Below are 70,361 nucleotides of genomic sequence, written 5' to 3'. Positions count from 1 at the left end.
GGCGAACGTTTAGCGTCTCGCAATAGCGAATGAGTCTTTTCTAATCGGCCATTTTTGCCCGCCTGCTGCTCTTGCAGGTCGTATTATTGCACTGCCATCACTCTATGCATTTATATAAAACGGATCGTATAAAATCGTTTCGATGCAAATAAAAATATAATAAAGAATTACATTATAAGTTAATTCTACATTATGACGTTAACAATATACGTTTTTATTCATTTCTACTGTAAAAGAAAGTAAAAGCGAATTCGTATTTCTATTAAAAATCATACAAGTGTACTGGATTACCTATGCGATTTTAAGAAAGATGTTATCAACACGATAAAATTTTTCTTTCTCTCTCTCTCTCTCTCTCTCTTTCTCGTCCCTCTTTCTTTAATACCAAAATATAATTTCGTGACGCATCACGATTCCATGATAAAAGCCTGAACTATTTGCTTTACTATTTGGATAAATATTTGTTCAAATTTCCACCTTAAGATTTTCATGTTCTTTTCGATTGATCATATTTTCTTGTAAAATGGAAGGGCTCTTTAAGAGGAAGGAAGTAAATTGTAATTATAGTAATTTCAATTAAAAAAAAATATTCATCTTCCCCTCACTGGGCATGACAACAGAAAAGATTGCGGACAGGTGACGGGAGACACCGCGAGCCCAACTTGTACGAGTCTCTCACGTAACATCGAGGACGTACCTCCGCCGAATTAATCCGCCATTAATATCCGCGCACCGAGGCGGAAGAGCCGGTCGAGTGTGTAAAGCTTCTCTCTAAACACAAGCGGTTCTAACAAATGGCGAGATCGTCCGCGTCTCCCGACTCACGGCGTGGCGCTCCTAATGCCGCGGCCATGTATGCATACGACCGGACGGTGATTAATGCCGGCGTGGAGGGTCAAGATCCTCGTCGATTAATCAAATTAAGGGTGGAAGCGCGAGATAAAACTCGTGCCGCTGGAAAAGTCCGGCGGTTCGGCCGATGAGAAATCGTCACCGTGCGCGTTCGCTCGTCCGATATTGCCGGTGTGACCGTTGAAAGAGGGAAGTCTGGGGGAGGGAGCCTAAGAGAATCGCACGAGTGTTGAAAAATGACGGACATGACTTATCTGTATCGAGGATTGCGCCTGGCGGCCGTTTGGAAAGAGGCGTGACCACTGGCCCTGAAGCTTCGAGCTCTTGTACATTCTGGACCGAGAGAAAACTGGACGTTCTGGTCGCACGTCGCAGGCCAGAAGGGGCTTAAGATCTCTCGGGTGTAAACGGAAATGTGAAATATAGTCCCGATATGATCTACCCAAGTTAGCCTGTCTGTTCATCGTTTTCCAAGTTGGTTCATCGCTCGTTCATCGCTTCACCCGTGCGAATGAGGGACGGCTAAATGCGTCTGATGAGAATCAAACCTACGGCACCTACGCGCGTAACTGAATTTACGGGTCGCCGGACTCTCTCGGGTTCTCTCAGCACCGCAGACGGACGCTATAGAATATAGATGGACCTCTTTCAGCGTCCGGCAGCCGGAGCCCCGCGATTACCAACGCGGGGCAGATCGGCGAGTCCCTCGAAACGATCAGTTAAGTCCCGCGCACGAATTCATATCTCGCGCATCGTTTGTCTCGAACAGAAGCTCGCATAGGCATTCGTCGGGGACGTTTGAAGCGATGAGCTGCGGAGCGAGAGAAAGAGGGAGGGTTCGTCGAGTTCAGAGGGCGATCGTCGTGTGTGTACCAAGGTGGGACAAGCGGAAAAGGCGGGAGGAACGGGAATGAAAGAGAATGAGAGAGATAGAGAGAGAGCAGCCTCGTATTCGCAAACACGCAAATTTCAAAAGGCACTCGACTATGTGATGTCGCGGCGGGCATGAGCGACGGGGCTCTCCGACGACGTATGCAAATACAGATCGAGCATGATAAATTGCTCTTGTCAAGCCACCCGGTATTTCGCACGAGCCTATAGAAACCCGTTTATCGTCGAGGTACGGATTCCGCATATAATCTCGCCGTCCTCGCCGTCCTCGCCGACGGTTGAAGTAGCGCCGCGACGTGTCACGTCGCGCATCGCGACGGACGAAACTTTCGCGTGCGCTTAGTCGGCGCCATCGACGACGACGTCGACGACGACGACGACGGAGTGCGGCCTGGCTGTACCTCCGACGTCGTTATCGTTCGCCGCCGCCACTGCTGCGAATTTTAATGGAATAGTTGCGTTGTCGCCGCAAAACGATTCCACGGCTCGCGATTTGTCACGCCGGCAGAAACGCAAACGATCATTTCGTCCTTCTCTGCGAATACTCGACAAAACTTTTGATATGCCAGACGAGTGGAATTAGGCGACATCGTAATCTTAAAAATTCCGCTAGTTGTCTTTTATTTTATATCATTTCTTTTCGATGAACTTAATTTATATAAGATTATAAGATATAAGATTAATTGATTATCGGAGTTTTAATAAAATTTGAAAAATTGTCTGATTTATTTAATCCTGCTGGTCTGTTTGAGTCTATTCGCGATTCAAAATGTAATTCATTTTCTTACTAATATTTTATTTAAAAACTTTTTTCCCCCAAAATTTCATGATGTTATCTGTTAATGTAAGATGTTTTCCGTAAAATTTTTTTTATTTATTTTTTATAGCTTTTTAATTATATTGATCCAAATATGATGATATGATCATATAGCAAATTTGAACAGATCAAAATTAATTCGAATGGCAAGTACGCAAAATTAGACTTGTTACTTTTTCTAACGTCCACTGGTGACCATCAAATTTATTCCTAGTTTGTGCGCGAGGTGATATCTCAGCTAGCCATTACGAGGCAGAGTCGGCAGCTGAAGTCTAGGGGGTTGTGTGATATTACCTTTCCCTTATGATTGCACAGAGTTGTCAACAATGTCGCTGCACGAACTTGAAAAGACTCGTGACGTTCTTTTGGATGAGAGGATCAGTCTTTATTTCTACCGGTCGCGAAAGAAAGCTCGTCGGCACTCGATTTAGGTGTAGATTCCGCGTCTAAATCGTTTCATTACAAGATTTCGTAGGGGGTCCTGGCACATCTGCATTAAATGCAGCCCGAAACCGGTTCACCAGCTTCGTATCAACCTACTAAAGCATTCCTTTTTTCCACGTCGATTTATTGCTCGTCACGTCGTGAAAGATGTCGTCGACGAGCTCACTACGGTTTGAGAATTATTCTCGATGGAATGGCGGATATTGAGATAAATAACCGGTTCTTGCATTAATCCCAACGGATTAAATGTACATGAGTTTTTATTATGCGCATTCATTTTAATAATTATTAATATTCTAATCTTAATGAGATGCTTACGCTTGTTATGTAAGTATGAACATGTAATAATTAACGTCTAATCTAGATTTTTATACAATAATCCCAGTTTTTCGCATAGGAACATTTATTACCTTCCGAAAATATTCCCATGCGAAAAGCTATTTTTTTCTTTTGTCAGAGATTCCGTTTTATATTTTTTGATGTAAATGCATTAATGTGCTTTCAGTACATGGACTTATATAACCATTTCAGTTTGACGCATACACGCGTGATTATCGCGTATTAGGGTAGTAAATAAAACGCTCGCTAATGGAACCCCGCAATTCCACGCTCGCACACTTCGCTTTCTCTGCATTATGTTGCCGTCGATCAGCACGACATGTATCAGGAATTCCAATTATCCGTATATTTTGAGTCACATGAGCGTCGTCTCGTCTGTCCGTACCAAAAAATTATTAGATATTCCTTTTAACGTAAGGCATGCAATTAATTCACAATTATCCAGATATTTCCATTTCAGCTTTTTTATACAGTTATCTTTGTACGCGTATTGGGCAACAATATTAAAGCTTGGAAACGCGCAATCGTTCTCGATATCGTGTATTCGTAATAACGTAGAATTCGAATCGAATCTACTGGATGTACTCGTTGTATCTCGCATATTGCATTCCGTCAAAAGGTATTCTTCATTCAGTACCAATCATGTAGAAGCGGTGGATACGTATGGCGAATATTAGATCCGCGTTTCCTTTCGCGACGGCCGGGATCGCCGTGGTGTCACGTCCCGAAGGGCCATCGCGGTGGGAAGCTTGAAATGTGAGTCAGAACGAAAGCGAATGTAGTCGATCCGAGAAGTGATTCGTCGGTGGCACCCACAGGCGCCCACGCCACGCCTTCCAAACCGGATCCCATACTCCGTCGTATTTCCACCCAATCCACTCTCTGCCTCTTTTCCTTTGACCGTGCTCTGCTTTTCACGTCGCTCTGGAGAGAGTTCTCGCTCGATGCGTCCCGTTTTCGAAAAGCGCCGTTCCGCTTCAATCCGGCCGTTTTAAAGGGATGAAAAGGACCTTGGTCGGCTCACTCGTAACACACCCTCGTACATGTATACAGACTCATTCGCTAACGATCAGTCATTTAGTCGGAGAAATATCCTCAACTCTCTCTCTCTCAAGAGATTAGAATATGATGATATTGAACTCTCAAAACTCTATTTTTTTTTCCGCATATAACTATTTTGAAATAAATCGATTGAAAGAAATATTATGTGATAAAAACATTCCTGTGTTCATTGATAAAATTTATTAATATCTAAAATAATATATAGTATGCGAATTTCGTGTATGATATTTGTGGAGAACAGAACTTGAGTTTCTGTGGTATCTCTATTTCATCATGTGTATACGATGATGATATCAGTAGATGCACCTGTTTGTTTCTCAGAGGGTTTGAATTAAAATCGGTGAATGATAAGATTCACTTAGGCTGGGGCAGATTTAACGAGGACTTCACGTCGGTGATCGAAACGATTATAATCGTGATTAAATAATGAGATATTAATACGCAGAGATGAAGATACGGAATATTTATATAGATATATTTTCTTTTCATTTTTTCCCCTAATACAATTTGTTCTCGACACGTTGGCATCTTAGGCCGTTCATTATCCAATTTAACTTCCACATTTTTCGCGAAGATCTTGAAGCAGGACGAGTTCCGCCTTCGTTCCGCTGTTAATACGTGACCGTGTTGAGAACGAGCTAAAATAAATACTACCGTAACGATGTTGGACTCTGCGCGTCCCGTCTTGCATTCAGATTTTAAGGGAAGAATAATTACCTCTCGCCACCTAACCCATCGTGTCGGTGCACGGAAGCGTCATGCCGCTTTCTTCGGTCCGGCAGAAGCGTATGTACCATTGAATAATGCAGCCAGCAACGAGCGCGATTCCGCGCACGCACGTGACGCACCAACTGCGGTGAAGCGCGCGCGCGCGCTTTTCTCTCTTTTTTTTTTTACGTCGCATCGCGCACAGGGAGAGCAGTGCATTCACCGGGAGGGCGCAATATCTGGAGGACCGCGTTTCGCCATCCCTCCCTTCGTTCACCCCTTTTCCACTCTTCCGCCCTCCGCCTCCGCTCCCTTCCCGCCTGGGTCGTTGACCTGACCTGGTGAAACACATACGGGGGTCCTTACGCGGACTCTGAACCGTACGCAGCGTTCAGATGAGAGGATTCTACAGAGACTCCTTTGCGACGGAAAGGGGTAAGCGAACGGCTGGATAAAAATATGAAAGCGCGGAGGGAGAAAGGGAGAAAGAGAGAAGCGCGCACTTACATGTGAAAAGAGTCATATGCGCATTAGATTGTCTTTCTCTCTCTTTCTCTATTCGAACAGTCTTTCGCTTCTCTTCTTTCGTTACGTGCACTCGCGAAACGTCGTTTATTCGCACCGCGGGCGAGCCTCTCTTTCTCCATTGAATACGTCCTTTCCTGCTCCTCCTCTCTTCCTTCTCTTCTTCTGTCTTCTCCACTCTGGAAGCATCGTTCATTCGCACCCCGTGTTCTCGGGAATATAGGACGTGCGTAAGCCTGGCACCGAGTCATGTGGTGATGTATGTCCCGTACCCGGTGATTTATATGTATAATCGTGCGATAACGTTGGCGCGCTGATTAAATTTTTCTCGTCCTGAACGAAGCGCAGACTTTTTCGCTCATCTACGATTCTCCAACTACTTCTTATGAGTTTTCATCAGTACGCGCGCGATTACAAATAGACACAGAGGCCGGAAATTCAATACACATGCGCTCGCAAAACCGGTATGCGATTTATATGTTCTATTATTTGTAACCGTACGCCCGTCGGGCTTTGAACCTTCCTGACATTTCAGGAGGACACGAAGAGGAGTGTGCGAATGAATAATTTAATGGCGATCAAATAGCGGCGGGTTTGCCTCCGAGAAAGCTCATTCAGTCGCCTGAAATACTTCACTGGGCTTTACCCTTTAATATTATATCATTTTTTATTGTCTCACATATGCAGACAGTGGGTAAACAAACGTCTAACAAATATTTTATATTTCCATCTTTTATGTTTTCGTTTTTCGATTTTATGACGTTTTTCCTTTATCAAAAGTAAACATATCTGCTTTTACAATTAATCGAGAAGAGATGGAGTTTTTGCATTTTTTATATGAAAATATTTCATTTAAAACATGCAATAGAGAAGCGCGCGCGTGTGTTTGTATTCTTTTATTTCACTACAGCTGCAATTGACAAATGTCACGAGAAAATCGGTCAATGTATGACAGATACCAAAGCATAGATGTAAATATTGTCGTTGAACACTGCAACAAATCGTCATGCGGTGCGACGTATCAACATTCGCGCGTATAGCCGAGCGCATTGACCCTGTCAATCCGGCTGCCGCGATGAATGCGAGTAAGTGCAGTCTTACGCAATACGTATGAGAAAGGGTGGCGTTGCCGATGGTTGGAGAGGTCGGGATGTAATACCGAATCGGGGGTAGGGAAGGAGCGAAAGATCGTAGCGTCGAGCGCTCACGGTGGGAAACGCATAATATAGAGAGGGAGGACGGGCGTTGTGCATTATGGATACGCTATTCACCCCGCTTATTACTTCCTACATACCAGCCCTCTTACCCAGGTACGCATGAACGCGCGTACGAGCCATCGTCACATGCGTTTCGTTCTCAAGGAACACGCTTCAATGGCCGTTCGCGTTCGCGTGCAGCGACTTCGCGGTCAGTCTGTGAAAGAACAGGGATAAGTACAGGGAAAATAATAAGAAATAAGAAAAGAGTGTCGAACTTCCAGTAGGAATTTCCTGAATTTGTCTCATTTCGTTCCTCTTCGAAAGTAAATCGGTAATGGTCGCGGGGTTTGTGCGCAACAGCGCTTGCATTTTTCACAAGCGTGTATACGGGTAGCTTAGTCATGGGATACGATAGCCTGATAAATAATAAACCGGCCTTTCCGCACGTCGCAGGTCAGCAACCTAAAGGCGGCGGTAACGTCGTCCAGGATAGATAATAATCAGAAGGATACGATATCGAGTTGATATGACTGCAGCCATACAACACTTTTGATTAAACGAAAATATTTTTGAGTTTAGGATACTTATCCGTCATAAAATTTCATTTGTAGTATGTGTGTTTGAACTTATTTGTGTCATTTTTGTGAAATTACCTTAAAAAGAAATGAATCTTATACACTTCCTGAAAATAATCTATGTATAATTATTTACTTTATTTTGTGTAAAAGATTGCGTAAAATATGTATGTTTTATTACAAAGTTAAATTTGATGATTGTATTATTGATACATAATCGAAATATTCACACTGACTAGTTGAAAGTTTACTTGAACAATAAAGCTACGAATACTATCCTCAACCAACAAACACCTCGAACTATAGTTTTACATCGGTGGATAGCTCATCGATTTCGAATTTAACATCGCAGCGGGAGATGGAGCAAGCGAGAGAACAAGAGTGGGTCTATGGCGTAGGATTAACAACCGGATAATGAAGTCAGTGTTTCATGCCCTGTGAAATTGCGCTCACTCGGACCGCCATTCGATTCTCGCTTTGATTGCGCCATGGGCGAAAGCACAATGGCTATAAACCGTCCAGCGTTGAGCACCATTGCTAGTAACCCTGCCTCCCCCCTTTATTCGACGGAATTTTCGGACTCGAGGTTTTCCAGATTTTTCAACGCGCTCGTCAATGCTTTGAAATCGCGCGTTAGCCATTTCGCCAGTGCTTCGACGTTCACGACTCCGTTTTGTGAAATGAAAAGCTGAAACAAACGTAGAATTGACCGTTTCGACAGGAATTCTATTAATCCCTTACCTAGCTCGCGAGAATACAGAGATTTAATATACTTTTGTTATTAGATTGAAACAGACTCTCTGTAAACAAATAAGTATTGTAAGGTAAATAAACATTTTTATTTATTTTTAGAGTGCATTTCGAAGGAAATGTCATAGGAAATATAGTTATTCTTTTTATTTTGGAATATATTTGAAAATATTGTTATAGGATTTATGTCGAAAGCGTGATTTAAAAAGAATTTACGAAATTGAGGTATGTTGTTGCATTGTTCTATTAAAAAGTCTGTGTTCCACTATTAAAAAGTCGCTATGTACAAAATATACAATCCGAACGCTACGGAACTCTTGATGAAATTTTTCTTTAACTCTTCAGTTTAGTGGACGCTGCATTTTTCGCGTCGAATTTTTTCAGGTTTCCTGACGGCCGTCCACGCCCCGCTTTCGAAATGGCACCCACTATTTCACCCTCACGAACTTTCACGGTGTATTACGGGGTACAAAACGGGGTAGGCCTCGCTCTCTTTTTTTCTCTGTGTTTTTTAAAATTCTCGCTAACGCCATTAACGTGGACGTATACTGGCTGTTTTTGCAAGCCGACGCTCGGAAAAGATTTGCCCGCCGCTCCCTGCATACGATCGCATGACGCGCCTGCTCGCTGTCGCATTTAAACACGTAAACGAATTAACTCGAATTTCAATAATCCGTTTAGCCCGCACCAGGGATTCTCGTCCCCTGGGCTGTTTCGGAAAACTGCTCAGCGTATGGAGCAATTTTGTGCACCGTAAACAAAATTATACGAGACGTAACGGTGCACTTCGCGGGCATTTAATGTACACCCTTTTTTCTTCTTTCAAAAACTTATACGACATTGTTAGAAAAAATTATGTTTTGATATTTCAATGAAATATAAAATCATTATTATAATCTAACAATACAAAAATATATAATTTTGCGATTCGTATGAACTTTGTATATCTATAGAATATTTATAGATAATTTCAATTATAATGAAATAGTGTAGAGATTCAAGTGACCGGTGTGCAAGGCGCTGAAAATGTGGTTTCACCACGTCCATCCGTTCGACGAATCGAGCGGCTGCAATCACGTGGCTTTTACGCCACGGCGTCCCTCGCTGAAAAGCAAATGAGTGGTTGTTGGCCGCAGAGACGACGATGATGATGACGATGATCATCATTACCGCGGTGTCCCGATACGATGACCCCGCTGCTGCAGTACCGATGATTCACGGACGCTTATTAGCTCCCGGCTCTCTCTTACCCACTCTCTTTTTTCTCCCTTATTTTCTCATTCTCTCACCCTTTACGTTCTCTTTCTCCTTCTCTCTCTTTCTCTCCTGCCTTCTCGTCATCGTCAATGTGAGATAACGAACGGTAGCTGGTCGTACAACAACCGAATTGCGACTATCACTTTCACGATCTATTATTTACGAAATTTAACTCTATCGGACGTTCGTTAGAAGCGGCTTTGAAACCGATGAAATAAACAGGATTAATGTTTTCATCTTTTCTGCATGGTGTAACCGAATGAAAGTATAAATCAAGCCCCGTGCAATCATCATCGTCCACGCCCTCGGGACACAGTTGAGTAGGCCATCGGATCCACGTGCAGAACGATGATGATGATGACTATCATTGTAGCTCGCGCTGATGGTCTCGTTAGGCTCACTATGGCTTCCGCTGTGGATGACGCATGCAATACAATGCGATGCAACGATGTTTCAAGGTGGATAACGATATCAATGGAAATGATGATGTCGACTTTCAGGAAAAAATTTTTTCCGACGATCAGCATTTTGAAAAATATGTAGCAACAAAGATTTTATTTTACCGATCGTACACACACACACATCCTCGAACCACACGAATCGATGATCCGGCATGGCGGTTGATCGCGTCCTTTTCATCTCCTGCCGTTCTCGTCCCCGTCGCGGCGGAATCAATATGGGATGATGAACTGCGTGGATTGAAAGCGATCGCTGGTGTTAACAGCGTTATAACATCCAAGCCTAGGCCAGGATCTCTCTGTATTGCCAGCCGGTGCGGTCATGATGTCCGCGGTATTTTGCACGCTGTGACCCCACGTTTGCGAAACCCACCATTTACCTCTATCTATCACAATCATTTGGTGGTCGGAGTCGCGGCGAAAGCCTCGGTCACCGTGGCTACTCGACAGTTTCGATATTCACTCGAACGTTTGATCCTCGATGTTGTAAAATAATCTACGATCTACGCGTCGATCAGATACAACGCTAAACTGAAGAATTTTTTCTATTCTATTCTTTCTCCGTTTCGTATCTTCCCTGTTATCTCAAGCTTTTGGAGATCAAATATACCGTGCACAGTTCTCCATGCATACACTCTCCTGGATACCGTTTGATCTACAAGTTTGTTTATCCTGTTACGCGAATAAAGTTGCGTCTGCGATTGGATCCACCGCGCCAGCGTCTCGTTCAGTGCGTTTTTGTTAAACGAGAGCAAGTATTTTCTTTAAAAAAAAAAAATGAATAGAAACAAAAAGTGAAGTGCGCCATTGTTACGCGACTGACGAATGATAAAAGGCTTAACGTTTATTGAGATGAGTATAACGGGATTATGTCCATTAATTGGGCGCGTTTTCCAAGTAACGATATATTTACCCTTCTCTCTCTCTCCCCCTTCTCCATGAAGATTGCTGCAGCGCGGACTGCATGGAACTGACATTAAGCACCGCTTTTTATGGAGCGCTACAGTTAGTCGCGCGTTTTATGCTCGCATACTCATCGTGTCGGATCATGATGATCATTTTTCAGGAAAGTTATAAAGAGCACTTTAATTGACTTAATGTTTTATCTTTCTTTCAAAAAAGTTTATTTCATGACGCAAATATTTAAATTCAAATATTTCTCTACTAATAATATGCAATTTCTGTTCCTTTTGATTCTTTTGTTTTCATGTCAAATCCTGGAAATTGATGTACGCCACCCCATATTCACGGAACGATATCATCCAGCTTTATTATTAATCCGCCGAGTATTTCTCTGAAAATAATTTCTGTTGAAATATACGACAATTATATATCTCTCTTGAATGTCGTGGAAAAATTTTCTGAATTTTCCATCTGCGTACTGTGGGAAAATGATAGCAAAAGGGATTCAAAGAAATCAGCATTTGGAATATCACGATTTCTTCGTTTTCTTTTGGTAATTACGAATCGATGGTACAAGCGCTTTTTACTTCCGGTTTTGCGTTTCCTGTGTCCAAAAATGCGAGATTCTTTCCCGCTTTCTAAACCAGAGATACCGAAAAATATACCTTGCTCGCGAATAAAAATACATGCAAGTCGTAGACATGGCGGAAACGATACGCTTTATTCCTTTGCCCGAAAAAGCGTGTAATCTAGCTGCTCGTCTGACCCGTTGGAGATAAGGAATTAAAAATGTGGATTTTGCTTGGTTTATTATGAATTAAACGTAATGCCGTCGGCCGTGAAAAAGTGTCTGCCGCTCGTAAATGCAAATAACTTGTGTGCGTAAACACGTACGTATGCGCATGCATAGGTTGGTTGGATTAAGTAATATGCGGTGGTGGAGGATTTTACCCTCCTCGGTGTTCTTTTACGATTTCGAGGGCTTTCCTGTTGTGTGAACGTTTATGTGTGTGTTACTCATGAAATGTTACTCGTTATATTACGTTATATCGCGCTGTGCTATGTTTCGGTTCCGTCATATTATTTCACGATCGATAATTGACGTCGCAGTAAGTAACGCAAAATATTTTATAATGAAAAGATGAAATTATGAAACCGTAAAATAATTTTTAACAGAACTTTATGTTAATTATACAATGAAATTGTACCAAATTGAAATATTTAATATAAATGAATGATCATAATAACTTTTTGTCTCATTTATGCAAAAATTTATGGAAAAAAAATTGGTTGAATATGGCATAGCATTTTTAATTGGTTGCAGCAGCCAATTTTTTGTTGCGTTAGCCTATCGAAATTCTGTACTGATATTGCGGATATTGCTAACGCAACCATAATTTGACCGCTGCAACGAAAAATTGGCTGCTGCAGCCAATTAAAAATGCTCTGTGATATTTTACCATTTAATTTGTTATTGCAGCCAATCTTTTCTTTCAGTGTGAAACTTCTCATTCATGAATTATATTATTTACCAAAGGCGCATAAGAGGAATGAATGGAATTACCCCTCTGTTGTCTTCCTGGAATACGCACCTCCATACGCGTGTAAGTACGAGTAATAATGTAGCGATATACCCGGTGTTTAGTACTCGTATTATCGTAGCCCGTTTGTTTGAACATGGCTTGCAGCCGCGGCTATTTGCGCTGTACGCATCCGTGTAGATTGCACTCTGGACGGATCGTGATATCGGGACTGATGTATCGTTAAGATATCGGACACAATATACCAACGTCATACGGCTGTGCCGTCTATATCCGGTAACGACTTCGAACGAGCGATTTTCGGCGAGAACTCGCGCGGACTTTATGGACAAACGAATCGAGGAGGGTGCAGAATTAGCCGAGATAAGCTTTCAGGTGAATCCCGAATGTGCGATCATGCCGATCGAAAACCCGACAAATCCAAATATGAACGATATATAATAACGTGAATATCGAATCTTGAAACAATGCGTCTTTTTAGAAAATAATGTGCGCTTTTAAATTATTCGCTTAACGAGTAGATTGAATTGTTGCAATACAATTGGATATGCATATGTATACATACGAGAACAGTGTTCAGTTTGACTTGCATGCGCATAAAACGCTACCGCTGTCAGTGCACGAGAGAGAGAGAGAGAGAGGGGCGATAAAAAAACAATATTTGAAAACGTCATATATACGAACGCAGCGATTCGATTCGCTACCGCGAATTTCCGTCGGCGCAAATAACGAGAACTCCACGAAGAATGGTGCATTGACGTCATGCCACCGTCACGAACGGATAAAAATCTCATCCCCGACGTCGATCTCTTCCGAATCAGTCAGAAACGTTATTATGAAAAATATGGCCGACACGACGCGACGGTGAGATTTCGGTTGCATCACGAATATGATTTTGCATTGCTTTACTACCGGGTTCGGCAGCGCGCGTTCCGTATAAATTGCCTGGGCGATCCTCGAAAACTGGGAAATTTTTACGTAGCTGTCGCGATCGTTGATTGCTGCCGGCGAGAGCACCCGGACTGACGGGCGACGGGGGACGGGGGTGTTGGGAAGCGGGGGTGCTTTTAAAAGTGGCCGCTCGAAAAAAAAAGGCCATTCGCGCTCCAGCGGACGTGTATACACTCGCATGCGCAGCCGAGATACGAGGCCTCTTTACGAGCAATATCTAATGGATTGCATCGGGCGAGCGCAAACGTTAAATTTGACGTTCACGATTATTGCAGCCCTCCGGGGAGACTTGCGCGGGGCCTCGCGGAGTACGGGAGGGTGGCGGAATAGGACGATGTTTGACGTTAATTTTATAATCCTGGCGAAAAAGTTACGATCCGGTAGTAGCCCAAGCGATTCTTTTTCTCTCTCCCGTTTCGCGTCGGTCACCGTCCTGGTTATTCGTTGTACTTCTGTTTTTCATTTCGAATTTTTCTTTGTCGTAATAATTCCTTCTTCTGTTTACGGGCGAGTTTAATCTCTCGCTGTGTACCTGTGATATTTTATGCATTTTGTGCGCATTTACTCTTTTTCGCATTCTCTCTCTCTCTTCAATTTAACAAAGTTCATTTCAATTATGCGAAACAGGAAAATAATTCTAGAAACGCCGCTCCGTTACTGCATAATTAATTAACGAAATTCTTTTGGGGATGAATTAAAAAATGCGTAATTGCTAGAACACGGAGCGTATAATTCGCCTATTTAAATTTCATTCCATTAATAGTACACAGAGCGGCTAAATTTTTTTGCTTTTTCTTATCTTAATTTTCGTTGCTTCCGCCTCTTTGTTTCGCACTTTAGAAATCGGCTCTTTTTTCCTGCTTTACAAATTGCTTCAACGTCGCGTACCAGAAAAGGGTTGCACGATACTCGCTAAGCGGCTTGCTGTTACCACTTCAACAACCAATGGTTGTTAAGTTTAGTCAACTTGTACTTTAACGATGCCTTTTTTATGTTAAAAAAAAAAGTTGTACTGGCTATGGAGAAACGCATTCGAAGGCGAAGAGTGCCGTGCAAAGTTTAAAGTGTTCCGGACCAAACTTTATTTTTCATGGCAAGAGCAGTTTCTCTTGCGCGACTATTTCCGAATTACGTGTTTCCTCGAATTTCGCTCTAATTTAATGTCTGCATGTATATTAATTATGCAAGGAAATTGAATTAATTATTCAACTGCGTTTCTATATTTTCGAAAAGACGCGATATTTTTAAATCTTTTGCGATGTTGAGTATGAAGTGATAGTTTTCATAATGAATCCGTCATGGAAAAATCGATCACTTCTGATACCGATCTTCTCTCTCTTTTTATATCGGAAAAGGGCGTACTTGCGCCGCGTCGTAATGAGGAGACTTTTCATGTCAAGAAGCCCTGCGCTTTATCTATAACGCACGATATGGCTTCGTGGAGCTGTTCGTCATGGCTTGTCATTGTGACGTCGCGCGTATCCTCGTTACGCATCTGCGCGAAAGCGTTCGCGTTCTGTGAATCAATCCGACGTATAATCAGTACGACAAAGCGAACGCTACGTGGAGATAAGCCGGAAATGATGGTTCCGAAGAGAAAGAATTTTCTCCCTATTCCTCGTCCTTCGTTCGCCGAGATGAAATGCACAATGCATCACACGATGCAAATCCTAGTTGAAATCCGGCGACGATGTTGCGACATGTTGGCTGTTATATAATAAGAGCACATCTAAGTAATAATTTGGGATAATCATCATAAATACCCTCACATCATTGCGCACAGGCCATACTATACAAAATGGAGCATAAAAAATTCATCTTTCATTCCATCAATGCATAATTTTTCACATTTTTACTATGTATCATAAGGTTTCTAAAAATATTACAGTGGAAACGAAATGATATCTGTATGAAACTATATTTTTTGAAGGATGAGAATTTAACAAGTCATAACAAAATTCGTAAACAAATATTTTTATTATTTTTACTATTTTTAATTCGAAATGGGTATCCATGAATTGACAGAAGGATTAAGAATATATTTGAAATTTTTTGTGGATCTATTATTGTATATACGTATTATGTAGGTGAATGCACTTTTACATATTTGTATTCGATATCGAATATTGAAAAAAATATGCACGGAACATTTCGTCAGATGCACGCGCGAATGGAGCACGATGATGATCCTCGCATGTTCGCATTATACTCGGCCTTTCCTCGATCGAAGGATGACGTTCTGGTTGTAATTACGCAGGATGAAAGTGCGTGTTGCGCGCGCGCGAGTTGTGCAATTCCTTTCTCGTTTCAACGATGCATTATGCGTGCGTTCTACCGCGGTCTGTTATGTTTTCTCTGCCTCTCATCCGCTTTGTGGTTCATCGTCGTGGATATATAAAGATATTTTCTTTGATATTCCGATACGCAGGATGGAACGTTCATCCGAGAGTTTATTGAAAAAATATTGTTCGCCTCAATGTTTTACTTCTCCGAAATTAATAAAGAATATTATTTATTTCACAATTTACAAAATTGCCTCCATTTTTGATGTGTGTAATACTATATTTTACGTGGAAAATAAAGAACCTAGTCTGCGGACAATATCACGAGTTTTAAGGAAGTGCAAGAGCGACGATAAACTTTTATCACCTCATGCCCGAAACTCCGATTAGTCTAGTAAACGATAACGATTCTTCTTACGTAATATTTTTAGAAAACTGTGGTAAACCCCAATGAGCACTTTGTCCCAAACGGCACCAGTGCTACAGTAGATTTGCAACGACATCCGGCAAAAAGCCGCCCATCCACGACTCGACTTTGATGGCGACAGCATCACGAAGAAGAAGCGCAAATTCGCCGTTCTCATTCTGACCCAGTTCAATTTCGTGTTTGCCGACGCGGTACTTCCGTAATACTCCATACCCGACGAATATAATTTACCTTTAGTGGAAAAGTTTAAACGGGCTTTCTTCGAAGCGCCCAGCTCTCCTAGCTCGGTTGCTCGCATTTAAACGGAGGTCGTTGGCCTGAACATTTCCGTGAGTTTGATAGCGCTGCCAGTTGCTGTTTATCCTCATCTTGATATCTCTACACGTCAAGAGATTTTTGTAATTTAATCGCATGGCTGTATTTTTATGCTTTTATAATAGACACGTAATATTTTTTAACTTTATATCGTGCAATAATATTATTAAACAGATGACGAATTGCGTTTTAATTCAGAGAAGCGGTTGACGTAATTTTATTCGAAAGATTAGATCTGCGAAAGCGTTATATATAAAGAGATACATTTCACATTGTAAATCATAACTCAGACATGAAGGTATTTGATGAAAAAGATCGAACTTTATTATCTTCCCTGAATTTCATTATGCACCATCTGAAGTTCTCTACTTGCAAACCTCTTCTCTCGAAATCGAAAAGGATCGATCAGGTATGAATAATGTCGATTCATCAGAACGTTATCGCGATAGAAAATTTAACCGTTCGTATCAGAATTCAACGACTTGATCCCTCGTCTTTAAACTCAGGACATTGCCCCGAACACGTTAAGGGGTTTGGTACCACTGGCATAGATGCATAAATGCACGACACGCACGCACGCATGTACGCATCGCGCTCGCACACATATTCATGTATTCGGAGATGCGTAGCGTGCGTGTGCACGCGCAAGACGCGCGTACCTACAGTACATGCAAATAAATATGCCATGCGAGGGAACGGGGTGCAAGGAGAGGACGGAGGGTGAGGAGAGGAAGGGAGCACGGATCTACCAGCGGGGTGCAACAATAGGCCCTCAGTATAGTTGCCATGGAAACACCATCAATCCCTTAGCAACAGCTTGAGATCTTAAAGCCGAGGCTTCGCCGCGCTTTGTGCGATCATTTAATGACGGTGGTGTCCGGGAGAAATCCGCGGGATCATGATGGATTTTCCCTCTGCGAAAATGGCGACCGATATGGGATAGCGTAATCAAACAGAACGAACCACCTTCGGAGAGAATGAAGACTGACAACGTGTGGAAAATTTTTTTCGAGAGATATTATGAATAAAATCAAAGATCATTAATAGAGTCCATATCTTAATGATCGTCACAAGTAAGAATTTTTTAAGACTGTTCTATATTCATTAATATATTTAACCAAGAAAAATTGAGAAAAACTCAAGTTTCGAGATTCATTTTTACTGAATACGTACATTTATTTAAGTATAGTTGCACTCGGAGTTTATAATTGATAAACGAGCAGGTAATAAGTTAATAAGGGAAATTTGTTTTATGAAAGTGCAATATTAAGTTCAATATTAAATAGAAGAGAACTTTAGAACATTGAGATTGCCAAGTCTTATAATAGATAGCCTTATGGCTAATATTCATTTACTTTATTGCATCGTAAATTGTCAACTGCAGCGAGACAGGAAATAAATATATGCAATCGGCGATTTTTGTTCTAGATTGATTGCTTCAAATGGAGGCGGGAAGTTGCTAATTGAGTCGGAACTGCCTTTAAGTCTAGTTTTTTTATTACCGCTGGAGGATAGAGGTGAGAAATGAGAAAGTGATGATGTGAATCTTCAAGGTGATCTTCAAGAACGCTTCAGGATAAAATTCTTTTTCGATTTCTTCGTAATTTATTACACAAACTGCAGAATGACAGGCAATTAATTTTGTCGAGCAATCTAGAATGAAATTTGATTCTTACTATTAGATGTATGTGACATACAGTGCCAAATGTTTCCGGCCAATGAATAATTTTTTAATGTAGTCTATAATAGTATTGAAAATATCGTGTTCATTATAATAAGAATTTTATTTAATTCTAATATAAATTGAAAAATAGATTACAAAAAAAATTTGTTAATGAAATTATATGTTGACCGAAAATTTTTAGCAGGCACTGTTTATGTTACTTTTAGACATTTTATCCATGTAGATAACTTGAATTTATTTTATTTCACAATTACGTAAATACTGTCCATCGTATAAGTTGGAAATCGTTCTTAATTGCTTTTCCTTCGTCCTCCCAATTACAGTTCGCGATTTCCCGACGATATCAGCCTCGTCTGTAAGACTGCCGTCCACTCAGCAGCCACTCAACGTCTTTCATTAATTTCTACCTGCTTTAACTCCACCGGCTCATTTCCTGCGCGAGCTAAATAATAAAACGAAAGCTGTGGGCGTATGGCCAAAGTCGTGACTAAGTCCAATGCCGCGGTAGCACAAGCCGAGCCAACTGCGAGGGTGAGAAGGAGGCGACAGTGGAAAGAGGACCGTTCTTTTATCATTCTCGTCTTTCGCCGTCTTCTTTCGTCAAATTTACCATTTTCCTTTTTTACCTCGTAGCCATCCTGTGTCGCTCATCCCCGATTCTTCGTTCTATCTCTATTCTATTCCGGCTCTGCCTCGGTGATTCACTCGTTGGCGCAATTACATATTTAACACTCGAAATTTCAGCTCGAGCTCGCGTTTCCTCTTTGGAATTCCCATGCGAGAAGAGGACTCGCTCTCTTTCGTTGCCAACGCACCGGACGCGGCTCGCTTTATCAGATCCAACCACTCTTACGAAGCCGACGAAATTCTTGGTTAATTAGATCGCATTCAGCGAAACGTGTGTGTTTCCGACAGCCCGTAATATCCAACCCGTTTCAGTTACCTTCCGAGTGATTTCTATATTTCACGTAGTGGAATTCCTTTCGCAGAAAAAAATACCTTGTGTCTATGTTATGGATGAGTTTCTATTTCTCATAAAATAATTTTTATAAAACGCAATCACATATTTTATCATACGTGTTACACGTGTGAGGATCATTTTCTTAAAAAATTCGTCTAATTTTTATTATATACTTGTTAATTTACATACAGATAATTATTAAATGTTATAATTACAATACTCTTTAAATATAATTAATAAATTTATATTATTTATATATATTATTTTCTGAAATATAATAAATTTAATTGCGCAAGAATTATATACAATAAAAACACATATATATATACGGACATGCTTATGAACATTTTGCGAACGTTTGTAGGCGAGAAATTGCTTTGTTAGCCGATAAATTGATTGATTTTCGCTGATTGATTTGCACATGATCGAGCATTCGCTGCGACAAGAATGTTTCAAAATACGAAGGGCGCAAGCATTCATTCCAAATCCCGTGAATACATCTGCATGCAGATTGATTGATTTCTATGCGTTACAGGCATCACCCGCAATCCTGTAAATTGATTCTTAATTAACTGTCAAGCACTGGACACTTGAATTGGCGTGTCCCGTAAATTGTATTGACGTAATACGCAAATATATTCCACATGTGAAATCAGGAATAGTTGTACCATTTTAAATGTATACGTATATAAAATAGAAAAAACTGTAATTTGTATATTTATGTATTTGTAATTATAATTTATATGTGTTCTTATTTTATTATTATCATTTTATCGCTTTTATAAATTGCTTGAAAATTAATTCGATATAGTTTAATTAGACTTTTAATTAAATGTTTGCTAAATAATTAATTGGCGACAATTTAATCTGGATTAAAGGACATTCTAAATTTAAATTAGTGTTAAAAATAAATCGTATATTAGGTTTTAATTCATCTAAATTACATTTTACATAATACTCTCGACTATGTTAATGAGAATTTGATGCCATCCTTTCAATTAAATGAAACAGTATTAAAATGCTTCCATGTTATACATACATATTTACAAACGTGATGCTTTTTTACTAATTGCGAGTTGAACAAGACATTAAAAAAGAGAATAGAAATCTCACAGAACGCGAAGTAAACATGGTAAGTGGATGAAGCTACGTAATTAACAACTTCATTTCCTAGAAGATAAAACGGAAAGCGTGTTGAAGCTATCTAACACATGGTCCGACAGAACGCAAAGAAAAGCAAAAAAAAAAGAGGAAAACGAAAGCGAGGGGAAAGAGAGGAAAACGATGTCGCGGATATCTTTATTCTCGTCGAGTCTGATATTTATAGCGGTGATGCTTCTCGACGAAGTGCTGCCTGGCACCGGCGCAACAGGTAAATCGAGTGATCAAGCGTCGTTGAAAGAAATCGGCACCGGGCGTGGTGACGTCACACGGATACGTTACTGTATCGACCGGCTTGGTGGCCGACTACCTTTCATACGAGGGCTGCTTTTGCTCGTCATTACTCTAGACGTGCAATCCGGTGAATGCATTGCAAGCGAAGAAAATCAACGCGAGCTGTATGCACGCAGATGCAATTTTATTACGCGAGAGATCTAAGATTAGGTCTTAAGTTAATGCGGTCTTGCTGGTACATGCGATATTGGCGCACTGATATAATTAATTTTTATAGAACCTGATCACATACGAAATTAGAAATTGTATCAAACTTGACCAGTGCTTGATCGATACTTTAATTGTACTGACTGACAGAATCGAATATCCCGCAAACGGGAGGCTTCGCGTCATCCCCAGACCAGCCGCCTTCATTCCACATCGTCAACGTACGTAGCGTACCTATCTCGCTGTTTTGTTCCGCGAGGGTCGTCGTCGAGGGCGCGACTTGAAAATTGGCAGTACGCATCGCGTACTGTGTCCTAGGCATTGATTAATGGCGCGCCTGTTGCAGCCCCGGTTACAATGCAATTTGCTTTGCGCGGGCAGTGCAGCGGCGGGGTCCGCGCGATAGCGCGTCTGCGGCGCGGGACACGCGTGTGCGTGTGTGCTCGCAGTGAAGTGACAAAGCCGTGACAAGAGTGACACGGTGACATGGAACGCGCGACAACTAATTAATCATCCTGGCGCGGTCGAACGCGGCGCGGCGCATTGCATCGCCGCTGCACTCTGCGCGGAAGGGTAGTAATGTACGTGTACACATGCACGCGTGTGCGTACGCAGCACAATGAATGCATCGGCATGCACCTACCTACCGTCCTTTTGATACCGTCGGGTGTCCTGTGACACGAGCGCTGCCGCAATTGCGTGTACAGTCGAGCTTTGCATCTTTGTCCAGTTTGCGAACGCCCCATTCTGCTTGAACTCCTTTCTCTCCTACCCGCGGCTAGTTACCTCCCTGTGTCTTCGTTTCTGTCTGTCCTCTGTGTATGTAGTCGCACAACTCAGGACCCGTTCCCTCCCAAATAGCGATCGCCATTCGATTTGCCTATCGGCACTGTTGCAGATACACGTTGAATCGCGCGTCACGCTTACCGTTGGCGTGCGGTTTCATCAGGGTGGACGTTCCATTCGGTTTCGGTAGAAAGTGCGCGATCGCGCGTGTTGGTTTAGCATTAATTACGGCCGCGGCAAGTGGCCGAGATTAATGGCTGCGGTATGCCGTGTAATATGTAATATCGAGAACACATTTGGCCGGCATAATGTATTATAAGCGCGTATACCCGGCAAGTAGATTACCATAGTTTCGACGATACACTCCGCGTTACTGGACGCTAATGGATATTTTTCATTCACTTATCGCGATAAATGGGTTTGTTATGTTTTACGGGTCGTGCTTTTAAACAAGAGTATTAAGGGTCGTGCAGGTGCATCGTTTAAGCGTATTATTATAGCGATGTACTATAGAACATTATAAACATTTTATAAACGTGCGGTAATAATTTCATTTGTCCTCGTATAACGTAGCACATTTATTACAATACAGTAATGAGTTAATATTACAACGCGGGTAGTCACATAAAGAATAACTTATATACTGTTACGAGAGATCAATAGAGCATTTGTAATCCAATCCCTTAAGTTAAATAACATTTTGTTATTTTTAACTTTCATATGTATTAAAATGTAATTCAATCCATACTAAGATATGCACTTAGTAAATAATAAACTAAATTTGAGTAAAATTTAATATGTTTTCTCGAATTGAATTAATTGTTTAACTCTATTGTTTTAGTTAAATTAATTAGGTATTGAATAGGAGCAGTGGCGATCTATAAAAATGATTAACGATAACGCAAATTAAATATAATTTGATATTATGAATTTACAGGTTAATAATTTTTCTCACTGTCTCGCGTAAGATTAGTACTTTGGGTGCACCGTGAAACATAAAGCAACAAATAAATATCGAAGCAGTCTGGAAATCAGGAAATAAGAATCTCCGGAATAAGAACCGAATTCAAGATCTTCGACAATTTCGTTAAACTATTGAAGTCAACTGCACCCTCGAGTGCAACCCTCGCGAGCTACTCATTTCTCTCCTCTTCGATTCGTTGTCGCACATACGTTCACCCATACTCACGCATCTCGCAGACGCGTTCCTACACATATACGTAGCCGCAATACACTTCACGCTGTTATTTTCTCTTTCATCGATTCTCTCTTTCCTTTCTCTCTCCGTTCGTCTTTTTTTGCATTTTCCCGGACCATTAGCGCCGGAGGAAGACATCAGCTTCCACTCAGTGATTACCGGAGAACCGAATTTGCATAACACACGAGTCGCGCGCACGTACCGCCATTTACATTTTATTTTAATCGCGGTAATCGATCGACTCTCCTTCACATCCCCTCAGCCCGCCGGAATGAACCGGGAGCCGATCAGCCATCCAGTCGAGCAATCGGCGACCGAGACGGAGGGGTGTGGTTCGGGCACTTTAAATAAAAATAAAGTGTTGTGTCGTGGGTGCGTACGGGCGGACGCATTAGCAATTGGGGCGGAGGCTGCGATATTAGCTTTAACGAGTTGGGAACTTCTCTACTGCCGGAATTCGTCTGTGTGGCCACGATTTTCAGAGTATTTCAACGCCCGCAATGGCAGGTGGATCATGCGAGAGAGCGATTGGACTAGAATTACCGCAAGACACATTATACGTTGCAATTCTTTTTCGCAGAATGTTATCTTTGGCATAATGGATTCCTTGGCATAAATATTTACGTAATTAAGATGATAAACATTCGTCTTATAAGATCAATTTCAAATGGATTGTTCTATCTATGGATGCGAAATGCATCTCTAAGTTTATTACAAAATTGTTCGATCATAGATTTCGTTCCCTGAAAAAAGGAACAAGATGGGAATAGCTTTACCGCACGGTATGCCATATTTGTGCATTACGGGAATTGGTTGGACGTTGCCGACGGCAGCGTCGGTTCGCACATTGCCTATACGGAAACCCTGAAGTAGCGTCGCTAGGGAGGCGCGTCACGACCTTTGAGCGACCCCGAAGTACCGCCGTCGTCGCCGCAGAATTCATGTATTTTCTGGATAATAATTTCGTCGGATGTGCGCTTCCCTCTTCTATTACCGACCACAAATTACAGTGGGTGCATGGACGGCAGTAGTTTTGATATACGGGTCCATACTCCTCCGCGATCAAGCGCGATTTATATGGTGCAACAATAACGTTTGCCCTCCGTACTAGAGTCCACCCGTGTATTTCACCGGCGACAGTTTTACTGTGGCGACGGACGTAACGGGAGCGAAACGTTGACGCGCGCACAAAATAAGCGTGTATTTAATCACCACGGTGGATTATTTGCACTTGCGGTCATCTTATATCGCGCGCATTAATATTAATTCGAAATGTTAATATCTTGGTTCATGCGTGACTTTTTCCTAATTTTCATTAATTGATAATTTATTTTTAAATGTATACATTTAAAAAATATATATATTTTTTAGATACGGTTACATTTTACGGAAAGAACGATTTTGCCAAAATATCTAAAAATTTAACTGGAGACATCGAAAAATAATTTTGTTAGATCTTCAAAAAATGATTACGTAAAATGCTTAAAAGTTGATGACAATGTTACACATAATTTTAATATTTTAACAATCAGTTTGAATGTCCTACATAATTATTTTCATGATCCAAACAAAATTATTTTCAGATCTGCATTTAATTAAATTTTTAGACACTCCGGCAAAACGATTTTTTCCGTGTGTATATCTATATAATATTTAAAGATTAAATTTTAAATAGATTATCTTGGATTATATATCTCACACATAAAATCTCTCATTCATCTTTTTGTCCTTTTAAATATTAGTGAAAAATATTTATTCAGTATCAACGTACATGTAAGAATAGAATTAATGATGCAGAAGCTCATTTCCGTTAACGTAGCCGCTGGGGTAGAATAAAGCATTTATTCAGCAAGTAACAATAGCGCGAATGCCAAGAGACAGACAGTGAATACGCTGTTTCAAAAGGTATCCCTTTCGAGACGGGCCGTGTGCATTGTTCTAACGCATTTCGATATTAATCGTAATTGAAGCATTTAATGCCCGGTAACGTCGATATTCCAATAATTCAACCTCCCCTTCTGTCACGGGGTGTAATGGTGTGAGGTGCAAGGGTTCCCGTTCGATTCCCGTGGGATCTGGTCCTTCTCGGTTCTGCGGCAATGCATCACTCTGTCCGCAGCCCCGTAACTCACCGCGCGACTCACGCTCGTCTACACACGCACAAACATACACGCGCGCACACACACACGTATACACACGCGCGCGCTCACCCGCACGCACACACGTCGGACACGTATGGTCAATAAATGCACACAAATGCACACACACGCACACACACACACATACACGCAGTCGACAAATAGGTGTGTGTACACACGCGGCATAGCGATGGAAAGACGGGGTCGAACAGATATATGGCCCGAAGTGAACGACGTATCTAATCTAACCCTTCTGGACAAGATACTCCGTGATGGCCGAGGGGGTTGACCGACCATGCGTTAACCATAGCCCTTGGGCAACGAAGTGTAATCTAAAATTACAAGAATCCACCGTGGGCCATTCCGTCGGACTGCCATTTGTCACGCACCGCGACAATTGTTATCGACAGCATCGCCCGCGAAAAATATATATACGCGTACACATAGATATGTGTCGCGAGAAGTATCGCGTTCCATTGACGCTATCAGCATCCGACGTAATCCCAGGGATACTCGACGCGTTGGTTACTGGACAGTTCAATCTGTCAGCTCCGAACAAAGTTATATCGTTGCGGTAACTCTCGCTGAAACAACTCATGATACCCTTCCAACTTCCAATCTTAATGCTCCCTTCTTTTTAAAATAATAGAATCGTTTACAGCCAGCAAAATAAAACGATGGTAAAAATTTGTGAAGTAAGTATTTAGTCGCAAAATCGATATACGAGACAAGCGGAGTTTCATCACAAACTTTGAAAAAATTAAAAATGATGCATCATCCGGATCGAGATCCTCATGATGCCTTGCTACACAGTAAAATTTAGGTGCTTTATCCTTATATTTCTTTTTGGTGCAGGTAGAATGCCTCATACAGGGTGTTCCAAAAGGAAAAGTCAAAATTATGGAAAATGATGGTATCAGTTATTTTAAATAAAAATGTTCATATGAACGTATGTATTCCGAATAGTTTCCGAGATACTTTGAATAGTGGAATTTTTGAAAATTTATTATAAACTTTAAAAAATGTGTCACTTGAATACTGAGTTATTGAAAAAAATATGTAGTATCTTTTTTTTTGTAACTACATATTCATTTTCGGAAATTGTAACAGAATAGGACACACGTTTATATGAACTTAAATTTTTCTTAGAATGCCCAATACTCATCTCTCAGAATATTAACCTTTTCTTTCAAGAACACGCTGTATATATCCGAAATATTTAAATCGAATAAACCAAGCAACCGAAGATGTAGATGTAGGATTCTTTCTTCTGTCAAGAAGCAGCAGGGCGTAAAAAGAAAAATTGAAACGACGACTCTTAAAAGTTTTGGCTTCTCGTATTTTTCTTCCGTCCGTCATCCCCTCGGTTGTTCTCTGTAGGAGCAAAAACCATTAGGCTTGACACAATTGCACCGCGGGTGTCTAGGCAAGAATGACTAACGTGAAGAGAAAAGGCGGACGTAGAGATCAAGAGACCCAGCAGTCTCTCAACTGAGAGGTGCTTTTTCTTATTCATTACCGGGGTTGGGGACTCGGTGAAAAGTGAAATGATAACCGCCAACTAGAATAATGATCCAAAATGGGCGTGACCGTCGTAGATGCCATCGGCAAGATAGTGCCCGCATCGTGGCATCTGCTACGTCCACTTTTGTCACGGCGTAGCTGTAGGAGCGAGCGACGAGATGCAGATTTGCCTGATAAAAATGATTGAAACGCCGTGCGTGTTAGCGCGTGAACGCGTGTGAACGCACCGTGCAACGATTCGCAGCTAGTCAGCTAGAGGGAAAAGAGGGAAAGGGAAGACGCTCGGATGCAAGACTGATGCGAAAAAGCTCTCTCGTCGCGATTTCTCCCACCCGTGGCGTCGGCGTCGTCGCGTTCTCGACGACATGAATGGCCCTCGGCACTGACCTATCCAAGAGAGGTCGCTGCCGGTGGCTGCGCTCTTCCGGAAGACTTGCTATCTCCGGAAAATGATCGCACCCGTATCGTGAAATTATGTCACGGCGTAATAGCGTACGCTAATGAGCGTACGCGTGGCCCTGGAAAACGAGTGCGGCATATGCCGAACGAAGGGGACACCATGCGAGACGTGCTCCGAATGACAGAAGCATAAATCTATATTTTGTGCAACATATGAAAAAGGATGTTAATAAAGTAGATTCATATTTTTTGTAAAATGCAAATTATGACCATGCAAATGAACTTGAAAAATCAGGGAGAGGATGTAGGTAACAATAGACGACCTTGAATACTAAAACTTCTCTCCCATCATTACAATCCTATTTAATTAAGCAGAACGATATATAGAGTGGCAAAAAGTAGAATTATTTAAATAAAATGCAAGTCGGTCATGGTCATTAAATAAACTTGAAAAATCAAGGAAGAATGTGAGCATAGACAAAAATAGTGCCCGGTGGACGTCAATAAAAAGTAACATAACGTTAATGTTATAATTTCGCATTCAACAATGTAATTGTTATGTAATATTATGTATTACATTTATATTGTTGAGTGCGAAATTATAACATTGATGTTATTTCTGTCGACTGAGTTGCGGCCTCAAATGACTGCTAATATCTTTTGTATTTAACGAGTTATTGAGTAACACCTTTCCGGGCAGCATTAAAATACTATTAAATTAAGGAAAGTAATATACGTGAAGTAGCAAGGAATAATACTCTTAGTAAAATGCAAATCTTTAAATAAAAATCACGTAGAGTATAACTGAAGATGATAAAAACGAGCTTAAATGTATGAATACCTTTCTTTTCTATTTAATAAACTATCAATAATGTCTCTCGTATTCAAACACTATTATTAAATTAAGGGAAGTAATATAGGGTGCCATATTATAAAAAAGAATAATTTTCCAAAATCCGTTACGTCCGTTACACGTTATTGTCGTATATTGGCCGTAACGTAACACACCTTGATGACTTCCACCTTCAATTTAGAACGACTTCAATATAGTCTCCCCTACGACGATTAACCGTATCGACTATGGGAGCAAGACCAGTTCGAGGATAACAGGCGATTCAATTTTCGCTGTTCGCCGCGTACAAGTCTCGCGTCGGGGTAACTTCCTGTAATTAATTATATCGATGGCGTACGGGGGGGGTTCCACCACGGTCGGAACGGTCCGGCAATATGTCCGTGACATGATTTTCATAGCGTATCGCAGTCGTACTCGAGTCGCAGGCAAGTCGAGGACTCGAGTCGGCGCGGCGCAGGAAGTGGTGCCGCATTAGTCACAGGCCATTTTGCCACCAGGCGTGACGGGCGCGCTCTTTTATTTTCCAGCGTTAATTCGTGCCGCCCTTACGGCGTGTCATCATCCGTGTGCGTCCTGCTTTTTCCCGCGCGTTTTAAAATCCTGCTCGGGTCCCCGCGTGGCTCGCGCGGGTTGAGCAGCAGTCACGTGGCGATATAGGGGTGCATCATAATGCACTCGTCGACGTCTTTGTCGTCATTAGAATCGTCGCCGTCGCGCCTCGATCTCGTCCTCCTCCTCCTTGTCGTCGGCCCAGATGCATACATAATTAATGCCATCTATTAACAGGGCTCGCTAATGGATCTAACGGCGCATAAGCGGTTGATTTTTACATGCGAGTGAATGCGAGGACAGTCGAAATGACGATGGTGATAAATATTGATGAACATTCGCTGAGTTATACAGATATTATCGAAAGGTAAAGAGACGACGCGATGCGTAGGGAGATTCTGACTTAATTAATTCGTTATAACGTTAAATAAGATGACTATGCACTAAGTGACAAATTATTTCTGTCGAGAGGTACCGCGTGCCGAAGCACTGCGATGTTTACGAGATAATATTAAGTAGCCGAGCAGATCATGTATGTGGGACAAGCTTAGATTGCTACAATGATTTGTTTCAATTAAGCGCGCAATAAAACTGGTAGGGATAATTGCACCTATGGAGTAGATAAGGCCGACTGCATGGCTGCGTAACGCCTCGTCGTTCTGCACGTCACAGGATTCGTTGCGCGTAAGCCACTAAATAAATAAAGCTCACATAAATAGATCTTCTTATCATCACCATAATTGTCATCTATTAAACTGATTGAAATATAACGCGGTATATAGCGTTATAAATTTTACGAATGATAGAAAGAATTGGGGAATATATACTCTGTAATAAACAGATCGCGTTCACTCGGGAACCATTGATTGTGCGCGATGAGCAATTAAACGAATTAAAAGAATGTGTGATTATTTTTATTTACATAGCTCTGATCCACTCCATATGCGTCAAACAGGCAACAACAAATTCCGCTAACGAGGCGAGCCGCGTTCAAATATTTACGAAAGCGGCGGCACAAAGGCAGAGCGTCGCGGTACGAGAAGCCGGAAAAAAGGGGTGCGCCATGACCGTGGGGCGCGGTATCGCCGCGATGATCAAAATGATCGAAAGGTGGCGACTGGCGAGCGAGCTAGCAAAGTCGGTCGTGTCGAGGGGGGGTAAAGCGAGTAAAGCGAGTAAAGCGAGTAAAGCGAGTATCGCGAGAGCAGGGGCGAAACCGTAAGCAAAGTGAATCTCATTAGTCGTGCCCCGTTGCATGCCGGCAACAGAGGCGCGCGAGAGGGACGAGGAGGAGAGGAAGGGAGTTACTTTGATGTCAAACGAGGTGCCCCGGGGCCGCTACCTCATAGCACGCGCCGTTATTGTTATTACGAGCCGGGGTCGCTTCTAATTATCAAGAAGGAACCGGAAGTCGCAGTCTGCGACATCACCGAGACTTTGCAAGCACCGCGGAGGAAGGAGACAATGTGGGTGTCAACCGATAGGGATGACTCTGCCGTGCGTCGTGAGATGACAGACGTACCCCATGATCGTGCCACCTGCGTTTCTCCGATAAATACGTTTGCTAGGCATATGATGGATTTTCGGCTCGGGCTAATAGGACGGATATCGGGATGAATGTGAATTATGCGTTCTCCTTGCGCGCGTGAGTGCGCGGATAGATTTTCACGGATTTCGAGCTGCCGATCAGTATCAAAAAATAAAAGCGTAATATTTTATAAGCTAATTAATTATATTGAGTACATTCTAGAGAGCTGTATTCAAGGAATTCAAGCGCATAATAGGGACCATCCATAGACATAGTAGGGACTGTGCATTTCTTGATCTTAGCAAAGCATTTGTGCTTGGTAGAAAGAATGAGCATCTTTCTCCAACTCGATATTTTAAAGAGAGAGAGAGAGAGAGAGAGAGAGAGAGAGAGAGAGAGGCAATTAACACACTTTTCATCCTGTAAATTTACCATTAAATGATTACACAATAATAAAATAATCAATAACATTTTTTCAAATAAATTTTTTTTAATTAGGGCAAAGGAAGTTTGGCATATAAACGGATTTATTACCGATATTTAAAACATTCTCTTTGCACTTAATAAAGTACTTTCATGTTGTAAACGGATTTCACGAAAAAAATTTTATGCAAACATCTTATTTTATTTCAGCATTCGCGAGGTTCACGAATTCCGCAGCACATCAACATCGCGTCTTTCTTTAATCCTCGATCCAATTGCAAGTTAATCGCACGTAGAGCACGACACGGGGTATAAATTCCCGGAGCGTATGTCACATTGATTGCACATCCGTTTCCGTCGGTACCACGGCTGCGCGCCATTATAAAATCGGCCCCACGAAAGAAACGTAATATTTATTGCCGGCTTCCGTTCAATTAGGGGTTGACACGGGGTGAGAAGGGGTCGACCTCCACCAGTTCTCGCTTGTCGATGCTTTCGAAATCTATGTTTCCACCCTCCACCCTTCTCCCTTTCCCTGCCCGTCTCTCTCACTTTGGAGGGGTGCTCGAATTTATACATTGTTTGCCACGCTCTTCCGATTCGGGACGACACTCGCGAAACACTCGAGAGGCTTTTTTTTTCTTTCCTTCGCGGTGCGGAGAGAGGGTAAGGGTAGACGGGGTACAATGTAGCAAGGGGTTTGTAAATAACCACTTTTACGGCGGCGGACATGTAACATGACAAGGATTGAAATTTATTTGTGAACGAGCGGTATTTTAGGAAGGCGCAACACTGACGTGATGCTCAGCAGCTGTAAACGAGAACGTACATATTTAACTTGGCTGAAAATACAGTGATTATAAAATATATTTTGTTTTTTTATCTTTCCGTTTTTAAAATTATTCACGAAATCAAATTTTTAATTTTAGGTAGTTGACCTGTACGTTCAATAAAGCCAATCATTTCGCGAAGGTCCCATGGTGTAATGGTTAGCACTCTGGACTTTGAATCCAGCGATCCGAGTTCAAATCTCGGTGGGACCTAAGATGGAATTTTTTTTTTTTAATTACTACCTTCTATATAGTTGATTATTTCGTACAATACTACAATGTATACATTTCCTTTTTTTTCTATTTACATTTTGTTGTTTTGCGTGTATTTAAAATATATAATTCATTGTATGTATAAACTGAAACATTTTACGACTGATGTATTAAAATTGGCTGCATCTGTACGTTATCAAAATATTAAAGAGATTTTGTTATATATGTAACCGATACGATCGATAGTTCCGTGCTCACGTGCCGATTGTGAGAGAGTCCTGTTCGATCGTTCGCCGAAGTCGCTTAATCAGTGATTACGCAACCGCGCGGTTGGATCCTATATATAACGCAGTGTCGTTCGTTTATCGTCTACACATAATCGTCGGGCGATACATTATAGCTCGCGTCTGCATTATCGTGTTGTTGCGCCTCGCTCGATTTCGCGCTTTCCATCAGACCTCTTATCTCTCCCGAATCACCGTCGAACGCACCCGAGTGACTTTTATTACCTATCGTTTCGAGTTTGAGAGGTCGTCCGTTTTTTCACGTCGGTATCGAAGTTACGGCGCGACGTAATAATAGCGCGGCGATCGGAAAAAAAGAACGAGGAAGAGCGCTTGCAGTGTTGTTCAGAGAAATATGATCCCGCGCGCGGCTGATGCCATCCGCTCGGTTATGGACACGACGTAGGGTGGATTTCGATAAATCCGGATTTACGTCGCGGTCGTATCGAGAGCAGAACGAAGCCTCTAAAAATGTATCGCATGCCACCGCATGTAAAGTCGCTATGCAAATTTGCCATTTGAATTTAGCGACGTAAATTTGTCGATCGGATCTGTCGCGAAGAATTCGCTGAGTCATCCAGAAGAAAAAAAATTTTCTACGAGACAATTTTATGCAGACGAACCGTTCACGTCGGACACTGCGGAGATACGTCCGTGCCGGGTTATCGTAATCTACGTCGGGCAAGTGTCCGCGGCGCGTTTATCTACTGACCATTTCACAGCGTACATAAAAAGCGGCTTTACGATCCTTTGCCGAGACAGCGTATTGTCAGGTGGGCGGACATACATGCGTATGCGTCCGTATTCGCTCCGCAGGTGGCTGCCTGTACATATGCAGGGTACCCTAGGAAATCTCTCTCTCTCTTCATTTCATTTTTTTTGCATAATTTACTTTACTCATAATATACAATATAATTGTATATTGTTACAATACTTTCTAGTTTAGATGATTGGTCGGGCTGATCAAATAATTATCGTTGCGTCTTTAAGTATCATCAATTGTATTGTTTATTACACTTTAAATTTCTTGCAGTGAAATCTCACTTCAAGAGAGTGAAAATGCAATCACCCTTGAAAAAAAGTGAAAATATTTCACTTCTTGAAAAAAAAAAAGTGACGATCTTCACTCTTTTTAGAGTGAAATCTTATTTTTTTGGAATGAGATTTCACTTTTTTGAAATGAAAATTTACTCTAAAAAGAGTGAAGATCGTCACTCTTTTTCCAAGAAGTGAAATATTTTCACTTTTTTTCAAGGGTGGTTGCATTTTCACTTTCTTGGAGTGAGATTTCACTGTAGGAAATTTAGAGTGTAGTGAGTCGTTCAGAGCGTGTGTTAGATGACACCATGACTTTTCCGCTTCGCAACCTGTCGCGCATGTCTTTCTAGCAATTTCTTACCCAAAATATTATTTTGCGTATATTTATTGTCTGTCGTTTTATGTTTAAAATTTAAATATTTCTGTTACATCATTAAACAAACGTTTAAATAAATCATCAATTATAAATTAATTAGCATACAGATTAAAAGTATATTACAGTTTGGTTACACTCTGTTTTAAATATGCGACTAATATACAGAAAATTTGAGTTATAAGAAATTTACGAGTTTAAATGGTTTCTATTTCACGACCGACGGTTCATGTATAGCTATTTCCGAATATATGTGTATGTGCGTCAAGTGTGAATATGTATGTGTACGTATGTGTCTATTGTCCCACACCGCAAATTCCACGAAGGTAAATACTTGTGACGATGAACTCGCCACACTAGATTTCATATTTGATGTATAATTATTTTGCTTTATGTAGTTTATCGATTAATTCACTTTTCATGTTGTAATTTTTCTTTTATCCTAGCGCTTTAGAGAATTTATCCTGGAACGTTAAATAAATAACGAATTCATTCTCTCTCTCTCTCTCTCTCTCTCTCTCTCTCTCTCTCTCTCTCTCTCTGTATAATAATATATCTAGATATCGAAATATAGAATATGTGACTGAAAGCCTCTCAGCTACTTATTCCGCACAGATCGGTCCGACACACACACACACACACACAGAGAGAGAGAGAGAGAGAGAGAGAGAGAGAGAGAGAGATATTCTTTTTGATCATTTTCATCATAAAAAAATATCGTTTCATCGAAATGGATGTGTTATAATACATACTGTATACATATTACATATGTACACCAAATATAAATAAACTGCCTCTGCGGTTATTAGTGCATAAATAATACATTTACAAAGCGATAAGATATAATTTGCATCTTATCGTCTTATAATTATATTATTTACACGCACTAACCCCGCACTAACACCGCGGAGGCTTATAGGTAATTAATTATATTTGATTTACTCTTGGAACCACAAAGCTATTTTTATTTTAATTAAGCGTATATACGTTACGAAAAATATACAGAACGTTTGGCATTATATCGGGCATTAGCGGCAAGGGGCTACAGCGATGTGAAGCGTGCGCGAATCTCGACAGCGAGGATAAGCGATTCGACGCGAAGGGATATGTCGGACTATACATTTTAAATGCGGATACGATACACTTTTTTCTTTCTCATTAGGCGCTTTTTTCGCCTGTTTCGTAAACATATGGAGATAGGTCTAATGGTGTATGTTTATGCCGTCTCACGTGCTCGCTCGGTTGTACAAACGTTTCTGTTTATACCAAATACTACTTGCTTCACGCGCTGATTAATTGAGTTAGGGCGTGATTGTTAGTTAATCATAACTAACCATCGAGTTGATTTATCATCATAGAAGTATTTTACATATTTTTAATATACGTAACATATAGGATTGTATATTACATATTTTTTAATAGATTTAAATTTATCTACTGGTATTCATAATTAAAATATGGATGGCACCTTTAGAGATCTCATGTTGTTTTTCTCACTATGTCTATTGTTTTCTTTGGATCGTGATAGCTTATGGGAGACATAGGTGTTAAATAGATTGATCATATTCCCATGGGCTAATCTATTATATGATAATCATGGCAGCTGTCCTAATCAGGAGTAAATGACACGAATAAGTAATCGACGTTCATTAATCTCGGTGGATCCTCGTTTCGTGAACCAGATTCCCGCGGCGCGGTCGTATAGCGGATTCAACGTAGGCGACGGCAGACGACGGTGACATTTTCCTACGATCGTTACCGGAAGTTCATCAAGATGTGACAACGCTACCGTGAAACTCCCGCGCGCTCGTAAAATACTTTCCCAATTTAAATTTGAGCGCGACGATCCCCGGGAACTTTCCGGTTAACGAGCGGAATCCCGTAACTCAGATAGGCGATAAAATACTCCCCGTAATGATGGGACGTGTAATCGAGAATCACACGAGCTTTCATCCTGATATCCCGAAAATGCACTTTCAAAGAGATTTCGTCCAAGTTGAATCGATCGTTCCTCGGCGAAATGTCAATTGGTCGTTTTTCTCGAAACTTTAAAGGCTATTTGTTGCTTTTGAATTTTTGATATTTTTGCAATTAATTTACTATGAGAATATTGAAGAGTGCGTTTAAATTCTTTTAATCGTCACCGTTAATCTCGGCGTCGCGAGTGAAACTTTGAATTATTCGCGTACGATATAAAGCATGCTCATTTCGAATCTAAATTAATAATCCCGAGATTGGAGTGGCTACTTATCGCGGCAATAGGTGGTTTAAAAGTTGTATATCTCGATACTGCCAGCTAGCGTAACGTGGTAGGTGGTACGCGGGAATAAAAGTTACGTGGCAGTAAATTAAGGAGATTTATGCATCCTTCCGCGACGTCGGATTTATCGCGCTTTATACTCTCCCAGTGGAGCTTAACTGATCGACAATGTCGAGCTTACTTGGCGAATATGTCGTACTCAGTATATACTTTCGAAAGATTTCGTATAATCGTCCTCGGAACTTGGTGGTTCTAAAGTCTGCTTTATCTGCGAGATAATGTACGCGATTGTCGTATATAGTTTTCCTTCGTTCCGAGGAAGAATAGAAAGACAGAAAATGACGTTAAATAGCTATCAGATCCCATAGAATTCGTGAAGGAGAGATTGAACTAACAGTAATGGGATTTGGTAATGAAATGGCACTATATTATACGATTATTATAGAACGTTGATTAGGATCTCTCAACTATTATGACGTCACGACGTGTCAGTAAAAGTAAAAATCAAACGCATATTAATTGTTAAATTCATGATGTAAAGTACCCAATTTGAGTTATTTTTAATCATTTCTATAGGTTGCCACTGCTCCTATTCAATACACATCGTTAATTTAACCAAAAAACAATGAAGTTAAATAATTTAACTCAAGAAAATGTATTAAATTTCACTAAAATTTATTATTTACTAAATGCATATGTTAATATGGACGTTGTTTACTTTGAATCTAATCATAGAAATGGATTGATTTATATTTTGATACAGATGAAGTTAAAAATAACAAAATGTTTAACTTAAGGAATTAGATTATTATTGCTCTTCTGATATCTAACAGTGTACTCTTCGTGAAATTTATTTTGTACTTATAATTGTTTTTACAGCTAAAGAACTGTAAAGTTATTCAACTTTCTGCGTTTGAATCCATGAGATAATGTCGTATAGTTTCCATCGTTCTGAGGAAAGACGAGATAGGAGGACAAAGCGTGACATTAAAGAGCTATTGGATATCGTACATATTCGATATCCATGAATGAGAAGATCGAACCAACGATATCGAGATTAATTAAAGTCCAGTAATGAGACTAGGTTATATCGAACATTATATGATTATTACGAGAGGATGTTTTCAACATTATAATCGAACTTAATTGTGGCACCATCCGATTGATGTGTCATGAACCGCAAAAGCAGCAATTGAGTTTGGAACGTGTTCAAATTTGATTACATTAAGAGCTTCCGCTGCTCGCAGCGGAATTTATTCTCTGTATCTCCCGCATCTTTTGTTATTCATAGTTTCAAATTTCGTTGTAACACACTGCGATATGCTAATGCAAACGATCTCAAACATTCCATTATTTGAATTGTAATGTACGTCTATGTACTTCGGAGAGCTCTTATAACTGTTTTCGCAACTAAATGGCTGTAAAGCTATATCCGACTCCCTACGTTCTTATCCGCAAGATAATACGTCGCTGGTCGTCCCAGCGATGGATTACCGGTCTTTCTCTCTACAAATTCAAACGGGAAAGACGGCGCACGCGATGGCAGAAACACATTAAGTAGCGAGCCGATTGGATAACAAACATTTTATCGCGTTTAATTTTGAGAGTGAGCGCCTCCTCGACGTTAAACTTTAACAGCTTCTTTGGCAATAAATAATATTATGCACGCGAGCGGGGAAGAGCCCGCGGGCGAGTTGAGCCGCGGGCAATTAAATAAAATGTGATACCGTTCGAGTTATGACGGGAATCTTTATAGCTTATGGCCGCGGCGTAACTCCTTAAATCCGTGGGGTATAAAGTAACTTCGCCGTTTATACGTCCGTTTATACACAAAACGCGTATTCAACTTCTTGCACGTTGTCTCGAGGCGATTCCATTATAAACGCACTGAAATACGAACTCCAGAGCGCCTTTTATAAAATCTCGAGAGGGCTCAAAATCCTGAAGGGAGTGAGAAAATCTGTAACGCAAGTAAACTAGAATACTAGTAGACAGTAGCAAATGAAAATCAATAAAGTTTCCATTTGCAAAACGTTGCAATGGCAATAGATTTTATCTCGTATAATCTCGTGGAGAAACTTTAAATCCAACAGGGTAGCCAGCTTCTTGGGCCAATTTCCCCGTAAAACCTCGATATCTGAGATTTACGCGCGACGCGTCAATTACAAGGTGTTTTATTACAGTCACCAGAACGCGGCGCGATGCGGTATAACCCAACCAGTACAACCGCCTTCGCGATTTCACGACACACCCTCGAAATATTTTATGTCGTAAAAACGTTATTAAGCCTCGAGCGAGAGGGATAGGGAGATCGATGTTTAAATAAGACGAAAAATTCTTTTTATATACGTCCAAAACGCGCGTGGCGTAAAAGCGACCCGCTTTGTAAAAAGAATCTCTCGAAGAGACGGTATCGGAAATAGCGTACTTCTTCGTATCGAATGATCACCGAAAGATGCGTGTACACTGGTACTTCACTCGTGTACAATGTCGCGACTTAACTGCCCCTAAAAATTGTTTGTCTAGGCGACGCTTTAAAGACGCAGCTTATACGATCCATCCTGGCGGTGCTTTTAACCGGTCCATCTCCCGCTCGTTGCTATCATTGTTTAAAGATGGACTTTAAAGCACGGGATATTGCACAGCGATAAAGTTGTCCACGACGAAACGGAGATACGTGCGTGTATAAAAGGTAGAACGTTTCCCTCCGTTCCTTAAATAGTCTAACTTTCCTTTAAATAATTCAAGGGCTATTTCAGAATTTACGAGATCTAAATTTTGTCAGTATTTGCACAAGTATTTGCTAGAATATTGCATTCGCTCGGATTCGAATACCCGAGGTTATTCGATATTTCAGAATTTTGCATTTGCAATAAGAACACTCGAGAGACTTCTCGCCGATGAAAAATCATCCTCTCGATCTGCAATATCGTGCTCTATGAATTCTTAACCAATATTACTTAATAACGAGGTCAAACCTTAAATGACGTTCGTGAAATTGGGTAAACGCGGAGAAATCTGCTATTCTTGCAAGAGCTGCGCACAATGGCTTACATAATTCTTGGCGCCTTCTACAAGAGGGAATCAACTTGAGATTTTCCCGACATCGTGAAAACTATCTCGCGAACCGGGAACACGTTTCTCTCCACGAATCCCTCATTAAACATTCGTCTCTCATTAAACCAGAGTGCGATCTAGAACCTTAATTCGGCGATGAGGAGTAATTAAGCGACGCGGTGGGAGGACGCGGGTGGTGAGGCACTTTGTTTCGCCGTAAACCGAGTTTAATGACTTCATGTAAAAATACCCCATCGGTTTTACGATGGCCCACCCCTTCCCACGGGGTCTTCGTTTTCCTCCTGGGGACGTCTCCTTCGTCTACGACCATAATTTTATAGTTTTATGTAAACTGTATCGAGCCATGAAGCACAGGCGTCTACGACGCTTTGATGGTGATTGGCGTGCACGATGAGATATATAGGATCCTCCGGAGGCTAGTGTTTCCCAAACGAAGAGGAAGGAATACATAAGCACGTACTTTGTTGAAAGTATTGTTTAGAAAAAGTACAGATACCAAAATTTAATTGCCTTACTTTTGTCACAACATCATCAAACTTTTTGTTTTATTATTTACATGAGTTTAAAAATTTTGTTTGAAATGTTTTCAACGTTTACATTTCTTTTTGCCATAAGGATTTTTGACACCCAGATAAATATATATACTTTCTTTCTCTTAATTAAGAACACACAAAAATGTTAATTTAATTTTTTTCATTTTAATTTAAAAGAATAATAGCTCTTGAAAATGTTTACAAGTGAAGCAAGTTTATGTAACGCTATTTTATATATAGCCGAATAATATAAAAGTTTTAAGCTACTTTCCATACAAATATTTTGACATGTAATTCTTTGCCCTGCTATCTAAAGCTATTGTTATTATTATTATTATTATTAAGACCAAAACTGCATTATAAATAAGTGATAACTGTATCGTAATGATGCAATACCAGATCAAGTATCGAAATTTGCAGGATGAGATGGTATGAGTATTATCTGCGAATGTTTTGAGTTATCATATTTCTCTCTCTTTTTCTTTATTTTTTCTTTCTTCTTTTTCTCTTTATATCCTTGTTCGGTAGCAAGCGATCAATAAGAGATACCAAATTCTTACTAATTTTATTGCTCGTACAGAATTTTTATTTCTATTGCATTATTTCATTGATTATTTTTTTGAAGTATTATTTCATTGAAGTAAGAATAAATAGAATTCTTAGCTACTAATGTCATTAATATTAGAAAAAAAATAATTAGATAAACTTTACATCTATTATCATAATGTTTTATTATTTATCTATATATTTTAATATGTTTTATATATTATAAAAGTAGAAATATATATATATTAATTTTTTATTTAAATACGTTATTTAATTATAATTATTTTGTATTTAAATAAATAATAACGTGTATTTGTGATCTCTTGCAATTCCTGTAACATATACAGTAAATGCAATATTGATTGAAGTAGCAATTTGAGCACGTTCGTCACCAAGCCTTCGATAGCTCAGTTGGTAGAGCGGTGGACTGTAGTCGTTGTGTGGGAATCCATAGGTCGCTGGTTCGAATCCGGCTCGAAGGATTTTTTTGTTTTACATTTTTTTTATGTTTTCTTTTTATGCGTTAATCCGATTTGTGTATTGCTCTAAACTTAAATGTTAATATAAATATAATAAATAAATAAAGAAAATATTAATACAGTTATAGTATTAAGCTACTATAGTATATGAATGTATAATATATATATAAGATTGCATTGACATATCTTTGAATGAAATTAAGCTATTATTTAATTAAATATGAATATAATTAATATTTTGCTCATCTAATTTTAAAACTTTTAACAAGCAAAATTAAAATAGATTCTTCTCATAGTTTTCTCTTAATAAATATTGACTTGTTTAAAAGACTTACATTGAAATATTTGAGAAAATTTTTTCAAGTGCATTTTCAACCAACATAAAAATAAATACTTATTGCAAAAATATAGGTTCCACCGAGATTTGAACTCGGATCGCTGGATTCAGAGTCCAGAGTGCTAACCATTACACCATGGAACCTTTTATTATACGAGCTTTTATTAATGTTCCCATATTGAATTCCTGTTATTTGAAATTTTAATAAAATTTCCGTCAATTTAGTATGCAAAATTTTAAGGTTCCACCGAGATTTGAACTCGGATCGCTGGATTCAAAGTCCAGAGTGCTGACCATTACACCATGGAACCTTCACTTTTGTTGTTAATTTTGTTTTTGTATAATTGATACATAATTAATATTTTTAATAATAAAAACTTTGAAACAAAATGAAGGTTCCGCCGAGATTTGAACTCGGATCGCTGGATTCAAAGTCCAGAGTGCTGACCATTACACTACGGAACCTCTGTTTACTGCTCATTTGTATGTTGTAAAATCGTAAACTTATTGATTTTTATGCAATAATAATTTCGTGCAAAAATGAAGGTTCCGCCGAGATTTGAACTCGGATCGCTGGATTCAAAGTCCAGAGTGCTGACCATTACACCACGGAACCTCTGTTTATTACTCATTTGTATGTTGTAAAATCGTAAACTTATTGGCATTTATGTAATAATAATTGCATGCAAAAATGAAGGTTCCACCGAGATTTGAACTCGGATCGCTGGATTCAGAGTCCAGAGTGCTGACCATTACACCACGGAACCTCTGCTTACTGCTCATTTGTATGTTATAAAATTGTAAACTTTTGGCATTTATGCAATAATAATTTCATGCAAAAATGAAGGTTCCGCCGAGATTTGAACTCGGATCGCTGGATTCAAAGTCCAGAATGCTGACCATTACACCACGGAACCTCTGTTTACCGCTCATTTGTATGTTGTAAAATTGTAAACTTTTCGCATTTATGCAATAATAATTTCATGCAAAAATGAAGGTTCCGCCGAGATTTGAACTCGGATCGCTGGATTCAAAGTCCAGAGTGCTGACCATTACACCACGGAACCTCTGCTTACTGCTCATTTATATGTTGTGAAATTGTAAATTTATTGGCATTTATGCAATAATATTTTCATGCAAAAATGAAGGTTCCGCCGAGATTTGAACTCGGATCGCTGGATTCAAAGTCCAGAGTGCTGACCATTACACTACGGAACCTCTGCTTACTGCTCATTTATATGTTGTAAAATTGTAAATTTATTGGCATTTATGCAATAATAATTTCATGCAAAAATGAAGGTTCCGCCGAGATTTGAACTCGGATCGCTGGATTCAAAGTCCAGAGTGCTGACCATTACATCACGGAACCTTTCTTTATTGCTCATTTGCATATTGTAAAGTTGCTATTTTTGTAATAATAGTTATTTGCAAAAAAATGAAGGTTCTGTCGAGATTTAAATTCGGATCGCTGGATTCAAAGTCCAGAGTGCTGACCATTAATAACCATAAAACTTCTTATTTATATCTTTGTCATTGACTGATTATTACGCATATTTTGTCGAATCGTATAAATGTGGTGCAAAATAAAATCTGCTAAGGTTTGAATTCAAAGTCAGAAATGGATTCATACTATGAATTCTTGATCGATGATGCTGTTTCAGATTTATTATTTCAATATATGTATATACATATATGTGTGTGAGTGTATATTTAAAAAACATAATTATTAAGAATAGACATCAAATATATAAGACAAATGAATTATAAAAACAGTTCACAGAAACAAATAATTCTAACACAGTAAATTATTTTGTTTATTTTCAAAATCATCTCTGCTACAGCTGAGATCCATGTCCCTTAAATAGTATTAAGAGTGGTCCAATTCTCCACGAAGATTTCATAGTTCGTGATCAGACGAAAACAATTAATCAGGAACGCACGCGTGCGGTCCTTTGGCTGACGGTCTTGCGGAAACCACTCAAATTAATTTCAAGTCACAGCATATTCTTCGATTTGACATGCTCTCGAGTGACGTCCAATCAGGGCCACCCCACACGCACGCGTGTACACAGCGTATACACAAGAACGACAGCCGACCCACCCTCTCCGCTCGCGCGCGCAAAACGGAATTCGACAACACCCCCGAGATTCCATTTCTGTTATACTTTTCGTACAATACTTCTCCTTACGGTTCGCTGATCCTTGACTGACAGGATACCCGCGACACTTGCGTGCGGGACAATCGGGGGTACCATAAACGCAGCGTGCTGTAACGCACAGTGGGTCCACAGTAGGTGCGGCGACATCGTGCGGGATGACAGCCGAATGAGCAAGTGGCATTGTGAAATCACTTTTAGATTCGATTTCGGAGATGATTCAGAACGGTGGTACGATGCAACTCTCAAATCACTTTGCGCTTTTTTTTTATTTTCCGCAACTCTAATATTATTGACGATACGATAAACGCGATGGAATCATGCTATGATCTCATTTAGCCTTATTTAACCATTTGTTTATATTGACAAATAATATATTAATTGTATCTATTTAATTATATATCGTTGTTTATTATTGAAAACCCTAATTAAGTCTACTTTATTTTAATATCATATTATAGTTTAGTAAACTTTAGTTTAATAACATAATTTTAATTTTACTTACATGATTACGTTAATAATTTATTTGAAATGCGATGCTAGATTATTATAAGTTATACAAACTAAAATAAATAAATGATCTTTTACGATAAAATAAATAACTCTTTTTTTTTAATTAGAAAAGGATTTGACTGTTTTTTTTCAACCAATATGGGAAGGATGCTCGATTTATTTATATTCCATTCTATCTTACAACTTTATTTTCTCGCTACGTTTGTTCAGCTAGTCCTGCGCGCAATAATTCTCTAAGGGTAGTACGACCGCGTTATCCCGATCTACGATCACATCTTTATGGTTTTATAACGGTTTGTGCATAAGGGATTCTCTTTTTTTAAATCCCTCGTTCGATTGAAGGAAAGAACACGGGAATATCGTGTTTCCGCGAGGTACTTCCCTCGGTTTCTCTTACCCTTGTGCAAATTCGCTTTATCGTCGCGATCGCTGTAGAAAGCCTCGCGCCCCTTCGTACCGACACGGGAAGACTTCGTATGTACACTTATTTCACGCTCGGTGGGACAACAAGGCTCGAAGGGAACATCCTTTTCTCTTCAGTATGAAGTACGCCAAATCGAAGAAAGTCGAAGTGGAATATCTTTCGGTGCACGAACCGTGATAAATTTGAACGGTAATATACTTTCGAAAATGGATAAAAGAGACTTTAAAATCTGAAAGAGTGGAGATTTTAAAAATAAATAACAAAGAGACTTTAAAATTTGAAATAATAGCTGTGTTCAGAAGACAAAGCTGCTCAGTGAGCACTCAGTCTTTAATATTATTGGTTTCTTATTTAAATTCAGCGAAAAATTGAAGGCAAGAACGTAATCGCTGAGCACTTACTGAGCTGTTTTCTGTTTGTCTGCTGAAAACGCAGCTATCATTAAAAAAAATAACTCTAGAAATCATATATATATTATAATAAAGATAGAACACCAAGTAACCCTATATTAAAATGTCGCATTTAAAAAATTTGCTTTATTATTTTGCTATGTTTTTTTTCCAAAATGAGATCAAATTTATTTATAAACAGTAATTTTGAAACTGTAATTGTATACTTTTTACTAGATCCGTATAGAGAGAGAATCATTATCAATTATTTTTATTGAAATAAATTTCTTTTTTTCTCTCTCTGAATAATGTTCTGATTTCCTAATATAATAGTGATATAAAAATGTTATTAAATTTAGTTCGCATTCCTATGTTGTGCGCACTAATTCCTATCTAGCAAGTCTTTTAATAATACTTTACGAGTTTGCTAGAATCAAAATACTTCACACCGTATGTTATCTCGTACATGTAAAATGACATCAAAGCACGATGACGTAAGTGCTCGGTGACAGAAGATGCATTTCGTCGTAAAAGGCCACAGCTCAAGACTCCGCGTCGTTACGTTTTCTCTTTTTCACTAATGAATTCTTCACTCGAACGAGTAATTGGTATCTCGCATTATCCTCAATCAACGCGACTGTCCTCGCGCGGATCTCACAGACGAGACGAGGAAGACTGTGGTACCGGTGAAAGCAGAGCTGAAACCGCAGCGAGGTTGGGTGGGAGATGTTGGGAAACGGTAGCGAAAAGTGCATCAGTATGGGGGCTTTGCTGATTTACGAGAAGTCGTTGCTAGGAGAGCATTAATATCCGTGACGGAATATTAAACCGCGAGCGTCAATGGGTAGATCTTCAAAGGGATTTTCAGGGTGTCAGAGACGAGGAAGGGAATGAGAAAGAGAGAGAGAGAGAGAGAGAGAGAGAGAGAGAGAGAGCTGCGTCCCCGCAAGATTATGAGATTCTCGTTAAGTGTCATGTGTAAAGAGTTCTTTCATACGCGGCTGAGCCAACCCCTGGATGGCGTTGCTCGTGAAATACCGTCAGATAAAGGTGACATGAAAATTTATCGAACGTGCGGGTTTTTCAGAGATTCGCTTTAAACTCCTCCCCCAATCCTCCTCCGCTCTGATGTCCTGTGTACGATGAAATGTAAGCTGGCTTACTCTGCCAGCGGTTTTACCACGGTAAGCGAAAGAAGAGAAAATTGCGCGAATGGATGCGACTTGGAGTTAAGTTTAAAAAAGCGCTCATTTCATGTGGAATTACTGCGAAATTTTTATCACATTTCTTTAATAGAATTTTCGTAGACTTTGCGCAATGACGCATTTATGCAAAAGCGACCAAATCTCATTCGATCGTATATCAGTTTTGCCTCTCGTGATCTTCATTGCACCTTATTTAACTGTCTCGGTCGGATATCGTTTCCTTTTGATGATTTCTTATATATCTAATAAGAAAATTGAATCCAATTGAACGTGACACTGTGATGGAAATTTTCTCTTCGCGCGAAACAAGAATCAGTGACTTTATCCGAAACACGAGTGGAGCTCGGAAAAAGACGGTTAAGATAATGAGATAAGAGAAGCGGACGTGGGATCGGTTCCGGTAATAACGAGGGAGCATTTTTATAACGAGGATCGACGTCGACCGCTTTCTCCTGGGGGAAAGAAGCGAGACGTTCCTTGCTCGCGTTCCCCATCGTGTACCCTACCACGTTCCGTCCCCTCGGCGCCGCGCCGGTTGCGGGCGGGAGCGGACTTAATTATCTAATTAATTAACCTCAATCAGAACGATGAGTAATTTCTCGCTCGGGTGGCGCCTTTGCCGCCGAGACTTTCTCGTCGCGTTGACTGCGGGGAGCGAATTACGGATGAGCTCACGGCAAATCGATTATGTCCCGATGCTGACGTTCCGAAACGGTGTGTCTCCGCCGTAGTAGTTCGCACACAAGAGAGGGTGAGCTCCTCTTGCCAGGATCCACGATCCTCCTGGCGATATCCTGCTCTAGGTGGCCGACCAATTTTCCTCCCCCGTGCCTCGTCCGCCTTTATCTTTGGCGCTTACGCCGATCGCACGATAACTCGCTCGTGAAGGGCGATCGTGGTCGTTCGTCCTTCGTGCGGAGTTCAGCGCGGTGAGGCTTGGGTTAATTCGGGGGATTTTGGATAAAGAAGATAAATGAATGTCCTTGCGAATCGCGATTGACCTTTACTTTCATTATATTCCTATATAGTGTGTTTAAAAGAAGAAATAAATATCATATTCAGCTAAAAATGGTAGTGAATGAATAATAGCGATATAAAACATCAATGCGTATGAGTTGTTTCGATGAAAACAATTATTTAACATTCCGAAATCAAATGTCGCAAGTTCTAGTGTCGTGTTTATTTAACCATTTAAATTCCTGAACAAACTGATTCCCCCCTCGCAAAATAATAACGAACCTTCCGCGATGGGCTCTCAATTTCTATTCTGATATATCTCAGGTCGCTTTTCAATCCCGTCTTTTCTCTCCGACAAAAGCACCCCCGAAGCTACCATCCAGCTGCACCCTGCGCAGCACCGCCCCCAATGTGTAACTGACGTTTTTGACACGTCAAGTGGTTCCATCGCGCTTCTACCTCGAGGGTCGGTGCGTTTATCGGCTACTGTTTTACATAAACATTCCCGGGAGGGTGATGGATCGGTGAGAGTGAACCTGTGGACGTCGCGCATTGCGGAGATTCCTCTAAGTGATCTCAAGTGTTTTCGTAGTTGATTCGGCTTCTCTCACGTACCGATATTCACCACCCCGCGCCCGTTCGAAGCTTTTTAAGCTCCGTTTAACCCTGGCCTCGGGGCCCATCTAACTTCGGTATTTAGTTAGTCAACCCTGCCCGCGAGGCGTCATGGGAAACGACAAGTGGCTCAGTCCCGCCCCAGCTAGAGCCTGCTGATGCTCGAGCATATCACCGGCTGTGTACATATTCAGGCATACATCACGCTGACGCGCATGTGTGTGGTTTGTCGCTACATGCCGAGCGGCCTATATGCCTTTCATGTGATAATCCTTGTGTATTTAATCGGAGGATGTCGATGGAGCCGACTCGGTGCTTGACGCAAAAAGCAAACGATCCCTCGTGGATTAGTTCATAATTTGCTTTGAGCGGAGGGCAGGATGGAGGCGAGAGAGAGCACTCGAATGTGGCGAACGCAACTTTCAACGAGTGTTTATTTAACAGTTTAGATTTTTCTTCCTCTCGACTTTGATTCCTGCCGCTTTTCAATAGTTACGGGATAGTTACTCTTGGTTTTGTTTTAAGTTTTCGTTAAATATACATTTTAAATGTCAGTATCAAATCGGGATGACGAAAGTGCCTGCATATAGTGTAAAGTTGGATTTAATATCTATGCTATTATCTCGCGGATCCTTGACGAGTTGAAGCCGCGGAATAGCACGTTTTAATGATGATGTTTGAAATTTCGGTTCGTAAAATTATAAAGCTCGTCGTTTACAACAAAACTGCAGTGAGCTGCTCGCATAATACTTACAATTCTCATAAATGAGTATTGTGAGTTGCATTGTACAAAAAAAAAACAGATTATAGATTGCATTTCAAGTTGTTATATGTATTTAAGTATGATAAGCATTAGGGACAGTTCGAGAATGTAATACTTATAATAATAGCGGATTATGACAATGATAAGGATAATTATGACCCCTATGCGTTCTCTGCGCTGTCGCGCTTCCTATCACTTATCGAAATTACTCTCTCTTATCGCGGAAATTATTCGTACCACTCGTGTTGCAACCTCTGCAATCGATAAACCTCTGCGGCTATATGAAGTCACCTGCTTCAACATGCGCTTTCGCGCCTTAATTATGTTTATATGAAGGAGATTACATTATCGCGATCCCGCGAGGTGTTATTATACGAGTCCACGCGGGGGAGATAATATCCCGATAAGGAAGCTTTTCAGAAGCTACGATATTAATGCATAAAATATCGCAATTTGAAAGCCTTTAAATGCAAAGTGTCAAAAGATTTAAATTGAGAATGTTTTAGAATGGTAGCTTTATTAGTATAATTTTCTATAATAATAAAGTAAAAATTTAAGCGATTCTTATTAAAAAGTGCTCATCGTGCCAGTATTTGTTAATAAAGTTTTTGATGAAGAGCGTTTTGTTCCACGAAGTTTGGCACAGCTTTCTGCGACATTCCACTATTAACGAATTACTCGAATGGCGGATATAAATGAGACACGTTCACACGATGCTGTCAAATCGTCCGGAAATTCTCGTTCCACGTCTTATCGCTCGATTTCCACGTTTGTTGGCGTGCTCGAGTTTCTCTGATTTTTTGTAACTTTTTATTTTGCTAATGGATTGCGCTCTCGAGAATGTTCTCGCAAAGATCGTGCTATTTCTCCCAACTATCGAGATCACATCCAATTTTGAAGCTTATTGATATTTATGATCGTCAGGTAACCTCCTTAAATCAGTGTTAAAATTAAATAATTTTATCATGATAATTGCTTTTGACATTTTTTTCTATCACTATTTATATTTGCAGTCGTTTATACGAGCATACGTTTTGGATAACTTTTACGTATGTATCTTGATGTATATTTTGTTCTACATAGCACTATGGTATGCTAATAACGTAAGTAGTCCGCATAATAAATTATGATTACAAAGGCAAGAAATAAGATACATAGTTAATATACATTCTTCTCAAATATCTTGTTTTCAAGATATCTTACTTTTCCATACTTTTTACTCACCCTATAAATATTAATTAATTATACGTATTTAAAATAAATTTAAAAACTATTGTGTGTGTAAGTAACTCGAAGTTAATATATACATATATTTTGTATAAAAGAAATAATGTTCTGATTCTTTTTAAACTTCTAATTAATTTTGATATATTTTTTATATAATTGTTTTCAAGATAATAAAGCGAATTGAAAGATCAAATCGGGAGATGTCAACAACGGTTGCAGAGAACAAGACGGTCAGTTCTATTTTATTTATAAAATTTGATTACTCATTCAAGATCGATTTTCCTTCTACATAGTTATAATTAATGTCATATTTATGCATCCTTTTTATCAAGAATTCTTTTTAGAAATTAGACAGATTGGTTTTGTTAAAAAACAAGAAGGCGGAATTCGAGGACGCAATCGTAAAAACGGTTAGCACTAATTCAATGTTTTTTTATTTTTTATTTTTGTGATCATATCTATATGTAATTAAATGCATTTACTTTATAGACAGATGAGCAAAAAGAGACTACGAAACACTTAGAAGACGAAGTAAGTTTAAAAATGAATCGTGTATGCATGAAAAAAATTTTTAATGTTTAATCATAACTATCGAATTATTATTCAGATGAACAGGATTAGCACAGAATTAATTACAACATCCAATAAAATTACTGGATTGGAAAAAGTTGTTGAAAAAGTAATGGTCGTCTTTCGATGTCTAATCTGCTGTTAATCGTTTTTACCAGCTTCAGTAATTGTTATTAAATCGTAGATGGTTTTTAGTACAAATACCCGGACAAATTACTTAGTTCAGCCAACGCTATCGAAGGTGAATGTCCAAAAGAATTCAAAGGAGCCACGAGTCCATTTGAGAAGTTCAAGGTAAATTAAATTATTAGTTGTCATGAACATATTTTAGGACATTAAAGAATAATAAAAAAGAACACAATATTAAGTGGAAATATTAATAAAAGAAATTAATAATTGTGATTGCTAAAAAATATTACGAATATTTAATATTTGTTATTTTTACTATTTGTTAATATTAATTTAAGATTCTCGAACCGTCATTTCCACCATCTGTACCACCGGAACCTCCGCCTCGGAAGTATGGGATCTTTGTCAGTAGACCGCCTGGGCGGAGAGCGTCGTCTGCAACTGCACCTGCGACTCCGCCGTCAAAAATCGGATTCAAATAACAGCGCCTCTGCAGAAGCTTCTTCCGAATCTGTTAATCAATATCGTAAGACGTTAATTACACTATAATAATGTTCATAATCTTCAGATATTTATGAATAAACTATTTGTGTGATTATTGTCTTGCCTATAAAAAATTATGAAAATAGAGAAGTGTGCGAAAAAAACGTATATATTTATGTTAATTTATGAAATTCGGAATGTGTAGACCTAGAACTCAAGTATCTGCAATTACAATTTTTAATACATTGTGTTTTCCGCATGAGAACTGAATACTAGTGTTATCATCTGTTTCTTTTATATACATCGTTTCATATACAAGATTTTAGATTTTCACATCTCATTCTTCTAGCTTAAATTTTTTTTAATTGCATTATAAAGTAAAATTTCTGCAGATTTTCGAAATATATTTTTAAATCGACTTAATTTCACAATTTCTATTTTATAGCTACCAATAAATTTCTTTCGCGATACAATTACCATGATGGTGATCGAAAAAGACATCCTAAATGGCTATGCACAAAGACGCACTCGAGACGCTCTTCGTGTTGCAACATGCGTAAGGTTCATAAGGATTCTTTAAAAAATGTTACACCTTTTACTAAATCACTATTAGGATTGGCTACTATCTTCCTCCGTGGACATCCGTAAAAATAGAATATTTGAATACATCAGTGACTCAAAGACAAATTCCGTAATTTTACTTGACATTTTTATTTTTGCTTTTAAACCGTCATTAATGACACTATACTATAAATTATGTAATTTTAATACTTTAATATTTATTCTTATAATATTGTACATTATTATGACTATAAAATTATAAATAAAATTGTAATAATCACTTAATAAATATGTAATCTTATTATGCGTATTTTAATTTCCTTTAGTAGATTGTCTATGCCACATAATTACAAAATTTGGAAAATTTCCGAGATTTAAAAGTATTTAGATAATAAAAACCGAAAAGCTATAGAATAGTCCTTATAAATTATCTTGTCTGTTTGCTAAACTACTGTCAAGCTTATCAGATCGTACGCTTTCATTTAAGGACGAAAGTATTTAATTAGATCTATGCATGTTAAAATCAACGTGCAATTGGAAAGTACTCTTGCTACAATACATACAATCTTTTGATGTAACAATCCGCTTCACCTATTAATTATCCACTTATGTCATCATCTTTCTGCTATGGATACTATCGTTCTATTTATTCTTTCTATTCCCAAGTATTTTCACACGGTATCATTTTCGAAATGTAGCGCGGATATCGCGAGACCATTATGTTTTGTCAAGATTACGGTGAAAGGAAAATAATTATTTTCCACTTTTAAAATTAATAAAAAATTAATTTTCGTATCAATTAAAAGCTACTGTTTCTGAATGTGCATTTTATATGTATTTTTTCATTTTAGATTTATTTTTCACTCTAAAATAGTAGTAATAAAATTTTTATTTAATCTGTAACTAATTTTTATTCGTTTCTTCGGAAACAGTCTTCTTTCAGAGTCACACGACACAAGATACTCCTTTTTCTCGAAATTTATGTTTAAATATATTACGAGATGATACTTCCTACGGAATACAATTGCCAGTACACTAAAAACAGCGCATTTTCTCATGCGGTCCGCCTTGTTCGAGCCACAGAACTGCGAGCGATCGAAATGCATGGACTTGCGAGCGATCGGCCAACTTTCACTGACGACTCGTTAGGTTCGCCGCCGTGGTTTCGAGTCATTCACAGTTATTCCGCGACTTCGACGGTTCGCAGTAGCGCTGTCCGTATTTCTCTCCTCGTTCGAGACGGCAGCTGTCACTTCAAAGTGCACGTTTGGTGATATATCGGTAGCAACACGTAGTGACACGTTTGCAAATTCTATGTTTCATTCTACTATTTTCGGAATGTTATTGTAAGCTTGTTTGGGTCTCGCACAAACGTCTCCTGGTGACACAGTGATATTCGACGTCCAGCATTTCATCTGGATATTTTTCACGGTGAACCCTTCGATTGTGCGTAATGGAGAGACAGAGAAATTTGTTGCAGCCACGCAACATATACAATCGCAGAACCAGCACGCGATACTGAGTTACGATCGGTGAATTTCGATTTACGCGTGATTTGATTTAGCGAGCGAGCTGGAACACGCGCGTGATTTTCGACGTCGACGTTTGGGGATTGATCGTTCGCTCCTCGGTTAATTGCTTTCCGAAATTTCGCACACGTCGGCGTGCGATTTAACGGGCAAATCGCATCGTTCGCGTTCGCAAGGTATGGGAATACCTCGTTGTGCGCGCGAATTATAATCGACAACGTTATTCGCAAATGCGAGCCACTTCGGAAGTGAGTTCCAGCGCCACTCCCGCTCCACGACAGTGTTACAGTTCACTGAGAGAGGTCTCGCGTCGTTTGCACCGTATTTCTCAGGATAAGGGAATAGAAGGAGAATTCCCGTTACGATTTCGCCGGTCGTTTCCGAGACGCTTCCGTGCGCTAGAAGTGTATTCGACGATACAAAGGAGTTGTCGACGTCGCGCTCGAAGCGGTCGCGGCTCTTGAGAACGAGCTTTGTCGCTTTGGATGAAAGTAAGACGGACATCGTAAGAGGATTTAACTTTATTGCTGCAGTGAGTCTTGAAGAAAGTGGAAGTTGTCGGAAAGTGAGAGTCTTTTCTTTTCTTTCGAGAGGGAGAGAGAGAGAGAGAGAGCTGTGACCGGTTCACAGCCGTCTGGTCGATTGCATCGATCGCGGGTCCAGGGACAGGTATTTGTTTGGACGCTCTCGCGTATAAGAAATTGCATACCTTCGAAAATTCAGGTTAAGGCAAACTTACCGCTCCCGGAGCCACGGAGCGCGATCGATTGCACATTTACGTAATAATACGTGATCGTCGAAAGTGGCAGAGTCATCGCCACGAATCGACGTTTACTGCACATTTACATCATTAGATACATAATTTCACAGTTGCGATGGATATCATGTTCTCTGATAATACATGCAACGAATAAGGAATTGGAATAATCTGGAATAATCAAATGGATTTCGATATAATCATGTCGCTTTCATTTTATACGTTATTACGCACACACACAAAAGCACACACACACACATATATATGTGTATACAAACGTAGGAAAGAAAACAAAAATAGATTTTTCTATTCGTGCATTTACGTATGCAAATTTAATTAGTCTTTAATTAATCAACTGTGCTCGATATTTGATACTTCTTTCAGATGTAATTCTCTACCTCAGTGGATTCGTACATTATTACATCAGACTTTGTGTCTGATAAGACTGCCAGAGGATTGACAATAAATTAGAATCATCTCTAGTCTGCCGTAACGTTCGCCTTATTGAAAAAAATCGACATGGATGCCAGTACGTTGCGGTTAGTAATATTTTTGGGCATGTTTCTGGTTTTCGCCGGCGATTATAGCGCATTGATCGCTTCAATTTTCGGTAACGCAACGGAGAGGAACATAACTGATGCTATGAGAGAACCCGAGGCTCAGCTCAAAGGGCCTCCCCATGATAAGATACCTGTTGTCGCGAAAAAAGACATCGATAGGAATAACGGTAAGAATGAGGCTATCGTGTAAATGATACACGATGTAACATGATACTTTTCCACAAATGCGTTACGCGAAACACAAAATTTAATATAATATAATCTTTTCTTTCTACAACGTAAAACATATTTACTTTGGCAGCAACACGATGATATCCCATCTCTCTCTCCAAGCTGTAATTTTATACTTTGTGTAAGATATCCTTGCGTACAAACTGCTTAGCATTTTCCCTTTACAATTGCTATTGCATAAAAATACATGCGAAATCTACACGCACGTATATGTCGTCATACCATTATTCATCGAGTTGCGCTTGTTAGTTCGCGTGGAGCTAATTGTTACTCTGCGAATTGACTAATTAGTCGCGCACTCGTCTGTTTTAATTATTTGACAACGTTATCGAAATCCCCTCAATTAAGAATGTATGTATGTCTCATTTGTCTTGCAGCTTATCGAAATCTTGCTACGAGCATAACCAGTTCTCGGTCGAGAAAATGCTGTTGGAAAGTAGTCTACGAGAAAATGAGTTTCAATCCGATTATAGAGTGAATGCGTGTAGTATGTTTTTAAATATTTATAGATTAACGGTATAATTAGCGAGCGTCATGTACGATAATATTTAATTATAAAAATTTAATTGTAACACATTTATGATATATCAATGATTTTATGTATTTATATTTTCTGTATCGCTTAATTATTTCTAAATATTTTCTAACAACAAATTAATATTATTTTTTAATATCAGAAAAAATATAGCGGAAATTATAATGATATACTATCAATCTTGATATAGACTTCGACGAATAAATCCAAGGAAAGTGATATACTTATAAAATAGAAAAAAAAATAGAATAGCTAACGTTACTAATGTATTTGTATACTCTAATTAAGTTTCTAAAGTTCTGGAACATAACGAGAATACTTTTGTTTCTGAAAGTAAAAGTGTCCTTGTCACGTCCCAGATCTTTAGAAATTTTCGACCCGTGTTCTTGACTTTTAACTTGTCACTTACTTATAGTGAGATTAAACAAAGCCGGTCATTTATTCAAATATGCGTTGTCATTCGGAATAATATTTGTGATCCATTAATCGTCCCATCATTCAGAATGATATTGCATGTGCCTCGGCATAATTGACAATATGATTCCGATTTTTGTGCAGTTGCCCTACGCCGTGCAAAGATGATGACAACGATCAAAACTGCCTGCTTGCCGAAGCTAATATGCGAACTCACCAAGTCTGTTCACCAAGACCAACTAAGTGAAATGGAGCGATCTCTTTTAAATCTTATAAGGTATGCAACTACTTTTACGTACATCTAGATCTATTTCTTTATTTCTATTTGTATTACGGGAAGAGAAAGTGGCTTATTAGATTAATAAATAACGAACTTGTCATTAAATAGCAAAGATTTATTTTTGATTAAAGTCTGATTTTTATCAAAATTAATTAGGGAAGAATCTGATAGTGATAGTTGGTATGCTGCTCAATTTATTTGATACAACAAAGTGAGAATCTACTTTCATTGAGGCTCTTGCACTCAATGTTCTTACTTTCACAACTTTCGATCGGCATTGCAACTAAACGACTCAGGGTCCGTCGACCCTGAAATGCAGGCGCTATCGTAAAAAATACGAAAAAAAAAAAAAAACATATTTCTCTCTGGTCACGCAAATAATGACACGAGGAAAATTGCTAAGAACGTAATTTTACGCGAATACGAATGGCTGCGTTTCTTATTCAAAAGCGCAAACCGATGACTGTCCATCAATGATGAATGGATGTGTCGAGAAATTTTGCAATTTTCAGCGGAGCTAAAAGCTAATAATAATCACGTGTGCATCACAATTATATACAGAACGTTTTGGAAAACGACGACGTAGGCGACTGTAGGAAATGTCCAACGAGAAACGCTTGCTCGCCCGGGAAAATTGGATACCGGGACAATGGCGCGCGGCGTGCACACTCTGCGTATTTTGCAATTTTCATTTACGATCGGATGTAAAATGCAGCTAGGTCCCACGTATATACGTATCCACTGTGTTATGCGGATAATGCAAAGAATTATACCGTGAATTCGTGCTGTTTTACGTTCTGATTAAAAGCAACGTTACGTTAAAACGGACTCTGCTGGAAAATCGGGAAATGCGGCATCTATCCGCTTTTAAATCCCCATATTTGCACAGTGTGGAATGTATCATTGCGGTGGACTCGATGCACAGACATTTCCAACATGAATGTATTAATATACATTCGTGAGTGTTGATCCTCACCACGCGAACACGTATTCGTTAGAACGTTGGTATATCAAAAACGGAGAGAAGGAGGCATTCTTTCCAAATTAGCGCCTTGATAATCTAGCCTTTAACATAACTAATCGGTTATTTTGAAAATCACAACGCGCGTTCTAAATATATAATTTTCGTAACCAAATTTCGTAACGAAATAGTGTCTGCAAAATGTATTATTTAATATTTCTTTAACGATTACATATTGATTTCAATTTGTCTTTAAGAATTATAGTATCCTAATCCGTGGATATTATCGCGAATTAATGATTGTGTCGCATGTAGTTTGGAAAGTGGCCAACTGATGAAAGCTACCGCGAAAGTTAGCCGTCTCTTATGTAAGTATCATCCGAAAACGCGCACGTTTGCCGCACCTCGTCGTAACCTCGACGAATACTTTCCTTTTCATTATCCAATCTGTATACTTTCTCCGCGACACGGCATACATAGCATTTTGCATCTGCCATTCGGCCTTCCCGGAACTCTGGCTTACTTCTGTAAACATTTCATCGGCAAATGGCGCAAGCTGATAGAAAGCAATGAGTTACTTACAATTTCGGTAATTAATTCATAGCTTCTGATTAAAAGAACGCTCGATCATGTCATGCTCGCCGTAAGTTATATACAGAATTATTTTCATTTTCAAAAAAAATATAAATTTCTCGTATTATTCATGAATGAAGTACAAATCCTATGTACATATTTTACTTAACATATTTTTTACACGCAATAAGAACAAATTAATATGTAATGGTTTGTCTTCCTACAAGATAGTACTTTTTATTTAATATCTTAGCTTTTCATTTCTTATGTTAATAACTAGAAATTAGAACATTTATGTATTTTATTATCTCTTTTCTCTAACAATATTTGTTCTAAAATTATATTATATTTAAAAATCTATTATAGAAATGATAATTCGCGAATAATAAACGAGTAAAGTAATTATCGTAATATGATTAAATAACAAAAATTAAAGGAACGTTTATACAATATATCGTAAATCGAATTTCAAGGATATTAAAACGAGCTCAAATAAAAGTCTCATATTTATTACGGTCGTTCATTTCCACGTGTTAAACGAAAACGACGTCGACGAACAGTAAAATGAATCGACGCAGAAAAGCGAGTTCCATTAGAAAGTATAATGAACCAAAACGACAGCATTGTCCCGACGTATAGTGCATTTTTGTTTTCGTTTAAAAAAACAATATTTCTTTACATTACATTGCACATTCATTAAAAGTGTATTTGTGATAAGGTAAAAATTCCGTAGTTTTTATAATATATTAAATTGAAGGCAGAAGTGTTTATAAAATAGAGGCCACATGGAAGGGACGCGACTGTGGAAAATACTGTATTAAAACTTCCCGAAAAGTTTTCAAATATAACTTCAAGTACAATTACAAGTCGTAGATAGAGTAAATACAGGCGCGCGTTATCTTTCGCACGTCTTCATTGTCTTTTCTGCGTGAAAGTGGACATCCTCGAGCGAAAGAAGATCGCCCTAGGAAGGATTCTTGCGCCGCAGTTAATGTCCCGGAAGGATCCAAGCTTTATATTTACTTTTATGCCTGCGTAAACGCCAGTCCATTCTGACGCATCCCGATTTTTATCGGCGTGGATCGCTTCGGGTTAAACCGATCAAGATGGAGAGGCTAAAAAGCCGTTTTGCGTTTATTCGTTATATCCTGGCGCCCCTTCGAAGCTGGGAATCGTAAAGAGGGGAAGAGCTTTCTTTCTCTTTCCCGATGGAGGAAGACGTCTTCTGCGGGAGCCATGCGTGACGAAACTGCCGCGCTTTTGCTCTTCCGACAGGTCGAACGATTTCTCGAAGAATTCAGCGCGGTATCCGTTCGCTTTTGACGAGATCCGGATGGTTTTTGAGGCAAAAATCGTCGGCAATCGACGTCGATTTTAGTTCTCACGGAAATCCGAGGGAATAGATTTGCATTTGTAAAGTAACGTACGTGAGAATCTTCGCGAAAAAATCCGGAAGAAAGCGATTTGCCTTGCTGTTTGTATTCCGGTAATAGTTTACTTCAATAATGCTTTCTACAAACGTTTCTAAATTATTCTTTCAACTAAAGAAAGAATGAGAGAAATCGATGTATTGCAAACTTGTTTAAAGTAGAATATTATCACGGGATATTTTCAACATAATTTTGTTCTAAAAGAGATGACGAAACTTGTTCTCTTTCAACTTATCTGAAAATGCAAATGCGGGTATATTGAAGTAGAGAAAGGAAGTAGAGAAAGGATCCGATAATATATCCTCGTTTTTGCTGGGTACAACTGGACTTTGTATTAATACGTTTATAGTCATGGTTGATGTCGATATCGAAAGTAAAAGGTGAATTGCCTTGTGCTAGTTCTTATGCGGCTAAACCAGTTTCACACGGTCAACTGTTTCGATATTCGATTCAGTTTTGTAGCACTTTGCCAGATGGAGAATTTTTATTGTCACGATATTTAAAACGTATTTTATTTATTATACGCCACATATTCATGTAGCCACACTTATATAAAAATATAAAAATAAATGAATCTTAAACTTTTGATTGGTATGCAAAAATCGATTTTACGATAAATGGACTGATTATCATACCACAACGCGAAAATAATTGCATCTCGCGACGCGGGAAACTGATTACGCTAATAAAAACTTCACTGTTACTTTCAGAGATACAAGTCTGAGCACAATGGCGGAAGTACCATCGAGATATCACTTCGCGGCTCACATGGGTCAACTGATTTCCGGTATAGAAGGCCAAGGTTGTCATAATTTTTATCCGACATGTCCGTTGCCGGGTATTAGAGTTCTGAACATAATGAAGAAGATTCGTCTACGCTAAGGAACCATGATCACCGTCACTGTCGAAATCGACGATTTAATTAAACCTGTGATATTGTGGATACTTCGTTTTTGTTCGCACTCAGGAGTATTAACATCATAAGAATACAATTTGCACAATGATAAATCGCGTTTCTGGCGATGCAACATGTAAACGATACTCAAGTTTTCGTGATAATAATGTTAATTACTGAGAGAGAGAAAAAAATGACAATATTCTGTGACATTTCGAAATCTCGGTTAGATTGTAAAATAAAAATTTTAGCTCGTAAATTCACATCGTAGATTGTTAAAATTACAGAAAAGTATCTGAATTAATATTGAGTTCTTTCCATTAATTTTAGAAATTAATTTTAGAATTAATATTCAGTTCTTTCCATTAATTTTAGAAAATTATTCTGTCAATCTCTATAATTATTTGATGTATAATAATTTACTTGTAAATTTAAAAGATGATACATGCATTCGTATGAATGTATTTGTACTCAATGTTACTGTTTATTTATTTGTTAATAAGTAGGTACTTATGTCTTGCTTATACGTGTCGCTACTTTCACTCACTTTTGATACACTGTGCCTTGTAAAATTTATTTTTAAATTTTATATTTTGAGAAACCTGTATAACGCGTACGCATAATCGCTTATTTTATAACTTTCTATTTCTGTATATATTTTAATAACGAAAAAAAAAAAAATAAATTGTAACTTGAAAACATCGAATATTTCGTTTTATGGTTACAAAATGTTCCTATACTCTATGTAATTTTAATGTAATAAATAACTTTAAATTTTATTTTATATTTCATAAATATTATTTTTATATAATACATGTATATAAAAAAAATTCTTTAATTTTATACTTGCACTTCCAAGCTTTATATTTATTTCTATGCCTGCGCCAGAATATTATCATATTTCAATGAGAAACAGCAAAAATGCAGAGAATATTCAGAACGTTCTTTTTTTTATTGCGAAATATTCTCCCAGTCTGCCATAAGTTCATTGTATGCATACGATCCCGAAATCGTGCATTTCCGTAGGAAGTCCCATGGTGACGCTTTGCCAAATTATCAGCATTCCCGATCTCCGCTCTATACCCTATTCTTTCTCCTATTTTAATACAAAAGCGCTGCCATCCCCAGATATAATCCGGAACCCAGCGGGGAAACGCGCGAAAATTATTAGAATAATCGTCGGCGTCTTTATCGACTTAAGCCCGATGCCAACTCGTCCCGAGTGGACATTTCCCAACGAACCGTGCGATCGTAAACGAGATCGTGCCAAGAGTCTCGGTTAGAGCAGTTAGAGCTGGAGCGATACGCGAGGACAAACGGGATGTAATACCAATGAAACCGCGCCACTAACCGTCCCCACTGCCCTCCGAAACAGCCAGCGACACATTCGGAATCCTCGCAAAAATTATCGCACGATATCGTCGTTGGAGTTTATCGACGTTTCTTGCATCGATGCCAAACCACGTGCGATTTCCAGCTGCAATTTCCAGCTCCTTTATCATTATACATAATACAGCCACAAAGAGATGAGGTCAGAAAACTTTATCGATTTTTCTAAAAATAACAGATGACTAGTAAATGAGATTAATTATTAATTCACTCTATTAAGATATCGATAGGCTGTTGTAATCGCTAAAAATTCCTTGAATACTTGATCTGTATTACGTTCTATCACGTAACGCTTGTATTATGCACTGCACACGTAATTGAGTTTATGAAGTTTTGATATTTAAAGATAAGACAATACAGCCAGGAAAAGAAAGCAAAACGTTAATCATTAAGCAATAAGTTGAACAACTTATAATCTATACGTATAATCTGTATGTTGTATTATTAAAATTTTTGACGTTCATATCTTGTAATAAAACGTTCATATCTTGTAATAAAAATGGATTTCGCTTTGTATATGCTGCGTGTTGTAATATCCTTTAAATTATTTGAATAATTTTATATGATTATTATATAATGAGAGAGAAAGAATTTTTTTCGATATACTTTTTTGATATACTTGTTCGAGAACGCCAAAAGTTTTTCAATTATAAAATATCATGAAGTTTCGAAAAATGTTGTCCTACTTCAAATTGACATCTTGTTAAGAATTTTGAAAAATCGTTTGCGAAAAATTAACGTTAGCGATACGAGAAAATGCCCTCTCGAAGTTTAACTTAAATATGTGATATTAATTTGCCAGAAAATATCTACTCTCTAAATCTGAATCAATGGATAGTCACTAATTACCCAGTGACATACTTGGCACTGGATAATCAATAAAGTTCAACTAAAAAAGAAAGAATGTTTGAGCATTATATAACTAAAATACTAATTTAGACTCTCAACATCTTCTGACTTTTTTCACTTATAATTTTTCACTGAAGATTATAAGTTTTACGTTATTCTTTAAAGAATTAATAATTTACATACATCTGAGGATGGTTCAATCTCGTAGCTGAAACATGTTATACGAATTTTTGTAATATGAATTTTTGTAATGGGAAGATTTTATTCTGAATATTTGTAAAGTGTAAAATAATTGTTTCTTTTTTTCTTTAATATATGTAACTTTTTAATTTTAATTAGATATATTTATTTGACTCTCATTACCCTGTCGATACATTAACTTTGCTTCATTACAAGAGTCTTTTACTTTACTATGTAAAATATTGATATTTGCACGTTAATTTCAATCTTCCAATATTATTCATTGAATTTATGCACTAAAACAAGATTAATTAAATTACATAATAAATTTTAGTTAGATTAGGGATCTCACATTTCATTCACTAATTACCAATGGCATACTTGACATTAATATCAGTGATTATCCACTGATTCAGATTTAGAGAATAAGTACATCACAGCTCAATTTAGATATAACACGCAATGCTTGCATCAGCAAATCGACCTTGCTAGGAAGAACCAAGTTACGAAAGTTATGCTTGCAGAATTTGTCCTCAATGATCTGACGCGAGGAAATTCTCGAAATTATGTACCAAATGTTGTAACATGTAACTAGCTTGGATCGAAGGCTTTGGCAACGGGAAGGGGCAATCACTTTCTCTTCGTCGGCATGAGCAACGGCCTCATGTTCTGAGGAACATTCAGCAACAAGTTTTTACTAAAGCAGCAAGTAGCCGCCGGTTCGTAGGCTGTGAGTTTTTGATCGGTGCACCAAAGTCACACGCGGGTACGTTGACATAGTTGAAGTGCGTGTTTCAGATGATACGTGTTTGCATGATTGAACAGGAAAACATATCGATATCGGCGCGGTAGAAGTGCATACGCATCTATTATGAATTGCATAATTATGGTGCTTTGAAATAACAGCGGTCGATCTATTCGCGAAAGTGCGATTGAATGATTTGAACTATGTGAAGTGCGTGATTAAGGTTTCATAAATACGTAGAAAATGTAGAATTTTATTCAAGAAAAAAATGAAGGGTTTGATTAATTGAAATATTTTCATAACGCATAGTGTAATTCATGTACAAAATGCTTTTTCTTACATTATTATTTTAGTTTATAATTTTGCACCCAGACACAAGATTGCTTCGATTTAAAGAAATGTTTCTTTACTTACGGTTAAAAAAAAATTTCTTTGATTTGTGAAAAAATTTCTTTGATTTAAATATTATTTTTAAAAATTTATTTGATTTAAAAAAAATTATATTCAAATCTAAGAAATGACGTTCAAATCATAATTTTTTCACAATCAAAAGAAAATCAAATCAAAGAAATTTTTTCATTTAACCGAAATTTCTTTAAATCGAAGCAACCTTTTCTCTGGGTGTGTAATAATCACAAAAAAAAATAAATTAAAAAAATTAATTAAGAAGATATTTGTAAATTATACATTACATTGTAATGCGCTTTTGATTATAAACGGGAAGATTGTTTCTTTATATGTACACTAATATAAAGTATTTTCTTTCGTGTGAAATAGAGAAAGCTGCACGACGGAAAGAAGAAATACTCACGCACAATAGCGGAAGTTAATCTCAACGTCCGTTTCAGTCGAGTCGGTTTCAACACTTTTTACAATAATTAACGAATGTCTTAGTTCTACTACATAATGCAATTGCCGCGGACATTCTTGCGCTTTGGTTGCTATTTCTTGGTATTGACACTTGTCACAGTGGCCGGTCAAAACGAACCTCTTTTCGAACTTCCGGTGCAGTTGATCGGTTTTCCGGTAATTATAGCAAGTGTAAGAATCGCCAACTTCCTCAAGAAGCTCGCTTATGCTTTAAATCCAGGTAATGCATACAGAAAATATATTTTATAATAATGTAATTCTTATATTCACATATTGCATTATACTATATTCATATATTACATATTATATGACCGTATTTTTTTATTGTAATGATCGTCAAGAGCGCGAATAGATTATTATTGAAGTGGCGAAAGAGGAAATATAAGGATTAGTAAAAAATATTGCCAGTATTAATGGCTCACCGAGCGTGAAAGCAAGAGTATTACATGTCATAGGTTATTTGCCTTTTCCGCGGTTAGCTCACGAGATACGTGACTCAAATCGACGAACAGCGAAAACGAAAGTGTTCCACTTGTTACAACTTCTCTCTCCGATCACGAAGCCATATAATGACTTAGTAATTGACCGAGGTTGCTTACCGTTAAATGAATACGTACGCCAAGAATTAGAACAAAACGAGGCTGCTACGGCAAAATTTGAAATGCTTTATGATTATTAGACGCATTAAAACATCAAATTAAGATCATTGTTTAAAAAAATTATGTTACTTATTATATGCGCAAAAAATAGCAAAAATTTTTAACTTCATAGATGAGCAGTTATTAAATTTCAATAAACTAAATTAAGTCTTTACATTACTTCGTAAATTTAAAACCTTTTAAAAGTATTCTCTTTGAATTCTTAGATACTTATGTCAGTCGAGTGAAACGAGCACATCCTTTGATACACGACGAAGAGATTTTAGACGTCAACCAAGTCGAAAAGAAGCTAGTAGCTGAGCTCGGAAATAACGTTTGCATCTACGAGAAAATTTGTGTCAAGTACGCAGAACGATCTCTTCAAAGAAGAAGTTGGGAACGCGTTCTTAATTGGAACGAAGTATTCAGGTACGATATAAACTGCAATATTGTAACCGCTATTTAATTTATCTGATAATTTTAATAAATATGTAATATACTGAAGATTTATATTCGACTAATATCAAAAAGAAACTATAATACTCGAAAAAAAAGTTGAGGACGTATACGTTCGACTTATTCAGGACGAGGGAGCACACTATCGTTACATATGCTCTTTCATGATTGCATTACGCAATCATGATTCTGAAGTTCACGGTTGAAGGAATCTATGTCTTGAAACCAGGTTTCAAGGATGAACATTTTACCTTAATTAGAAAATACAATCAGGTAGAGATTTTTCTTTTAACAAATTCAAATTTAAAACAACGTAACGAAATACCACCGCGCCACTCTTGTGCAATGCTATAGGGGAGACCGGGGCCGGTTGTCACAGTTTTTTATTAGTGATTTTTAGAAAAAAGTGAATGCTTGATTTTGAAATATTATACACGTTATAATATACCTACATTTTTTAGATGTTAAAAAAATTAATTATTTAATTATAAAGCTACGAAAATGTGACAATTAACCCCATGTTCTGGGTTGATTCTGGGTTCCCCTATAACATTTCGTACGATAGATACTTATGTAATAAATACTTATTCACTTTTGCAAGACTATGGCATTATTAATAACGAATATTATAGAAATAAAGGCAAAAATTATAGTTTTCTATTATAAAAAAATGATTTTTTTTTTAATATGTGCGAAACCAGTCTCTCAATAAATTTAGCTCTCTTTTAAGAAAAATTCCGGAGAAATTATTTAAAGTAAAATTTTAAAATTGTTAATACGTTAATGCAAATTGTTCAATCATTTTATATTTTAGTAAGATATTAAAGCAGATGCATTCTGTAATCAATCTTATCATATTTCATTTGTCAAATTGTCGAAAAAAAAAAGTTTTCTAATTAGAAAAAATTAAATCCCCGTCTGTGAAGACGCATGACACATAACGCTTAATCGATCAATAAGCGGTCGAGACGTGTCGTAATGCGTCGTAAAATCATAGTAGCGACGATAACATCAAGATACGATCTACAAATTCTTAAAAGGAGAGCATCCAGAGCTCTCCGTTAATGGCGACAGAAGGTTTGTCTTCCTTTCTGCCCTCGTTCCTCACGCAATCGTGGGAGATATAATAGAAATCCCTGCTACCGTCTACGCGCTCCGTGCAACATTCTCCGCCTTCACGGAGCTTACACTAAATTCAGCTGTAAGTAACGCCAGGAGCAGATAGCCTTTAATGGTGCTTCCACAGGCGCTCTAATGCATTCTGATAGCTGCTTCTCTCTCTTCATCGTCACCCTTCTTCATCGACTTCTCTTCTGATCATTCTCGTGCCTCGCCTGCATGTCCAAGTAGGCTGTGTTTTATGACTGCCTTGGTATCCGGATCTGTAGGTTTGAGGATCTGTCGGCTTATCTCGGACCTCCTAATGCCTAGCGACTCGAGATAGCGAGCACGTGTCGCCGTGCCTGTCGACGAACGATGCATCTCTCCAAGACGCATTTCGTACCTTGGGTTTCCTCTTCGTCACCTGCGGCAACCTGCGAGCACCTCACGTAGTAGATAGGAATATTCAAGATGCGGGAGACTGAGAGATCGGTGGGAGTAGAGGGAGAGTAGATAAATTGGAGATTGGCAGCAATTACCGTCTAGACGGACTTAACCGACCATGTATGAGGGACAAAGATTGTCCCGGACGCCTTCTCCGACTAGTCTTGGGGAAAGCGATCGGAGATTAAAGGATTGTAAGAAAAGTGGTCATTAGAAATTAGGAATCCATTTAGAAGAGATAGTGATGTTGCGTAGACAAAAATAATGACGACTAAGTGATAAGACATCGGCTGTTTGATAAACGATGTGACGCAGTAACGAACATATATATGTATATAAACTTAGGCGTAGAAATATTATATTTCTTATCGTATTCTTATCGTATTTATATTTTTTCCTCTTTCTATTTTTTCTCCCTTCTCTTGTTTTTATTCGAATCTCTCTTCTAATATACATTTACATAATGCAGTAGCCAGTATAGAGGTAACATTATCAGTAATTTGAGTCATTATGATCTTGCAGGGAGTACAAGTCATCGTCCAACTCGATGAAAGAGAATTACTTGCTGAGCGTCTTTATGGGCGACATTATTGGCAGTCCGAAGCTATGTCACTTATTGGCAAAGAGAGGCAGAGCCTGCGATAGTAGTTTGTTCGATAAGACGCGAAGTACTAGAATCTTTTAGTTAAATCATAAATCTTGATGCCATAAACTTTAAATATTCGCGATTTCAAAATAAACTATAATCTGTTATTTTTTTTTGTATGTCGATGCATGGATTTGTATAATTGTAATCGTTTACGTTGATTGTGTGAAAGATATAGTCCCTCTTTTTATTATTAAATTATTATTTCTAATATTATTAGTTAGTTGATCTTTTAAAATAGATCGTAATTTGTTTTTAACAAGAAGTGCAAATTAAATACATAAAAAACCGTCACGAGAAACATATGATTACGTAATATAGCAAAGGTATAAATATTTTTATATTTTATTTACATAATTATAAATTTTCTCAAACATGTCTTTTGCTTCACTTTGTGTGATTTCGTATTTCTTTCTTTCGCGTTTCTTCAATTCGCTGTATGTCCATGACATAAACAGTTCCCATCAATGTATAGCATCACGTAATACACCATTGCATGCAAGATTCACTGTTATTATGTGAAAATAAATTATTTGACATTTAAAGAACCATACATGAATCCTCTTATTTTCAAAGAGTTATTACGAAAATTGTGCCATTTCGTGTTCTTTGGCAGTATGTCCATTGATGTACACACACGGATTCGGAACGCACATATGGAGTGAGAGTTGCTTATAGTGGCGAGTTACTACCCACGTCTTTCTGGCCAAACGGCTAACCGGAGAATCGATTTCGAAGAAAGTTTCAGTTGGTTCGAAACCTAGAAAGGCGACGATCGTTTGCATTAAGAAAAGAAAGAAATAGTTAAATTATGTTGTTATACATATAAAAAATTGAAATAAATAAAAATTCGTGACATAATTAGACATAAATAAGTTTCTTATTAAAGCGCTTCGTACCATTTGCAAAGAAACGTTAATATTACGGTGATTTTATAATGGAATGTTAGAGTGAAAGTGTTTCAATGTTGGATATATTATATTTAACAGTGCACTAAAAATCCGTGAAGTTACTAAATTTTACATCTTCTACCAAGCAAAAGACATTTGTATTTATTAAAAATAAGGATAGTTTACAGTTACACTTCAAAATGATAAGTAAATTTATCTTCGTTTGGTGCCTCTCGTATTTATATTTCAAAGCTCACGCCGAACATTTCTCACAATATTTCCAAGAATCATCTGACAATACTCAATGCATTTTTGATGTTCCTCGGAAGATTTACAATGTAACAGATTTATTACGGTAAGTATAACACAATATTCTCTATTTGTAGAATATATCGAAAAAAATATTTAAACGAAAATTGTATCAAAACAATTATAAAAAGTCATCTAATTATTATTTATGTTCAATTAATCATACAGATGCATGGATGAACTCGCTATCGGTCTTTTCGCTCAAAATAGAGATCAATCGTTAATTGTAGGACGAGCAAGTCAAACGGATTCGTCAGATTACGAAGAAAATTCTTATGGATTTCCTTATGGAAATATAATCTCAAATTTACTTAATATTGTCCAAGTTCCATCGGTAGGTTTAACTTGTATGTTTTTAATATATTTCGACAATATATAAAATTTATCTCTCTTTATTAATATATTAAAAATATTTCAGTATATTAATATTTTTTTAAAATACTTTACAGGAATATAACAATTATGTCCCATTAGATTCTAATATTGGAAATTATCAATTAAATACGCTGATCAATCCTCTCAATCAATTTGGTAGTCTTGGAGCAAATATCTTTAATGCTATGTCATCAATCTCTCGCTACGATGATCTGAAATGCGTGCCGAGAATACTCTGTGAAGTGGCGAGTGGAAACTCACCGGGAGAATATAAGCAAGCATTAACGGAGAACAATGAGCAATATTTAGGAGAATCTGGAAGAAATATTTTTACGCAGTTCGTATTTTTTTATAAAACACAAAATTAAAAAATTTATAATAACATATGATGTCATTCCATTAATTGATTATAGTAAATGATTACGTGGTTTTTTATATTACCAGGTGGCTCACTGGACTGGCACAAGCATCTCCTATACTAAGTTTTGCTCGAGCCACCGTTTTGGGTTACAACAGCAACGGCAATCCAGCCATGTGTTACCGCGCATTTCCGAGATGTCCGCGTAATCCCGACAAACTGTTGCATTATCTGAACAATCATAATGGTGGATTCTTTCAGTTCTTCAACAGAGGCGGACACGAGAGATATTCTCAATCATCTTACGCTTTGCAAGATACAGGTTGTACCGTAGATTTGTCGCAAGTGACATTTATAATTCATGCTTTTGTACGAGTTATATCACATTCATTTCTTAACAGATAATTCGGAACTTCGCGAAGAAAGAAGATGGAACGCTCCGCCGCCGAATATCGCCAGAGCGGAAGCTGATCGTACTGGAACGGGCAAGCTAAAGTTCGACTTCCCCGTTTTGACAAACCAAAATCGCGGAAAAAGCTTCTTTCCGAGGGAAAATACATTGGAAAACTCGGGACGAGTGGTTTTCCCAGATTATGAAGGATCGAGCGGTCGCCCATTGAAAAATAGAATTTCTAAATCCCTGTCAGACTTACGAGACTTTGATGTAAATACATTTTCACGAGACTCTCCACTAGTTTTCCCTCAGGTAATAAAATTATGTCTCTTTATTATGTTTACAATTAGAAAAAATAACGAAAGTAGAACAATAAAAGACAAAAATATAATGAAAATAAATAGCAAGCGATATAAGCATATAATTTTTATATGCTTAATAAAATGACAAAATATTTTCTAGGAATCGAAGGCTCAAGTTGTTCACGTTTTACGTTTTATTCCTGAATCTCCGGACTCGATATCTCATAATACATTTCGGTTTCCACATTAATATTCTTCAATTTTTTCGTTACAAATAAATTTTCAGATATTTAGGACTATTAATTGTTATACATTTTTGTTTATAAATTAATCGAGATGTTACATATATGATTCGAAAAAAGATTAATTAAGTTAATTTTATTGCTACTGTTGTATATCGACTGATATCCGTAAACACTAACAAATATGTATTTCATAAAATTTATATTTTACATTCTACCTCCAAATGGCTCGTAATGGGATATATAGACGAGATATATATATAGACGAGAAAGTGAACAAGTCATTCAACTCTTTTTTTATGTTGTATTCATCTATTCAATATTATATAGTTATTCAATCCTTTCATCCATTATATCAAACTATCGATGTGCATAGTCAGCAAGAGACCAGAAATTGTAGATTCAGCTGGAAATGCAATTTTGATTTGGATAGGCAAACACTATTCTACCATTCTATGCGGCAAAGCATATTTTATTCTCACAAACTCAAAGGATCCTTTGGTTTATTCCGCTTCACCTTTTCTCATAATGAATGATTTTACATCTTTTTAAAAGTACGATTTTTGAAAATATAATAGCTATAATTTGAAAATTAATAGCTCAATTAAATATAAAATATATTAAAGTTTTATATATATGAAAATAAATTCTGTTAAAATAAATTTTCAAAAATTATTAGTGATTGATTTTATGTAGTCTGAAATTAAAAGGAAAACACACGCATCTTGCGGCATTTATACGAAATTTCTATTGCAATAATTATGAGTAGAAAACACAATACAGATGATTTCCGGAATTATGAATTATTCTTGGCATTCACTCATGAAATGCCGTTTCAGACAATATATTTACCGGAAGATTCTCCGCTTAGGTCTAAGCTGACATGCGATCCCCCTTGAGCGTAATAATTTTCGATTACGATCATGAATTTTGCAAAAGCAAGGCGATAACGTCTATGAGCAACTGTGTGTATAGCTTCCCGCTACAGCTCAGTAATTTTAGCCACGTGAGGTCGAAACTTGCTCGACAGGTGATCGTACGCGGTCTTCCTGAAACTCTTCCCATTCATTTGAGGTTTTGCTGTCTGACTCGTGTTTTCTTTTCTCGCGTTTCATGTGATGATAGCAACACCTTGCGTTTCTCATATATGCTTGCGTGCGTGAACAAATACAGGAATTACTCGACCTGCAGTCTTGAAATATACATAAGTCAGAAATGTATATATTTTTCGTTAAATCTGCATTACAGTTCTTTCGACGATGATTATACGAATATTCAGACTGATGATAACATACATGCGGCAAATAATGATTTAATTTCTCGAGGTTTAAGTAATCAAGAAATTTAAATAAAATATTTGGAGACTTCATATGTGTTTTGTTTTTAATTTTTAAAAATGTAAAAAGTTACACGTGTGAAAAAAAATTCCTTGTAAAAGAAAAAATTACTTTCAAAGAATCCGTTTGTAAAAAAAAAAATTGTTATTAAAGTTCCTAAAGAGAATACCAAGTTGCAATGTTTTTTTTCCGTTTTCGGTGTGAAACGTTTGTCACGCGGGCTCGCAGCTGCAAAATTCACGTATGATTTTCTCCAAATAGCGGGTCACCGCTCGGTGACGCTGTAGAAATAGAACAACGCGTAACGTCGAAAAAGCGGCAGACAACATGTAATTATTTTATCCTTTCTGGCGTGTAATTTGGGGCGTGCACTACGCTCGTGAACTCGCTGACTCGATGCAGGAGGGAGACGTAGAAATGGTGTGGCCGGAGTCCACGGCAATGCCGTAGCCCAGAGGGGCGTGTGCCTCGGACAGGACCAAGTGGGGTGCAACTGACAGCGGAAGACAATTAGCCTTCTGATACATCCAATGTCGCGTGATATGTTCCGTGGCATGTAGGAACTTTACAAAGATTCGTTTCACGCATCGCAACGCGTGGGAGAAATACAGGAGGTAACGGAGACCGTTGATTCATAATCTGTTGTACAAAGTATAATACACAAAGTTATGCAATTAATAACTGATTCAAGTATATTATATTTTATATCTGATTTTAATATTTAAGAAAAATTTTTTGGTGAAGACTTTAATGTATCAGAATTTTCG

At 38.4% G+C, this 70,361-nt stretch overlaps 5 protein-coding genes and 11 non-coding genes across 23 annotated transcripts in view; 7 read left to right on the top strand and 9 right to left on the bottom strand.

The window, feature by feature from the left end:
• LOC108765032 (elongation of very long chain fatty acids protein 1) overlaps positions 1-9,310 on the top strand; it is a 12,360-nt gene extending 3,050 nt beyond the window's left edge. Inside the window, exons 5-6 of the mRNA XM_018513503.1 lie at positions 7,652-7,728; positions 9,151-9,310. Of these exons, the coding sequence (XP_018369005.1) occupies positions 7,652-7,728; positions 9,151-9,310 (237 nt within the window). The remainder of the gene's footprint in view (positions 1-7,651; positions 7,729-9,150) is intronic.
• Positions 9,311-30,912: 21,602 nt separating this feature from the next.
• TRNAQ-UUG (transfer RNA glutamine (anticodon UUG)) lies at positions 30,913-30,984 on the top strand. Its single transcript has one exon. It is a non-coding gene; the product is annotated as a tRNA-Gln (tRNA).
• Positions 30,985-39,492: 8,508 nt separating this feature from the next.
• Positions 39,493-39,578, top strand: TRNAY-GUA (transfer RNA tyrosine (anticodon GUA)). Its single transcript is given in 2 exon segments — positions 39,493-39,529; positions 39,543-39,578. It is a non-coding gene; the product is annotated as a tRNA-Tyr (tRNA).
• Positions 39,579-39,984: 406 nt separating this feature from the next.
• On the bottom strand, positions 39,985-40,056 carry TRNAQ-CUG (transfer RNA glutamine (anticodon CUG)). The gene has a single exon. It is a non-coding gene; the product is annotated as a tRNA-Gln (tRNA).
• A 95-nt stretch (positions 40,057-40,151) lies between these two features.
• TRNAQ-UUG (transfer RNA glutamine (anticodon UUG)) lies at positions 40,152-40,223 on the bottom strand. The gene has a single exon. It is a non-coding gene; the product is annotated as a tRNA-Gln (tRNA).
• Positions 40,224-40,305: 82 nt separating this feature from the next.
• Positions 40,306-40,377, bottom strand: TRNAQ-UUG (transfer RNA glutamine (anticodon UUG)). The gene has a single exon. It is a non-coding gene; the product is annotated as a tRNA-Gln (tRNA).
• Positions 40,378-40,456: 79 nt separating this feature from the next.
• Positions 40,457-40,528, bottom strand: TRNAQ-UUG (transfer RNA glutamine (anticodon UUG)). Its single transcript has one exon. It is a non-coding gene; the product is annotated as a tRNA-Gln (tRNA).
• Positions 40,529-40,607: 79 nt separating this feature from the next.
• On the bottom strand, positions 40,608-40,679 carry TRNAQ-CUG (transfer RNA glutamine (anticodon CUG)). The gene has a single exon. It is a non-coding gene; the product is annotated as a tRNA-Gln (tRNA).
• A 78-nt stretch (positions 40,680-40,757) lies between these two features.
• Positions 40,758-40,829, bottom strand: TRNAQ-UUG (transfer RNA glutamine (anticodon UUG)). The gene has a single exon. It is a non-coding gene; the product is annotated as a tRNA-Gln (tRNA).
• A 78-nt stretch (positions 40,830-40,907) lies between these two features.
• On the bottom strand, positions 40,908-40,979 carry TRNAQ-UUG (transfer RNA glutamine (anticodon UUG)). Its single transcript has one exon. It is a non-coding gene; the product is annotated as a tRNA-Gln (tRNA).
• Positions 40,980-41,058: 79 nt separating this feature from the next.
• TRNAQ-UUG (transfer RNA glutamine (anticodon UUG)) lies at positions 41,059-41,130 on the bottom strand. Its single transcript has one exon. It is a non-coding gene; the product is annotated as a tRNA-Gln (tRNA).
• A 79-nt stretch (positions 41,131-41,209) lies between these two features.
• On the bottom strand, positions 41,210-41,281 carry TRNAQ-UUG (transfer RNA glutamine (anticodon UUG)). The gene has a single exon. It is a non-coding gene; the product is annotated as a tRNA-Gln (tRNA).
• A 6,329-nt stretch (positions 41,282-47,610) lies between these two features.
• On the top strand, positions 47,611-50,038 carry LOC108765035 (uncharacterized). Of its 3 annotated transcripts, none has more exons than XM_018513507.1 (9): positions 47,611-47,858; positions 47,948-48,037; positions 48,329-48,391; positions 48,506-48,571; positions 48,651-48,692; positions 48,769-48,840; positions 48,916-49,025; positions 49,199-49,386; positions 49,789-50,038. In XM_018513507.1, exons 1-9 carry the CDS (start codon positions 47,775-47,777, stop codon positions 49,989-49,991), a joined length of 918 nt encoding a protein of 305 aa, XP_018369009.1. In that variant the 5' UTR covers positions 47,611-47,774; the 3' UTR covers positions 49,992-50,038. The 3 variants fall into 3 exon arrangements, with proteins under 3 accessions (XP_018369009.1, XP_018369011.1, XP_018369010.1); XM_018513509.1 differs by having other exon boundaries at positions 48,927-49,025; positions 49,789-49,869; XM_018513508.1 differs by lacking the exon at positions 47,611-47,858 and having other exon boundaries at positions 47,967-48,037; positions 48,321-48,391.
• A 1,888-nt stretch (positions 50,039-51,926) lies between these two features.
• On the top strand, positions 51,927-58,294 carry geko (olfaction protein geko). Of its 3 annotated transcripts, none has more exons than XM_018513446.1 (4): positions 51,927-51,998; positions 52,575-52,917; positions 54,075-54,207; positions 57,885-58,294. In XM_018513446.1, exons 2-4 carry the CDS (start codon positions 52,710-52,712, stop codon positions 58,054-58,056), a joined length of 513 nt encoding a protein of 170 aa, XP_018368948.1. In that variant the 5' UTR covers positions 51,927-51,998; positions 52,575-52,709; the 3' UTR covers positions 58,057-58,294. The 3 variants fall into 3 exon arrangements, with proteins under 3 accessions (XP_018368948.1, XP_018368947.1, XP_018368949.1); XM_018513445.1 differs by lacking the exon at positions 51,927-51,998 and adding an exon at positions 52,030-52,102; XM_018513447.1 differs by lacking the exon at positions 51,927-51,998 and having other exon boundaries at positions 52,119-52,917.
• A 2,880-nt stretch (positions 58,295-61,174) lies between these two features.
• On the top strand, positions 61,175-65,463 carry LOC108765029 (uncharacterized). Of its 4 annotated transcripts, none has more exons than XM_018513496.1 (4): positions 61,175-61,253; positions 62,010-62,322; positions 62,968-63,169; positions 65,264-65,463. In XM_018513496.1, the coding sequence occupies exons 2-4, from the start codon at positions 62,139-62,141 to the stop codon at positions 65,424-65,426; spliced, it is 549 nt and encodes a 182-aa protein (XP_018368998.1). In that variant the 5' UTR covers positions 61,175-61,253; positions 62,010-62,138; the 3' UTR covers positions 65,427-65,463. The 4 variants fall into 4 exon arrangements, with proteins under 4 accessions (XP_018368998.1, XP_018368999.1, XP_018368996.1 ...); XM_018513497.1 differs by having other exon boundaries at positions 61,181-61,272; XM_018513494.1 differs by having other exon boundaries at positions 61,181-61,413.
• Positions 65,464-66,450: 987 nt separating this feature from the next.
• Positions 66,451-68,265, top strand: LOC108764979 (uncharacterized). The gene is made up of 6 exons (XM_018513428.1): positions 66,451-66,632; positions 66,755-66,920; positions 67,036-67,298; positions 67,406-67,641; positions 67,721-68,025; positions 68,176-68,265. The coding sequence occupies exons 1-6, from the start codon at positions 66,478-66,480 to the stop codon at positions 68,263-68,265; spliced, it is 1,215 nt and encodes a 404-aa protein (XP_018368930.1). The 5' UTR covers positions 66,451-66,477.
• Positions 68,266-70,361: the final 2,096 nt, after the last annotated feature.

The sequence above is a fragment of the Trachymyrmex cornetzi genome, unplaced genomic scaffold, assembly GCF_001594075.2.
Source record: "Trachymyrmex cornetzi isolate Tcor2-1 unplaced genomic scaffold, Tcor1.1 scaffold47, whole genome shotgun sequence".
Lineage (NCBI taxonomy): Eukaryota > Metazoa > Arthropoda > Insecta > Hymenoptera > Formicidae > Trachymyrmex > Trachymyrmex cornetzi.
The sequence above is the reverse complement of the archived record's forward strand: the minus strand, read 5'-3'. Positions and strand labels throughout refer to the sequence as shown.

What these genes read in the sequence shown, in the direction of transcription:
- LOC108764979 (XM_018513428.1), top strand. Translation starts at nt 66,478, where the DNA reads ATGATAAGTAAATTTATCTTCGTTTGGTGCCTCTCGTATTTATATTTC. An exon ending in TTACGCTTTGCAAGATACAG is followed by an intron (nt 67,642 to 67,720) that starts GTTGTACCGTAG and finishes ATTTCTTAACAG; the next exon opens with ATAATTCGGAACTTCGCGAA. An exon ending in CTCCACTAGTTTTCCCTCAG is followed by an intron (nt 68,026 to 68,175) that starts GTAATAAAATTA and finishes AATATTTTCTAG; the next exon opens with GAATCGAAGGCTCAAGTTGT.
- LOC108765035 (XM_018513507.1), top strand. Translation starts at nt 47,775, where the DNA reads ATGTTCTCGCAAAGATCGTGCTATTTCTCCCAACTATCGAGATCACAT. An exon ending in CGAAACACTTAGAAGACGAA is followed by an intron (nt 48,693 to 48,768) that starts GTAAGTTTAAAA and finishes ATTATTATTCAG; the next exon opens with ATGAACAGGATTAGCACAGA. An exon ending in CGAATCTGTTAATCAATATC is followed by an intron (nt 49,387 to 49,788) that starts GTAAGACGTTAA and finishes TCTATTTTATAG; the next exon opens with CTACCAATAAATTTCTTTCG.
- LOC108765029 (XM_018513496.1), top strand. Translation starts at nt 62,139, where the DNA reads ATGCAATTGCCGCGGACATTCTTGCGCTTTGGTTGCTATTTCTTGGTA. An exon ending in CGCTTATGCTTTAAATCCAG is followed by an intron (nt 62,323 to 62,967) that starts GTAATGCATACA and finishes TTGAATTCTTAG; the next exon opens with ATACTTATGTCAGTCGAGTG. An exon ending in AATTGGAACGAAGTATTCAG is followed by an intron (nt 63,170 to 65,263) that starts GTACGATATAAA and finishes ATGATCTTGCAG; the next exon opens with GGAGTACAAGTCATCGTCCA.
- geko (XM_018513446.1), top strand. Translation starts at nt 52,710, where the DNA reads ATGGATGCCAGTACGTTGCGGTTAGTAATATTTTTGGGCATGTTTCTG. An exon ending in AGACATCGATAGGAATAACG is followed by an intron (nt 52,918 to 54,074) that starts GTAAGAATGAGG and finishes ATTTTTGTGCAG; the next exon opens with TTGCCCTACGCCGTGCAAAG. An exon ending in TCTCTTTTAAATCTTATAAG is followed by an intron (nt 54,208 to 57,884) that starts GTATGCAACTAC and finishes TGTTACTTTCAG; the next exon opens with AGATACAAGTCTGAGCACAA.